The sequence below is a fragment of the Silene latifolia genome, chromosome 9 (genome assembly GCF_048544455.1).
Source record: "Silene latifolia isolate original U9 population chromosome 9, ASM4854445v1, whole genome shotgun sequence".
NCBI classification, from domain to species: Eukaryota; Viridiplantae; Streptophyta; class Magnoliopsida; order Caryophyllales; family Caryophyllaceae; genus Silene; species Silene latifolia.
The window spans coordinates 151,184,347-151,256,435 of record NC_133534.1 but is presented as its reverse complement, the minus strand read 5'-3'; the positions used below and the strand labels follow the sequence as shown (position 1 = coordinate 151,256,435).

General features: G+C 36.3%; 1 protein-coding gene, 1 non-coding gene and 1 pseudogene across 2 annotated transcripts; 2 read left to right on the top strand and 1 right to left on the bottom strand.

Moving 5' to 3' along the window:
• Positions 1-20,140: 20,140 nt before the first annotated feature.
• LOC141603749 (small nucleolar RNA R71) lies at positions 20,141-20,247 on the top strand. Its single transcript, XR_012525606.1, has one exon. It is a non-coding gene; the product is annotated as a small nucleolar RNA R71 (small nucleolar RNA).
• A 13,089-nt stretch (positions 20,248-33,336) lies between these two features.
• LOC141601754 (uncharacterized) lies at positions 33,337-33,981 on the top strand. The gene has a single exon (XM_074422056.1). The coding sequence runs from the start codon at positions 33,337-33,339 to the stop codon at positions 33,979-33,981; it is 645 nt and encodes a 214-aa protein (XP_074278157.1).
• An 8,978-nt stretch (positions 33,982-42,959) lies between these two features.
• Positions 42,960-67,561, bottom strand: LOC141600155 (uncharacterized; annotated as a pseudogene).
• Positions 67,562-72,089: the final 4,528 nt, after the last annotated feature.

Here is a 72,089-nt window from a genome sequence, read left to right as displayed (position 1 = left end):
ATCTTAGAAAAGACTGATGCACCACTCAACTGATCAAACAAGTCATCCATCCTTAGCAAAGGATACTTCTTCTTCACCGTCACTCGGTTCAACTCTCTATAGTCTATACACAACCTCAGACTCCCATCTTTCTTCTTCACAAAAAGAACGGGTGCTCCCCACGGCGATACACTAGGTCTAATGTATCCCTTCTCTATCAAATCATCCAACTGCATCCTAAGCTCCTCCATCTCCTTAGGACCCATACGGTACGGTGCCTTAGAGATTGGCCTTGTCCCTGGTTTCAACTCTACTGTGAAATCTATCTCTCTTCTCGGCGGCAACCCCGGAATCTCCTCTGGAAACACATCCTCAAACTCTCCCACCACTGGTATCTGATCAACTGTCGGACCCTCTATCCGGTCATCTCTCACATGGGACAATATCAAAGGACATCCCTTCCTCAGATATGACTTCAAAGTGACAGCTGCAATCAACTTAACTTTGGGTTTGACTAGAAACCCACGATAAGACACACTAACGCCCTTAGGACATCTTAAAGACACTTTCTTTTGATGACAGTCTATCTTAGCTTTATACTTTCCCAGCCAATCCATCCCAACTATCATCTCAAAACCGTCAAAAGGAAACTCTAGCAAGTCTGTGGGAAATCAACTTGCCCAACTATCATAGGTACATCCCTATATAACCTCCCACAAGATACAGACTCACCCGAAGGTATAAAAACTTTCTCACTAACAGACTCATACACCCTCAAACCCAACCGTTTAACATGACTCGAAGATACAAACGACTGAGAAGCCCCTGAATCAAACAAAACAAAGGTATGAATACCATTAACAAGAAAAGTACCGGTGATAACGTGTGCATCCTCCTCAGCTGCTTTCTTCTCCATCATGAACAGATTTCCACTGGTCTTCTGTCCACCTTCCTGGACAGTACTGGCTCATGTGGTCGGCTTAGCACCCGACCCTTGATTGTTGTTGTTGTTCGTTGGTGGTTTCTGATAAGAATTACCGCCATTGCGGTTACCTCCACTCTGATAGCTCTGACTTCCCCGGTTTGCCCACGATCCAGCCGGCCTATTGCTCGCATAGCTCTGCGCAGGTCTCTGGAAAGTTCCCGGTGCACTTGTGCACTCATGTCTCTTGTGGCCTACACCACCACAGCTATAGCAGGTCACTCCCCAACTACCACTAACACTTCCATGGCCACGCCCAAAGGAAGCCCCAGCACTGAACCCTGACGTAGAAGAAAAACCCTTAGACTGATTGTGGTTGCCTTTCTTGTGATTAGATTGGCCACCACCCTTGCTCTCAGACTTCCTTTTCTCACCACCTGACCTCTCCTGAGCCATCTCCACCAACCTCTCAGCTCTTCCAGCCCTCTCATAAGCTTCCTTAACATCAGTAAGGACTCCCACGGGTAACTTATCCATAATCTTAGGGGTCAACCCCCTCTCAAACCTCAGCGCCAAATTCTCCTCACTCAAACCCATATCCTCAGCATACCTAGACTTGTCATTGAACTGCCTGTAGTACTCGGCCACAGACATCTCAGCGGTCATCTTAAAACTGTCAAACTCTTCTCTCAACTTACTCCTCACGTGCTCCGGTACAAACTCTTTTCTCATAGCCCGACGAAACTCTTCCCAAGGTATAGCAGGTAAACCTTGGTTCACATACAACTCCTTAGCACTCACTTTCAATGTATCCCACCACTTACCGGCTGCCTCCCTCAGATAGAATGCAGCATGTTCCACTCTCATCTCATCAGGACGGTGAACCAAATCTAATATGTTCTCCATATCTCTAAGCCAGCTATCAAGAAGGTTCGGCTCCCCAACTCCCTTGTACTCTTTCGGGTTAAACCTCGCTATATAGAGGCTGATTTTAGAGTGATCAACCTCTTTCTCCTTATCCTTATCCTTATCTTTCCCCACAGTCTTTAAAACCTCAGTAAGAGCATCCTGATGCTCCAACATCTTAGCGATGTCATCTATGTTCATAAGCTCAGCTCTCGCATACAAAGCAGTCTTCTTGGGCGGCATCTTGAAACTATATCAGAAAAGGGGTGGATATAAACATACGCGCCAAAACCTCAAAACACGAAAACAAGCTGCCCAGACCCTACTCGATCGAGTTCCCAAACTTACTCGATCGAGTAACAGGCTACTCGATCGAGTGCCTACTATACTCGATCGAGTGCCCCAACATCAGATCCCAAACAGACCTTCTGATCTCTAACATACTCGACCGAGTAGCTAGGCTACTCGATCGAGTGACCCCCTACTCGATCGAGTGCCCGAGGTACTCGATCGAGTGCCCAAAAACACGATTTTGGACTCAAAATCGTCAAAAACCCACCCGATCAAGTCAGTCCCACTCGATCGAGTCATGCTAACTCAGAAACGCTACCCGCATGCTATATCATATGTTAACATGCTAAAAACTTTATAAAACCAACATTATATCATAACTAAGCATATAATTCTACGCATCTTTTCATACGATCTACGAAATCATTATATCATGTTATTAAACGCCACATTGTAAACATCTAACATGTTTTCATTCCAACAACAAGTCTACTATATCATCAACCTTTCTTTCATATTCTCAGCTTTCTACTTCTCCAACAGTTACACACACTTCATCACATTCACACACAAGTTAACCAAAAAACACATACGACCTTGACATACACCCCCCATGTGACCGGTTCAAAATTGTAGGGCGAGTTCGCGACTTCAGGACGTCTCCCAAGCCTTTGCATTAGCTCCTACAACCTTTACCCCGGGTTCATTTTAATTGACTCCCTATGTTCATTAGGTTCATTGGTTACAGGTTTCAGGATCGTCGCTCTGATAACATTTGTAACACCCCCATACTCCAAGTGCCTTACCAGGACCACTCAGGTATGAAGATATTACCATCTCGGTTACCCGAGGCATGATATTCATAATACAATAACGAAACAACTTAAATAATATAACTTTAGTGAAAGGTACAACTGAAACCAAATCCCAAAAGTACAAATACATGTTCTGAAACTGACTATTTACTGTTCTAACTGAAATGTAAAGAAACTACTAAGCTACAGCGGAAGACTTCTATCATCATATCGTGGCAATCCCAGCTATCCCAGTACTCATCTCATACATGCTCAATATCTGCTCACCATCCCCGAATGGATCACCACAGGTTTACAAAACAACAGCCGGGGTCAGTACTAATCACACAACTCAATATATATCAACAATAAGATAAACAGACAGCTTAACTGTCACACACAACCACACCAATTCCAACAATCTCAATCACCGACGTCCTTTGGACCGATCCCCGCGATGGGGACCGCATGATCGTACCCACCAAATCCCCGCTCCTCATAATAAGCGATAACCCTGTCCATTAATGTGCACATACCTTCTGTGGCGGGTTCCACAAAAGGCGAAACTAGGGCGTGAAGCCACTCCCGCAAGTGACCCCACTCAGCCGAGGACACGCCTCGAGGACCATAGACAAACAATCACAATCACAATCACAACCGTCACAATACAATTACTATATCAAACAATCAATCTCAACACATCAACAATCATCCCATTATGGGACTAATACTGAGTAGGAAATCCTACCTGGAAAGCACACTATCAGACGGTCTCTACAGCTGTATCAAAAAGCTTCCTCTATGAAACCTCCTTCTATCATACAACATACAAATGCTACCAAATCACATACTACTCAAAAACCCCCAAATCCCTATATTAGGGTTTAACCAAATCAAAGGAAAGACAACAAAAAGGGTACATAGATCTTACCCTCGACGCAAGGATCTCAACGGTATATCAAACGATGAAAACCGACCTTCCAAACTCCGGGATTTGCTAACAATGCGATTAAGATGATGAACGTACTTGCTTTTCTCTCTTTGACAGTAAATTAGGTTTTGTAAAAGTGTTTAGTATAATGACGAAGAAGGTTATATATCTTAATCGCATAATTAACAAAACCCGAGAAAAACTCCCCGTAAACCGGCTACTCGATCGAGTACCCAAGGTACTCGATCGAGTACCCCCTTACTCGATCGAGTATCCTAGTTACTCGATCGAGTACCCAGCAGGTCAGAAACTATTCTAAAACGCAACTCACCCTTACTCGACAGAGTAAGGCCTACTCGATAGAGTACCCGAAGACTCATAAATACGGAGTATTACAAAAGCATCCAACCCAGCTTTCAAACTGGGGGATTCACCATAACCATTGTCTTCGTCCATATCGTCATCCAAAACATACCAAAGTGACATAGAAATGCTCTACGTAGCCATATCACTCAATCGAGAATGCATAGTGCCCGATCGAGGAGTTTCTTCATCAAAAGTTCTCGATCGAGGAGTACTTACCGTTCGATCGAGTTGTTCTTCCTTAGCAATATTCGATCGAACACTCACATCTGGTCGATCGAGAAAATCTTCCTCCAAAGTGTTTGATCGAGTGGTGGAATCTGCTCGATCGAACTCCTTATGCTGAACCGTGGTGAATAATTCGAGAAAAGCTTCATCTTCATTAACACCTTCAATTTCTGAGTCATACATGTCTTCATCATCAATACACAACTCAGGTCTTTCATGGGAAAGACTAATGTCGGTAAAAACAGCATATACCGTCTCTGAGTCCCTAGAATCTGACTCGACAGCTAATTGAGCTAGTTGAGATTTAAGTAGCTTGAGGTGAGCTTCTCTAGATTTATCAGATTCTTTCACTAGAAGTGCAAGTGCCTTCACCAAGGACTTCAATTCAGCAACCTCTTCATTCTCTTCAACGGGAGGAAGGGTTTGGTGTTGCGGGAGCCAGATAAATGGAGACTTTTGATAGCCTCGTTGCTGAAGCGGATGTGGTGGCACATATGCAAAGGAATGAGTGGCTTATCTACGCTTTCTAAGCGCGTAGACTTCATCGCGCTAAATTTTGATACGGTCGTTTCTCGCTAGACAGAAAACAGCATTGTGCCCCGCAGCACCACATCTCTCACAGTAAACCACCTGTTACGCCATAGGATGGAACATAGGTGGAAGATCAAAGGTACACAAGTGTTCCCTTTGATGATCTTTTAACTAGAACTGTCTTGGTAGGACCAGTAGGGCCTATCAAAACAACACTAAAGAAAAAGATGAGAACTGCCTCAAGGAATTAATCCCTTGAGTCTAAACACAAACAAAAATAAACAAGTAAATAAAATAATTACCTCCCTGGCAACGACGCCAAAATTTGATACCGTCGTTTTACTACCAAAAATAAATACCAAAGTACTACTAACAGAAGTCAGCGGTAAGTAGGGTCGATCTCCACAGGGAGGCGGTCACTATTTACTTGTCAATTTAGTCCGTCTGAGGTCACAAGATGGGGGGGGGGGGAGGGGGGGTTGGGTTGAATAAACTAAACTAACTAAAGCAGGAAGATATTTAAGAGACTAACTATAAAGAGAAGGAACTAGGATTGTCGGTTCATCAATGTATGTCAGATGGTCATAGTTTAAGTCACAGATCAGTCGTGTGTACCAGTCTAAGGGGCAACGAATATCTTCTTCCGGTCTCAATTCACCCTAAAACACTATTAGCTTAGCTTCCGCCCTCACTAAATTATCCTAATGTTCACTGTAGGTCTCACCCCGTCCAACCTTCCGGTCTAGGTCAAGGCTTACCAAATCAATTAGCTAAATGCGTCGACTCAAGCAACTAATTGCAATTATATGGAGTGATTAACAACAAAGACATGATAGCAACAAAAGACCTGTAAACCTAATTAGCAACTAACAACAGTTCATTGAATCCCCTAAATCCTAGCGGGAGAATTAACTAAACATAAATAGAAATAGAGCAAGAACAAGAGAAGAAGAAGAAGAAACAAACATAATAAAGAAACGAGCAAGAGAGAAATAGCATAAAAGAGAGAGAAAATTACAAGGATTAAGGTTCGTAAAAGAGTAGCAAAACGTCCCGTAGTATCTAAAGGTAAAAAGAACTCCCCAAACCTAATGACGTCTTTCCTATTTATAGGAAAGATAAATATTAACCTAATACGATGTTAAAACCTTGCGGCAGATAGAAAAGTACTCGATCGAGTACTTTAAAACTCCTCTATCGAGTAAATTATAGAAAAACCTCTCGATAGAGTAGAAAACCTACTCGATCGAACACTGTCTAAAATAAGCCATTCGATCTAGGACTTAAACTACTCGATCGAACACTATTCCACTCGATCGAGTGGTTTCCAGCGCAGAATGCCTTCTTTGCGCACTGAACTTCAAACGGCCGCCATTTCTTCATTACTTGGGAAAACAGAGCGTTTCTGGTGGAGTTGGAAACCTAAGAGGACAAGCTTTCATCTCCAATTAGAATCACCTGAAAATCTGTTTTAAAACTCGAGATATGGCTCTTTAAATTAGGCACTAGTAATTTGAAGTTCTTCCATTGCTCGCCTAGCTATCCTACTTCTTTGCGCATCTCAAAATAGTAGTCTCCAAGCTCCGACTGAACTCATCCCCTAAATGAATGCATAGGGACAAGTTTTAAGCTTGATTATGCTCTTTTACGGTTCATACCTACAAATAATACAAGACAAATCAAAGTAGCCTATTCGGGGGACATTTGTAGCTAAACACTACACAAAATGCATAGAAATACGTGCAAATGAAGTACGAAATACCTATATAAAATGCACGCATCATATGCCTTTTGGTTTATGTAATGCCCCAGCTACCTTTTAGCGTTGTATGATGGCCATATTTTTTTATTACATAGAGTCTATTATGGAAGTCTTTGTGGATGATTTCAGTGTTTATGGTACTGATTTTGATGTTTGCTTGAGAAACTTGACTAAGGTTTTGTAGCGCTGTGAGGAGAGTAATCTTGTGCTCAACTAGGAGAAGTGCCACTTCATGGTTACTGAAGGGGTGGTACTTGGTCATTTGGTGTCAGGTAAAGGTATCAAAGTGGATAAAGCTAAGGTTGAGGTAATTGAGCAACTCTCGTACCCGATTAATGTTAAGAGTGTGCGTAGTTTTCTTGGTCATGCAGGCTTCTATCGCCACTTTATTAAGGATTTTTAAAAAATTGCTCAACCTCTAACTCAGCTACTTCATAAAGATACACCTTTTGTGTTTACTGATGAGTGTGTTAAATCTTTTGACAGGATTAATCAAGCTCTTATCTCAGCTCCCATAATCCGATCTCCGAATTGGAGCTTACCTTTTGAGATTATGTGTAATGCCAGTGACTATGCAGTTGGAGCTGTTTTGGGGCAAAGAAAAGATAAGGTGTTGCATGCTATTTACTATGCAAGTAAGACTCTTGATGATACGCAGATCAACTATGCTACTACGGAGAAGGAGCTTCTTGCTGTTGTCTATGCTTTAGACAAATTTAGAGCGTATCTTGTTGGTTCTAAAGTTATTGTTCATACTGACCATGAAGCATTAAAGTATCTTTTAACTAAACAAGAAGCTAAACCACGACTTATTAGATGGATTTAATTATTGCAAGAATTTGATTTAGAAATTTGTAATAAGTTTGGTGCTGAGAATGTTGTTGCTGATCATTTGTCTCGTTTGAGATTTGTAGGAAGAGAGATTTTGCCTATTGATGACTCTTTTCCAGATGACCATCTCCATGGTTTACAGACTATGCTAATTACTTGGTTTGAGGTATTCTTCCTCTTGACTTATCTTATCAACAGAAGAAGAGATTTATGTATGATGTGAAGCGGTATTTCTGGGATGATCCATACTTATTGTGGGAGTGCGCGGACGGTATTTATAGACGATGTATTCTAGAGGGTGAGGTCCATGCCATTCTCTCTCATTGTCACTCTTCTTATTATGATGGTCATCATGGTCCTTCTAGGACATTTGCTAAGGTAATGCAATTGGGTTTCTTTTGGCCAACTATCTTGAAAGATGCTACTATTTTTGTCCGTTCTTGTGATGCGTGTCAAAGAACATGTAATATTTCGCAAAGGCACGGGATGCCTCAAACTGGAATCTCAGAGGTGGAGATTTTTGATGTTTGGGGTATTGACTACCAAGGGCCATTCCCTACTTCTCATGGGAATCAATATATTTTAGTAGCTGTAGATTATGTTTCTAAATGGGTGGAGGCAATTACCACCCCCACTTGTGATGCTAAATCTGTTGTTAAGTTGTTTCATAAAATAATCTTTCCACGGTTTGGAGTGCCTCGTGCGGTGATTAGTGATGGAGACAAGCATTTTAATGAACGTCATCTCAATTCTTTGTTGAAGAAATATGGCGTTACATACCGTAGAGGATTGGCATATCATCTTCAAACTAGTGGACAAGTGGAGGTTTCCAACAGAGAATTGAAATAAATCTTGGAGAAGGTAGTGAGCAAGAATAGAAAAGATTGGAGTCGAAAGCTTGACGACACCTTATGGGCTTACCGTACTGCATACAAGACGCCGATTAGAGCATCACCTTACCGATTAGTCTATGGTAAATCTTGCCATTTACCTGTGGAGCTTGAGTACAAGGCTATGTAGGCCATAAAGGAGCTAAATATGGATCCCTCACTGGCGGGTGAGAAAAGATTGATGCAATTGAATGAGCTTAATGAGTTTCGACTGCATGTGTATGATAGTGCTCAAGTGTACAAGGAACGAACAAAGAAGTGGCATGACAAGCATATTTTGCAAAGAGAATTTCATGTTGGTGAAAAGGTATTACTATTTAATTCTCGTTTTCGTTTGTTCTCACGTAAGCTAAGGAGTAGATGGTCTGGACCATTCACAGTTGTTGAGGTGAACAAATTTGGGTCAGTTACACTGCAAACTGACAAAGGTAAGACTTTCAAAGTGAATGGGCAACGATTGAAAATATACTATGAAGGTGCCCATATTGGGGTGATAAAGGTCGTTGACCTCTTCGCCATTAATTCCTCTTACTGATGAGGTATTACGGTCGTTCGGGACCACTTAAACTAACGCTACCGAGAGGCAGCTCGGAAATTGCTTTGTAATATTTTGTAATTTAGGAATTTAAATTTCATTAATCGTATTTTAAATAAGTTATTTCATTGTTTTGAGTGATGTGAGGGAGAGAATTTAATGTATTTCGAGGAATTTTGCAGCTTAAGACGGATTTTAAGACGACACGTTGATTTACGTGTGAAGCAAAGGACGGAATCTGGTTCCTCGATCGAGTAAGTGGAGGCTCGATCGAGGAACTTACTTGCTCGATCAACTGAACAACGGGCTCGATCAAGGCACCAACAATTTAATTAGAAACCTCAATTGTCGAAAGTTAGGCAAACTGAAAAGTGGTGCCTCGATCGAGTAGGGTGAGGCTCGATCGAGGAACCTGCTTGGACCGGTTTCGCGATTAAAAAAACCGGATGTTTGTCTTTATTTTTCTCATATTTGCTTACCCTCATTGTTAATTCCGTCATTCATTATTCTTTATTTTCTCATTACTACTCATATTCTCATCTCTAAATCTTCATATCATCATCAAATCTTCATCCTATATTGTGTTAAATTGCTTGCTAGTGATTTTAATCACTCCTCTTTGCTTATTTGTGTATTTCCTTGCTCTTATTTACTCAAGTAAGTCCCGACTTTTTGCTATGTATGGTGCGGAAATTTGCTCTTTTATTGCTTAAATCTTGTGTTTATTGCCTTGAATCTTTCATTGCTTATATACAATTGTTATTTCCTTGCTTGTTAACCCTCTAATTGCTGAATTAAAGGCCTAATTTCGAAATTTGGGAATTAGGGTTCATAAAATACGGGTTGATTTTTAGCATTAAATTGGTTAGAAATTGTGTTTATTTGCTTGGAATCTTCACTTTTTGTTATATAATTGCAATCCCCTTGCCTTTTACATGGTTTATGTGTGATTTTCGGCCTCAAAATCTGATTTTCCGACTCATGTGGTCTTAAGAACGTGGACTGTTTTGGCAATTAAATTGGTTTGTGATTGTATACTTGTCTTTTTACAGATATGTCGACTAGTGGACAAGGTAGCAAAAGGCCACGGGAGAGGCGCGCTTCCTTTCGTCAGCCGGTGGTAGTAGAGTCTTCCGAGGAGCAAGAGGAGGAGCTTCTACCTATAGACGAGTTTCCTTTTATTGAATTTCGGAATAAGGAGTAAAGGGATAACCAAGGGAAAAGAATGGTCAAAAGGGCCAAAAGGGTTCAAAATTGACACGGCCATGTATGAAATGTTCGTTGAGCTTGGGTTGCGGGGTCTCTTTCTTATGCATGAACTATCTTATCGTGCCTTGACTCTTTAATTTCTTAGCTCTTATGTCTATCTCCCAAAACAACATCTGATTAGATTTAGACTGTTAAATGTTGAGCGGTCTTTGACTTTTGATCGGCTTTCTGAGATCCTAGGCATAGATAAGCATTCTGATGGGGATATATATATAATGCTGCTGGCTTGTCTGTTGTTTGATATTTTCCTTTGTTTACTGGTTTTGCGGATGTAGATGTCAGTTCTATGGCTTTGCTTGATGTGCAGTATGTCTGCCTTAGGCTCTTTTTGAGGTACTTGAGTTATTTGTTGTATGGGAGGCATGACAGGAGTAAGGCCTCGTCCTTGGAAGTATTGATTTTGGCTAGTTACTTGAACCCCTATCAGGAGGAGCCCTTCCAGTTCTCTCCACCAGTCCTTGTTTGCCAAGCCTTAGACCGCATAATTGGGAAGTATGCAGATTTAGATTGTGGGGCATTATTACTAGGATTGCACGAGTTTTGTGTGATTTTGAGGGAGATGCTCCTTATGAGCCTGTGGACGATCCTGAGCCTTTGGTAGATGACGACTATCTACGTTATGGCATCTCTTATATTGACATTCTTGGTTGTAAAGACCACTACTGGAAGGTGCGGGATAACTTTTACATGTTATTGCCTAATCCCAATTTGCCAGCTCTCTCCCCTCTAGAGGAGAATGAGTCTCAGCGGAGTCCTGCACCCGTTACCTATCTGATTCCGGATAAGCTCTTAGTTACTTTACCTGGCAGCTACTACTTGAGGGCGCCGTAGACCTCCTACCCACTTTCCTGGTTCTTACCAGCCTCAGCCTTCTGCTCCTTCTGCTTCCCACTATGGTTACCATTTCGACCCAGCTATTGAGAGGGAAGTGACGATTCACTAAGGTATTAACACCACTTTGACTGAGACGCGGTTATGGGAGCAGATGGAGGCCACTACTATTTCTAGGGGAGGTCAGTATACTGGTACCACTCTGAGCTTTTACACTACACCTGGTGATGAGAGTCGTGTTTTTCATCTTTATGGTGTTACTCCTGCCGAGTACGGGCAATTTAGTAGGGAGTATGGTGCTCTGGGTCGACCATTCTACACACCTATTCGCCCTCACGAGCCCACTAGTGTGTTTTCAGAGGATGTTGGTGTACCTCTTTCTCAGAGAGGGCCATTTGGCCAGTTTGCAGCTTCTACTTCTGCTGCAGCAGCTGTTCCTGGAGGTGGTCGTGGTAGACGAGGTGACCGTGCTAGAGGCCGCGGTGGTCGTGTTCATGATCCTGAGTTATAGGCTATGTTTGAGGAGATTGATGGGTTTGATGAGGCCACCCTAGATGGCAATGATGATGACGATGGAGCGCAATAGTGACAGTTGGTCACTACATCCCTCACTTTCCAGCTAGTTTGGGGGAGCTTTTGCTACACAGCTGGTACTATCCTTCTTTGTATTTATTTTATTGTATTTCTTATTTCCCTCTTCCCTTTGTTAGTAGTGTCCTTCAGGTTGCTGGATTTTTGTGTGATTGCTATGCTGTAGGCGTCACAATGAGGACACGGTGACATTAGGTTTGGGGGAGAGTATTTATTTCTGTTGTGTGATTTACTTTCAGTTGTGTGTTTTATTTATGTTGTGTTTTTAATAAAAAAAAAATCCTTAAAAATTGAAAAATTTATAAAATACAAAAACATGATATTATTTATTTTAGATTGAGTCTTGGTGAATTGTTTAGCAATGATGATAATTTGCTTTGTCTTTGCATTTGAATCCCACTTAAAGTATCTATGTACATTGTTTTGACATGTTAGCTAAGAAAAACAAAGCTCATAACTCAAGTCTTGACTGTCACAATATGCCTTATGCCAAGTAAATTTGACAATATTATGTTGGTAAACCACATAAATTTTTGAGGTCTATAGAGCTTCCTAGGCCAGGAACATTAATAAACTGGTCTTATTGTTATTTAGGCTAAAGAGTGTGGTCTCCTTATGGAATATGTAATATTAAACTGCATAAGTGTGACATTAGTTTCTTAGCTTTTTGCGCGTTCATATGATTAAGTACATGAGGAAAGGCGGTTCTTACCGATCAAATAAGTCATACATTACCTTGTTTTGTTAGCCCGTTTGAACCTTGTAGCCATTTCATATCCTATTTCATAGCTACAATTTAGAATTTGCCTGCCTTTTCGGGACAGTCGCAGTTGCTTGAGTCTCATGTTATTTTAGTTACTTTGGTTGGGATTGGGAATTTAGTCATGTGGTTTGTAGCTTTAATTTTGTTAGCAATTGTGTTGATCTCCTAATGTGGGAAAAAAAAAAGAGAATTATAAAGCAAAGAAAAAAAAAATAAAAAGAAAAAAAATTGAAATTTCCGAAAAGAAAAAGAGAAACAAAAAATTGCTTCATTCAATTTTATTAGGAGATCATAAGTGGTGTTTACTAGAGTTTAATGCATTTTTGGAAAGTCTTTCTTATATTCTCTCATATGTTGTCAAAGTTGAGATGATTTCTCTAGTTGGGATGGTTTATGTTTATTATCATGAGAATTGGTTATTGGTTTAGCGCTGCGACTACCCTCTTAGCCTCACATATCCATACGTGCTTTTGCACAAACCACTTCTATTCCCTTGCCCATTTGCCACCCTATTGTCCTTTGATACATGTACTTAGTCTTTGTTGTGAATGCGTACTAGTTGGAGAAATTTTTATCACATTAGATTGCATGCATGTTTCATAAGTTGAGTGAGTGTCTTAATTCCTTCTATCTTACATATATCTCACCCCTTATGAGTGCATGAGTGAAACCGCGAGAATCCAACTAATTTGTCTTGCAAGATTGAAAAGTATTTGGCTGAGTCTTGGTATCATGTCACATCTTGAGTTGAGCTGCGTTACTTTATTACCCGTGCCTTTGAATTTGTTTTATTGGCACAATTTTTGGTCATTACTTTGTTATAGATATGGATAGCTTGGGATTTGTATGTGCTTTGACATTTGCTCTGAGTTATTCATTCACCATTTGTATGTTTGTCTTTTGTATGGTTTGATTGCTTTGCTTAGGGACAAGCAAAGGTTTGGTTTGGAGGAGTTTGATGTATCACTTTTATATACACTTTTATAACTCCTTTCGTGTTGTTTTGGTACTGTTTATGTGCCTATTATATCATTTATATGCCTTTATTAGTGGAATGTCGATACTGCCGCCACTTTATGTTTTAATGCATAAATGACGCATTACGAGGTGAATCAAGTGAAGATGAGCATTGCGGTTATGGCATAGTGGAATACACGAGGCATGACACGAGAAACGAGGAGACTTGAAGAAAAAGGAGAAGTTAAGAAGAAATCAAGCTGCTGGACTTGATTCCTCGATCGAGTAAATGTAACACCCCCATTTATTCAGGAGCCTTTAGCTAGACATTCCCAAATAAATAGGACTGTTACCATCTCGGTTTCCCGAGGTAGTGTATAACAAAGTACAACAAACCAAAGTATTTTAAATTAAAACTTTAATGATTACATGTTTATTACCAATGATCCAACTAAAACTTAGTATAAAATATTTACAACTCGCAGCGGAAATAAATAAAGTGATATAAATTGTTCTATGTGATCTAGACTTCAACTATGGTCCAAGTCGAGCTCTCTTCCCAATGCTCCCAAGTCAGCTAGCTCCAAACCTGCTATTTAAATCTGCTCCCCATTTAACCAGAAATATTAAATGGTTCACCACAGGATGTGATACCCGTCGCTGTGAGTACCAAAGATAATATTTATAATTCCTATTAAGACTAACCTAGGCTAGTGGTAACAGGGTCGATCCGCAAGGAGGCAGTTGTAAACTTTAGTTGTTCTATGATCAGTCAAAGGTAACTGTTGTGGGGGTTGGTTGAATTGGTCTATAACTAATAACAATAAGAAGAAAATAAACTAAAGATGTGGATTAAACAGATAAAGGAAAGGTACTAGGATGGTCGGGTCATTACGGCTACGGCGGCAGCAAACTAGGTCGGTCTGAATTAAACACAAGTAAGGCGGGAAATAAGAGGTCCTCTCGGTCCACTCCTAACAAATAGCATCTCTCGATCTCGCTATAGGTCCCTAATGTCACTAATACTAACTTTCGTCCTGAAAAGTGACTAATGGTCTAAACTATACCTATCTTTCGATCTTAGCACAGTTTAGTCGAATTAATTGACGGTCAAATAACCTTCCCTATCTTTCGATCTAATGGGTCGGTCACAAAAGAGGTATCTAACTGGTCGCATCCATTCGATTCGTTAAATACAAGTTTAAAAACAATTAAAACGAAGGGTAACCTTACAAGGTCAGTCGATCGACCAACAATGTCAGTCGATCGACTGACACGCGGGTTCAGTCCGTATCTAACCTATTGCCGCCTAGCCATAAATCGCCTACATCCTAGCACAAGCTATTTAGCTACTCATGGCAATGATGAAAACTACAACAACGCTAAAGATTAAGACTAAAGGACTCATGCTTGAATTGATAAAGAAAACAATAAACATAAACAATAGATCGGCTTAGGGAATTAACTAACAATTCTATACTAACGAAAATAACGAAGAACAGGAATTAGGGCAGAGGAATACCGAGATTTCAAAGGAAGATTAAGATTAAGAACTGAAAGATCCGATGCAAAGTCGATATATCAAACCCTAATTACTAAGAAGATAAACTAAACTATTGTGAAGTGCAACTTAATGATTTCTCTGATAAAAACTCCGTTTTAAAAACTGAAAGTTATGTTACGTTATATAGCCAATAAGCGCAACAACTATTTCCTAAAACCTAAACTTCACGGGCCTTGAGTTTCTCAATCTTTTAATTCCGTCTGGAATCGAAATCTGGTCGATCGACTACTCAGGCTGATCGATCGACTTCTCCTCAGCAACAGTAGCTTCTGGAACCCGATAGGTGGTCGATCGACTGATGTGGATGGTCGATCGACCGGATTAGCTGCTACTTGACTTCTTTATTCTACGTGGACTTGTCTTTTGGGCCTTGGATCGCGCACCAAGCTCGTTCCTTAAGCAATATCTTCACGTCATTTACAATGCAGCTTACTCGGGGACAGATTTGGCTTGATTTCCCGCTAAATTCTCCACATTTCTGCAATAAAGTACAAAAGCACGAAAGTAGAGGAAAATAGAGAAATATGGGCATATATAGCACAATTGAGCTCTGAAATGCGTGTAAAAGGAGATGTAAAACATCATATAAATGACACGCATCAAATCTCCCCAAACCAAACCTTGCTTGTCCCCAAGCAAGAACTAGACTCGATCTAATGACCTAATGGAACGAGTTCAAACTCAGAGCGAAATGCAAACTGTAAGGCCTAAACCAATTTAATGCACAACCAACAATCAACTAGTGTATGAATCATGCAAACGAATTATAAAGTCGTCAAAAACTGCTGAACCGTCAACTGTACAGACTTATCAAATCGGACTCTCACGGGTCGCTCAAATCACTCAATTAAGCACAGGTGGTATATTTGTAAGATAGAAAGAATTAATTTTGTGAAGACTCTCACCTAACTACGACCTATGAAGACATGCCAGCAATAAATTATGAAGATGACCTCTATGACCGTACATACGCATTCCAACCAAACAGATGACCATTGACACATGCCGAGGTATAATTATGGAAATGTGAGGTATGGGTAAGAAGAGGCAAAACATTTTATGGTAAAATGGAGGTACAGGTGATCAAGCTAGTACCAAAACGGAACCACGTGGCAACATCCAACTTCTTTCTCATAAACAAATGAAACGGTGCTATAGCAAGCACAAAACTCACAGTCTCCAAACTAATAAATCAAATAAACTCCCCATAGGATATAAACGAATCATGGGAGCAAAAATCGCCAAGGGATAAGGATTAAATCATGCGAATTGACCTTTCCTCGAATCTCAGTCGATCGACCATATTTGGCAGTCGATCGACTGCTTAAACAGTACAGAGCCTCTTTTTCTTTTTTTTTTCTTTTTTTCGAATCATTTTTCATCATTTTTTTTTTTTTTTTTTTTTTCGTTTCTTTCTTTCCTTTTTCATTTTCCAAACATCATCTCAACAGAGCATATGCTACCAAAAACGAGTAACAATCCCAAGAAAACAGACTACTAGCTTGACAAAGGACAGGCTAAATGTAGGATGTAGTAAATAGGACAAAAAAGGATGTTTTTGGCAGTGTGGAGCTTATGGGTAAAACGAGAAAAGGAAACCTCTACCACATGCGTCAACTAACCACAAACCGAATGCATACAGGTATTAAGTAGATCAAATTCATAATTATGCAAATTAAGGAAACATGCCTCATAAGGAGTACTACTCACATTCCTAGATAAACCGGTCATGAATGATACCAGCTATAAGCTCTAAAAACTCAGAATATATGATGTAGCTTGCCAATTATTAAAGTCAAGTCTCAGGCTCAGCAAATAAATTAACAAAAACTCGTAGACTATGCACTTACGATTCTACTAATAACATGTAAGTCAAGCAAGGCTCAGGCAAAACAGATGCAAATGCTAAATCATCCTTGAAATACTACCGTTCCGACTCGACCTATATGCTAAAATAAACGTGCATTTTATGGGATTTTTTTTTGAAATTTTTCAAATTTTTTTGAATTTTGTATATAGCGAATGTGAAATAAACAATGCAAAACAAAATTTAAACGTGAATGCAAGCAAATAAATGAAGTGCGACGCAAAACCCTTCCCCAAACCAAATCACACAATGTCCCCATTGTGCAAAATCATGTAATGAAGAAAAATGGAAAACGGGAATTTGCGAGAAAAGGGAAATTAAAACACAATGACATAAAGTAAAGACTTGGGAACTCACAAGACTTTAAGCGCAGCAAGGAAACCTCCCCAAACCAGCGTGAGCTAGGAGGTTTCAGTAGCCAGCAGTGCTACCAATAAGGACCTGAAAAGACAATTAAAACCACGCATAAGACCGAGAGAAACAATTTTGAAACGTAAATATTGTGCACAAATGAGACAAAAGAAGAAATAGACAATTTGACGGAAAATAAAGTGGAGTAGAAGACTCCCTTAGGACCGCATATCGACCAAACACAGCAGGGGAGAGGTCGTGAATGAACATAGCAGCAGCAGTGGTCGATCGACCTAAAGAGGCAGTCGATCGACCAGGTGCTCGTGAACAGTAGCTCCTGTAACCTGCAATTCAGTCGATCGACCAATGGTGACAGTCCATCGACTGAAAATACTGCTGCAGCGTCTTATTTCTTCGTAATTGCTCAATGATTTGAGCTAATAAGCTCTAATTACCTGCAAATACACAATAGTACGCGCCAAAAATTGCGCAAAACCCAGAACGAAGTCTAAAGTACTCAAAAATCCTAAGCAAACAAAATAAAAGCGAAGTTTTCGCGCACACAAAAGTAATAGAAAATAGTTCGAAAGCAATAAAATGAAGTTTATAACGAACTCGATCAACTAATAGTTGATCAAAAAGGACCACGGTATGGCCCACTTCGTCGGCTTCTGGCTACTAGAGGTAGCCTCAATGGTGCTCATCTTATCAGTTGCACCCTTCCCAGCTTCGACAGACGGAGAATTGGTGATCGGCGTCGTCATCTTCCCAATCAAGGACTCCCTCGGAACCATCGGAGTCCAAATCAGCCCATCTCACCTTGGTGGCTCATCCTCTACTTCTTCATCGGTCCCATAGCTTAAGCATCCAAGACCTCCTCTTGAAACGATCCGCTCTGTCGCATTTGGAGCATCCAGCGCTCTTCCTTCCCAAACCAGCTCTGCGATGTCTAAAACAACAAGTTTTTCCTCCTTCTTGCTCCCAGTTCGGGGCGGAGGGGTTAACACAGCAGTAGATATAGGGACAGGTAATTCAGGAAGCACAATATACGATTTCTTTTCAGAAACCGTGTTACAGGTGACAGGCCACATGACATCCTTTTTCTTAGCCGGTTGGGCAAAAACAATAGAGTGTTTCCCAACCTTGAAGGTCAAGGTTCCTAAACCGACGTCGATGATCTTGCACCCGGAAGTGTGCGAAATGGCCTACCCAAAATGATGGGAATATGGTCATCCTCGGGCATGTCAAGGACAACAAAGTCGACAGGGAAGAAAAACTTCCCTATCTGGACGGGTATGTCCTCTAGGACTCCTATGGGCTCGACCGCAGATCGGTCGACCATCCGGACTGTCATCTCGGTAATAGCAAACCTGGTCGGTTTAAGCTTCCTAGCTAGACTCAAGGGCATGACACTTATGCTAGCCCCTAAATCACATAAAGCCTTTTCGATAGAAAAGGTACCTATGCTACAAGGGACGGAAAAAGCGCCGGGTCCTCTAACTTAAGGGGCGCAGTGTGACAGAGATAAGAACAAGACTCCTTGGTAAGTGCGACGAGTGTGCACTTTGTTTCAAGTGACCGCTTTTTAGACAAAATTTGTTTCATAAATTTGGTGTAAGCGGGTACTTGGTTAACTAGCTCAAGGAAGGGGACTTGCACATTCAGACTACGGATAACTTTCTCAAACTTATTGAAAGATACTTGTTCTTTGGTCGGCACGAGTCTCTCCGGATATGGGGCTGTAAGGAGTACCTTAGCCCTCTCCTCTAATTCGCGCGGCGGCGTCCTTGGACTTTGACTGAAAGTCCGTCACCTTCTCCTTGTTGAAGCTAGACCCTTCCTCAGACCGTCTCAAATGAGACCCATTGACCGTCATTGGATCGAACTTGAGCCGAACCGACCCATCAGCATTCGGGTCTGCCCCTAAAATCTTCGGGGATTGTGGTACCCCGAAACAAGTGGTCTCGTAAATTATTTGGCATTAAAGGACGAGACTCTTCAATATCAGCGATGATAGTGGTCGATCGACCACCTTCCTCGATCGATCGACCGGTATGCACAGTTCGAAGCTCCCGGAACCCGTATTTGATCGATCGACTAGGGATATCGATCGATCGATCGAAATTCTGGCAGAACTCCTTTTTCTTTGATTTGTTCGTTGAAGCTTTCTCTTTGCTTGTTTCTGGCTCATCTTTCCCAACAGCATCCTTAATCATAGCAGGACCGTCAAGGGTGGACCCGCTCCTCAATGTGATGGCATTTAGGGTCTCCTTTTGTTCGGGTTGAGTGGGTAAGTGCCCGGGAGCTCGAGTGTTATTTTTACTAGCCAATTGAGCAATTTGGCTCTCAAGTAACTTCATCCCGGCCTCTCTTGCTTGGGACTCCTTTAGCAGCAGATTCTTAAGCTCAGAAAACTCAGAATTTTGTGATTGTTGCTGCTGCGGCACATAAGGAGGCTTCTGGTATTGCTGTTGCTTTTGATGAGGCGGCACATATGGCTGCTGCTGTGGCGGAGGTTGAGTTGGGTTTTGGACATTCTGGCTCCTCCAACTCAAGTTCGGATGTGGAGGCTCGTAGTAGGTGTTTGTCTGCCTATAGTGTTGAAAGGCAGCACATGATTCAAAAGGGCTAGGGCAGTTTTTCGAGACATGGCCCTCAACTCCACACCTTTCACAGACGAAGGGACCGTCCTGCACAGCATTGACTTGGTACATCCCACCTTTAGATGCTCCCCCTAGCTCATATTTGTCGAATCTCGCAGTAAGAGCCTCAAGTGCAGCAACCGAGGAGGATTCAGCAGCTCTCCTCTGGTTCCCTCTCGAATTCCCATACTCGGCCTTGTGGGTAGCTAGATCGTCAATGATCTTCCACCCCTTGGTTGCTCCTAAATTTTCAGCAAATCTCCCATTGGCTCGACATCCAAAATGGCCCTCTGATCGTCGTACAACCCATTGTAGAAATGATTGCACAAACTCCACTTAGCAAACCCATGGTGCGGTATGGTTCGCACCAACTTCTTGAATCGGACCCATGCCTCATGGAAATTTTCATCTGGCCCTTGTTTAAAGCCCGTGATCTGAGCTCTAATGGCGATCGTCCTTGAAGCAGAAAAGTACTTCTTGTAGAACGCCAATGCCAATGTATTCCAGTCAGTGATCTCCAAAGCAGCTCGGTCCAGATCTCTATACCATTCCCTTGCAGCATCGCGAAGGGAGAAGATAAACATAGTTTCCTTGATCTGGTCCTGGGTCACGCCAGCTGGTGGGGGAATGGAGCAGCAGTAGTCAATGAAGGTCTCCATATGTTTAGCTGCATCTTCATTTGCAGCTCCCCCGAACTGGTTTCTCTCTACCATAGTGATGTAGGCAGGCTTTGGTTCGAACTTTCTGGCTTCTCCCGGTAGTTCGAATCCCTTATATAAGTTCGCGGCCGTCGGCTCAGAAAAACTAGCTATACTCGCTTCCTCGGCCATGACTGAAAATTCTGGAGAAGTAACTGTTTCAGCCGAAGAGGTGGGTGAAGACTGTTGGTCTTCCTCAAACAGATCGTGCTCGAGATAGCTTGACAGAGTATTCAGCTCTTCCTCTGTCGACAATATCCTTCGTGCTCGTCTCAACCCGCGCAAAGATTTCTCTATCTCAGAGTCAAATGGTAATAATTCTCCACCCTGTGACCTGCGTATAAGATGAAACTACAACAAGAATATAAGAAAAGTTTAAGGAACAGATGTTCCTTAAACTAAGAAAGACTAAAAATAAAGACAACTAAAATTAGGACTATTGCCTCCCCGGCAACGGCGCCAAAATTTGATACCCGTCGCTGTGAGTACCAAAGATAAAATTTATAATTCCTATTAAGACTAACCTAGGCTAGTGGTAACAGGGTCGATCCGCAAGGAGGCAGTTGTAAACTTTAGTTGTTCTATGATCAGTCAAAGGTAACTGTTGTGGGGGTTGGTTGAATTGGTCTATAACTAATAACAATAAGAAGAAAATAAACTAAAGATGTGGATTAAACAGATAAAGGAAAGGTACTAGGATGGTCGGGTCATTACGGCTACGGCGGCAGCAAACTAGGTCGGTCTGAATTAAACACAAGTAAGGCGGGAAATAAGAGGTCCTCTCGGTCCACTCCTAACAAATAGCATCTCTCGATCTCGCTATAGGTCCCTAATGTCACTAATACTAACTTTCGTCCTGAAAAGTGACTAATGGTCTAAACTATACCTATCTTTCGATCTTAGCACAGTTTAGTCGAATTAATTGACGGTCAAATAACCTTCCCTATCTTTCGATCTAATGGGTCGGTCACAAAAGAGGTATCTAACTGGTCGCATGCATTCGATTCGTTAAATACAAGTTTAAAAACAATTAAAACGAAGGGTAACCTTACAAGGTCAGTCGATCGACCAACAATGTCAGTCGATCGACTGACACGCGGGTTCAGTCCGTATCTAACCTATTGCCGCCTAGCCATAAATCGCCTACATCCTAGCACAAGCTATTTAGCTACTCATGGCAATGATGAAAACTACAACAACGCTAAAGATTAAGACTAAAGGACTCATGCTTGAATTGATAAAGAAAACAATAAACATAAACAATAGATCGGCTTAGGGAATTAACTAACAATTCTATACTAACGAAAATAACGAAGAACAGGAATTAGGGCAGAGGAATACCGAGATTTCAAAGGAAGATTAAGATTAAGAACTGAAAGATCCGATGCAAAGTCGATATATCAAACCCTAATTACTAAGAAGATAAACTAAACTATTGTGAAGTGCAACTTAATGATTTCTCTGATAAAAACTCCGTTTTAAAAACTGAAAGTTATGTTACGTTATATAGCCAATAAGCGCAACAACTATTTCCTAAAACCTAAACTTCACGGGCCTTGAGTTTCTCAATCTTTTAATTCCGTCTGGAATCGAAATCTGGTCGATCGACTACTCGGCCGGTCGATCGATCGCTCCTCAAAGAAAATGTAAGCTTCGGAACCCGATAGGTGGTCGATCGACTGATGTGGATGGTCGATCGACCGGATTAGCTGCTACTTGACTTCTTTATTCTACGTGGACTTGTCTTTTGGGCCTTGGATCGCGCACCAAGCTCGTTAAATTCTCCACATTTCTGCAATAAAGTACAAAAGCACGAAAGTAGAGGAAAATAGAGAAATATGGGCATATATAGCACAATTGAGCTCTGAAATGCGTGTAAAAGGAGATGTAAAACATCATATAAATGACACGCATCAGGATGCCATCAATTAAAGCAGGCATCAATTTTATTTTGACACAGAAGCAAACACGTCAACCAATGGTTGAGTAGGATAAAATATATTAAAACAACCCATCTCTCACAACCGTCAATATTCCAATCTCATCTGTTCACATGTCACATCTCAACATCAACTATCCACGTTATCCACCAGAGACTAAGCCTGGGGCCTTCCAAATATTCACACACGTTATCCACCAGAGACTAAGCCTGGGGCAGTCCAATCACCACTCACGTTATCCACCAGAGACTAAGCCTGGGGCAGTCCAATTCTCATAAACCATTCTCGTAATTAAACACGACAATCATGTATATAAACCATCCAATTAAATAACATCACAAATTAAATTGCCCGTCAACCATATATCATAACCGTATGATAAATAACACCAATTACACAATCAGTTGAGTAGATTATCCTACCTGGCAAGCAATTCCAATTACGCAGCTCAAGCAATCCAATAAATAAAGCAATCCGATTCGATTATAATTCTTCACAACCGTCACCTAATCAAAATATTATAATTCAATTCAATTATTTATTACCTCAAATTACTATTTATAAATTTATATTTATTATTCAAATTTATTATTTATTATTACGATTAAAGGTCTATGGTACTTAAAAACCCGATTCAATTATAACTCGAGTTACCCAAATAAAACCCGTCTCAAAAACAACACACATCACCCCCCATACACGGTTTATAAACCGTGACCAACTCCCCTCCTAAAAACCACCAAACCCGACACCACACGCTGCCACAGCCACCACCCAGCCTCGACGCCCCTAGCCTGCAACCCCACGCACCCAACTCACCCTAAACCGCCAGCTACACCACCACCAGCAACCCACAAACCCACGCCCTATCACACGACACCAACCGCAACACCACCGACATGCCCATCAAACCCGTCCCGAACCACCACCTAACACCACCTTCACCGCCACCTACAACCACCAATCAACTCCCTATCCTCCCACGACAACATGACCACAGAAACCCCCTAACCGGACCACCAACAACCCCTAAAGCCCCCGAAACCCGCCTGCACAAACAGCTGACTCCTCCCCTGTTTCCGTCACCACCGCACAAACCACCATACCGACCACAGACCACCACCAGACAACCGCCCCCGCCGCCAACATCAACCACCCAAACCCCAGGTCAAGGCGTGTCCAATTAGTGGGTCAAATAACCATTCCAATCACCCACAACCAACCCGTATAACCCCTCCTGACCAGCCGTCTTTCAACCGCCCCAAAAGCCACCGTAACAAGGTCAACGACGGTCAACTATGGTCAAGTCAGAAAATTTGCAGTGCAAGGTCGCTCTAGGTCCAAATCTCGTGTCCTATGGCGGTCTATACAAGTCATACAGTTGTCTTAAAGATGCTCACATGAAACGAATATAAATTGATTTAAGACGGATAATTACCTCGAGTTGATTAATTGGTTTATGTTAATTCCTTCCTCTTCCGTCTCCTAAAGCTTCTTCTTTTTAATTTGTGAATTATTTCTCAGATTTGAGGTGGTATTTATAGTGTAAGATTTAGAGAATACGAGGCCAATTAGGAAACTATGTAACTTTCCTTATTCTAATTAATATAGAAATTGTCATTATAATTAAATCATTATTATTTATCATATACTATTAATCCTATCACAACTATAATTTCCTCATATAATACTTACTAATTTATTATTGCCATAACTTTATTATTATTATTATAATTATAATTACCTTTATATAATATTATTCCCATATTATTTATTATTAATTCCCGATTACACTCGTACCAACTTAATAGATTTCGGTCCAAACAACAATGGCACACGGCCCAATGCTAAATATTAGCTAAACCCAATTCCCGACTTGCATTATTAATCTATTATGTAATTAACAGCTTATTATAATTACTATTACAAATGTCTTTTAATTAATTATTAAATTACATAAATTATCTCCACAATTTATTATTAAAATACGGAGTATTACAGTCTTCCCCCCTTAAAATGAACTTCGTCCCGAAGTTCACCCACAACTCCCATCATCCAACATTATCATTCATCACCATCATCCATTTACGATTATCATCCATACCAATCGCATCACAATATATCACAACAACAACTCAAAACATTCGTAGTATTACATTCCTTCCCCCTAAAATTTAACTTCGTCCTCGAAGTTCGAAATATCAAACAATGGAACAACCAAATCATTATTATAATATAAAACATGAAACACACATTTTAATATAAAACAACTTTTATTTCCAACACTAATTAATGGTTAACTGAATACAAAACAAAATATTTGATTCACTTCCGAGTAGCAAACCACAACCTAAACTAACTTTATTTAAACTCCTGGCGAATACATTGCCAAATAAATAATAGTCTATAACAAAATACACATAATGGTTTAGTCTTTTCTTAATAATGATATCTAACATAAACATGCATGCAACTAATATAAATATTTGGGCTTAGGGAAACACATTCCGCATATCACTAGGCATATTATTCTACTCCACATAGTTGATAACATCAAAATATAGAAAGTATATGAACCATTGAGAAAAGAATCAGATCAAAAATCCAAATGATTAATTTATAATGCATTTTACAAGTTATACGGTCGAAACAGAAATTTTACAGGAACTTGTCAGAAACTTAGGTCAACTTGTAAAAATCACTATAAATTGTCAAAATATTTTCTTAAAACGTGGCTTACCAATTTAGAAACATACATGAGTCTAAACAGTGGCATTGGAATTATAACAAATAATTAAGTAGTTTTTAAATGGCAAATTTTACAAAAACATGGCGCGAAAACATCACTGTACAGGAATATTTCGGCTACTGTCCACTAAAATATTTATTTCTCCTAAACCGTATATTATTTGAACATGAGACCAGTGGCATATGAAAGCTAACTCATAAAGATATTACTCATAAAATTTGCGTACAAGAATTTTAAACAGGTAGTAAATGGCAGCCAAAACAATCAAGGGTAAAATTTCGAGAAATCAACCAAAATTGCATTCTTCACGATTTCATGCAATTCTTTCAACGCTTCACATATTAAGCATACTCATACCTCCAACATACCTTCCCCATATCAACATGCTCATAACAATACTTAAAAGGAATCATCCGTAATCATTAACGGAAACAGTCATACAAACAAGGCAACCAAATTCCCAAAGGAAATATACTATATTCATTATAAATTACCCCACGCTGAAATGTCTCTCAAGGTTCCCGGTTCAAAGCTGAGAGGGCCATGGTACGAATTAAGGCGCGCTTCTTAACCGCACTAAGAGGGGCTCCTAACAGTTTCTACCCGGGGTTCATTTTATTTAGACACACCCTAAATTCATTATTATTCATTGGTTAGGCCTGAGGATCGTTTTGCTCTGATACCACTTTGTAACACCCCCATTTATTCAGGAGCCTTTAGCTAGACATTCCCAAATAAATAGGACTGTTACCATCTCGGTTTTCGAGGTAGTGTATAACAAAGTACAACAAACCAAAGTACTTTAAATTAAAACTTTAATGATTACATGTTTATTACCAATGATCCAACTAAAACTTAGTATAAAATATTTACAACTCGCAGCGGAAATAACTAAAGTGATATAAATTGTTCTATGTGATCTAGACTTCAACTATGGTCCAAGTCGAGCTCTCTTCCCAATGCTCCCAAGTCAGCTAGCTCCAAACCTGCTATTTAAATCTGCTCCCCATTTAACCGGAAATATTAAATGGTTCGCCACAGGATGCCATCAATTAAAGCAGGCATCAATTTTATTTTGACACAGAAGCAAACACGTCAACCAATGGTTGAGTAGGATAAAATATATTAAAACAACCCATCTCTCACAACCGTCAATATTCCAATCTCATCTGTTCACATGTCACATCTCAACATCAACTATCCACGTTATCCACCAGAGACTAAGCCTGGGGCCTTCCAAATATTCACACACGTTATCCACCAGAGACTAAGCCTGGGGCAGTCCAATCACCACTCACGTTATCCACCAGAGACTAAGCCTGGGGCAGTCCAATTCTCATAAACCATTCTCGTAATTAAACACGACAATCATGTATATAAACCATCCAATTAAATAACATCACAAATTAAATTGCCGGTCAACCATATATCATAACCGTATGATAAATAACACCAATTACACAATCAGTTGAGTAGATTATCCTACCTGGCAAGCAATTCCAATTACGCAGCTCAAGCAATCCAATAAATAAAGCAATCCGATTCGATTATAATTCTTCACAACCGTCACCTAATCAAAATATTATAATTCAATTCAATTATTTATTACCTCAAATTACTATTTATAAATTTATATTTATTATTCAAATTTATTATTTATTATTACGATTAAAGGTCTACGGTACTTAAAAACCCGATTCAATTATAACTCGAGTTACCCAAATAAAACCCGGCTCAAAAACAACACAAATCACCCCCCATACACGGTTTATAAACCGTGACCAACTCCCCTCCTAAAAACCACCAAACCCGACACCACACGCTGCCACAGCCACCACCCAGCCTCGACACCCCTAGCCTGCAACCCCACGCACCCAACTCACCCTAAACCATGACTACACCACCACCAGCAACCCACAAACCCACGCCCTATCACACGACACCAACCGCAACACCACCTGACAGCCCATCAAACCCGTCCCAGAACCACCACCTAACATCACCTTCACCGCCACCTACAACCACCAATCAACTCCCCTATCCTCCCTCGACAAAAGCCACCCAGAAACCCCCCTAACCAGACCACCAACAACCCCTAAAACCCCCCCGAAAACCGCCTGCCCAGAACAACAGCTCCTCCCCTGTTTCCCGTCACCACCGCACAAACCACCATACCTGACCACCCAACCACCACCAGCACAACCGCCCCCCGCCGCCAACATCAACCACCCAAACCCCAGGTCAAGGCGTGTCCAATTAGTGGGTCAAATAACCATTCCAATCACCCACAACCAACCCGTATAACCCCTCCTGACCAGCCGTCTTTCAACCGCCCCAAAAGCCACCGTAACAAGGTCAACGACGGTCAACTATGGTCAAGTCAGAAAATTTGCAGTGCAAGGTCGCTCTAGGTCCAAATCTCGTGTCCTATGGCGGTCTATACAAGTCATACAGTTGTCTTAAAGATGCTCACATGAAACGAATATAAATTGATTTAAGACGGATAATTACCTCGAGTTGATTAATTGGTTTATGTTAATTCCTTCCTCTTCCGTCTCCTAAAGCTTCTTCTTTTTAATTTGTGAATTATTTCTCAGATTTGAGGTGGTATTTATAGTGTAAGATTTAGAGAATACGAGGCCAATTAGGAAACTATGTAACTTTCCTTATTCTAATTAATATAGAAATTGTCATTATAATTAAATCATTATTATTTATCATATACTATTAATCCTATCACAACTATAATTTCCTCATATAATACTTACTAATTTATTATTGCCATAACTTTATTATTATTATAATTATAATTACCTTTATATAATATTATTCCCATATTATTTATTATTAATTCCCGATTACACTCGTACCAACTTAATAGATTTCGGTCCAAACAACAATGGCACACGGCCCAATGCTAAATATTAGCTAAACCCAATTCCCGACTTGCATTATTAATCTATTATGTAATTAACAGCTTATTATAATTACTATTAGAAATGTCTTTTAATTAATTATTAAATTACATAAATTATCTCCACAATTTATTATTAAAATACGGAGTATTACAGTAAAGGAGTGCTCGATCGAGTAACCCTCCTCGATCGAGTATGTTAAGGCTCGATCGAGGAACCTCCTTGATGGTCTTATTTCCGTATTTTCCTAAAACACGTCTTGTTTGTAGTATATATTCTAAACTCGTAGGATTTATTAGGTTACGTTTTTACTAATTTTAAATAATTTTGGAAAAATACTTTAACTTTCATACTTTGTTCTTTAATCTTTCCTCGTTAATTACTAAGGTACTAATCGTTCTTCATAATTTATTATTCAAGTTTTATGCTTTTAATTCATTATTGTTATTTCATGTCTTCAATTATGTTGTTATCAATCTTTATTGTTGTTGTTCAATTCACTATGAGTAGCTAATTTATTCATCTGGGATGAAGGGGGTCTAGGTTGATTAGAAAGAGGTTAATGAATTAATTGTTAGTAATATCACACGAATTCTTATTCTAATTATTTGGTTTAGGCCTGAATTGATAATTAGTGTAGCGAATTAATACTTTCACCGACATGGTTAGAATTAATATAGACTGCGATAATCAAATAGATTGTGTTTAATATTAGCGATTGCATGTTAGACTTAATCTAAAGGACATGATAGAATTAATCAATCTTGTGACCTTAGATAATTTGATTGGCCTAACAATTGATTAAGATAAACCCCATATAATTGACCTAGTAAACTGGAATCGTAGACTCTTTAATATTACTGTTAATCATCTTTTAATTACTTGTTATTAGTTGATAGAAAACAAACAAACCAAAACCCCCATAAAATTGTTACCCTTGAGACACTTTAAATATTAGCAAACTGATTATTACCGCCTCCCTGTGGATTCGATACCTGTTTTACCACTAACTATTTATTAGTACTGAGATGGATTTATTTTGATTAGGTGATACGAGTTGAGCCTTGTCAGTGACCAAATTTATCTACGAAGTTTATTTCTACGTGTGTCATTGACTCTCTATCTTTTAGAAAAGGAAATAGCAGCTTGTTATTTGAATTTAATTGGAACCCTTTAAAATTTGAGAATATACATCTATATTACTACGTGTATTTAAGATGAATACGTCTATTTTTAATACTTTTTTAATTCATTTGCAAAAGCTAAATAGCATAATAAAAAATAATACTTACCGTATAGAGTTGAAGCTTAATACTTTTTTAATTCATTTGCAAAAGCTAAATAGCAAAATAAAAAATAATAATTACCCTATAGAGTTAAAGCTGTTATGTTGCTCAAGAGGCAAGAGCACTTAATTATCGAAATCTCGGTAAAAGAAACGAAGTTTACCTTATATTGACGTGAATATTAACATTCACTTCGATTAATCTTGGGCCTAAAAACTCAAAATCTTGATGACATGGTCGTCTTGAGAAGGCTTCCGGGATCAAGTTATGTACTTGTCAAACGAAAAATATATCTTAAACCATTAGTTAATAAGCGAGAAGTTTAAACAAATTGAAAAAAAAAGGATAACTGAACTCTAATATAAAGGCACGTCTAACAAAGCAATTCCTGGGATAAAAGAAAGTAGACGATTAATACAGATTAAAAGATATGTTAGAAGGTCATAGGCGAGGGCCAAGAAGAATAACAGTAAAGCATTAGTAACTATTAGTCATAGAAAACTTGGTTTACTTTTGCTGACCAAATTACATTTACTCGATCACATGTAATTTATCTGCAAGAAAGCCTAGGAGGCTAAACTTCCATTATCATCTTGTAGTATTTATACTAATATACAATGCATCAGTAGTGTAATGGAATTTGGTTTCCACTGCAACTTTGTAATTTGGGTTTGACTCAAATTGTATTACTCCGTAAAATCTCTATCTCTATATTTAATAATTTATGTTATCATTGTATTCTGATTTAGTTATGTATAGCCCGAAAGTAATTCACAAAACTTGGACTCTCTATAATCGCTCGAAAAAAGTTTCCTTTAATAATATAAACTAGATTTAATGCCCGTGCAATGCACAGTCCTAGAAATAATATCGTTTTATTTAATTCTTTTTTAAGGCCAACAGTACATTATATCATAAAAATTGATTGTTTGGTGATTTTTTAATTAATATCATGCTTTATACTAAAATAAAAAATAATGTTTTTGCTGAAATCAAATCTATTCCATATTTTGATTGATATGCCACTAATTGTCCCACTTTTCAAAGTGAAGGCCGTAGTTTGAGCTTTTAGAGAGACTTTTTCTTACTTGTTTTTACATATTTGTGACCTCATTTCTCAATTAGTCTCACTATATGCGGATATATTCGTTTAAAGTAAAAGACGGATTAAATATGCTTAACGTGGTGACATTTTTGGACCCCATCATACAGTTTGTTGCTTGTCTTATGCTTAAAGTGGGTGAATATTTGGTCCGTCTATAACTATAGACGGATATCTCATGTCTATAATGAAAATTTGTGTTTGTTATAAGCTCTGTTGGATTTGGGTTTAACGTAAAAGAAGTGATAATCTAACTTAGAATTTGATTTGGGAATGGTTGAGTAGTGTCTTTATGGAACGCTTTTGAGTAACGTGAAAGAGTCCAACTCTTACAAACTATCCAAGCTATATGAATTTGGTTAAGAAATTATAATTGAGTAAACAAAAAAACTAATGCGTATATGTTAGTCACTTGCGTCAAATTCCATAATAAAAGCTAAAATATAAATATATTGGGACAATATTTTTTTTTTTACACAAATATTGGGACAATATTACCGGTTCTGTAAACTCATAACGCAACAAATAAATGTTAACTAGTTAAGATATATGGAAGCCTATGCCCGTCCCAGTCCTGACACTTCAAGTTTTCTTCCTGAAAGGTAAAAGGCAGTCCGAAAGGGAGATTATTTTATCAATATTAATATGAAAGATTTAACCCAGCCCTTGCACTCGCGTTGAAATTGTCTTTTCAATCAATTCCGAAATTGAGTTAGATCGCTAAAATTATACGTTGTATATTAATTTTCAATTAGTCTCATTATAGACAAATATATCCGTTTAAATTAAAAAACAGGTCAAAGTTGGTGGATATTTGGCCCGTCTATAACTATAGATGGATATCTCACTTCTATAATGAGAATTTGTGATTGCATAGATACACTTTCTACGTGTTTGAGAAAAGATTTAGCCGTGCCTACGCCATAACATCCCTTCGTCATGGAATTATCAAATTAAATATAGTAACGGTAACTAATTTTATTTGAAGCATATTTCTATTTTGTAACATCGTTCGGAGTATATAAATTTATAAGCTAATTAAATTCGTTATAAAGTCTCTACAAAGTTCGATTACTCCTCACATTGCTCGAACAATAACTCGAGAAGTATACTACTACTAATATACAAACTTTAATCATAATACCCAAGTTTTAAGTAGATGCTCGATTTCCCTATGTTTGACATATGAGAAATAATTAGTCGACATATTATAAGATCTTGATTACGGTGTACAAAACTATAGAGTTAATATTTGAGAACTAATAAACCCTTAATATAAGCTTCTGAATGCAAAACAGTAGAGTTAAGAGATCAAAGTCACTTACAGGATATCGATGATATGTGGCCATCTTTGTTTTTGGGCTTCAAATCACTTTTTAGCATTTGTGAAAGGCAAGTCACAATCTTTCATAATATTCCACATCGTACCCTGAATAAAATTATGAAAAATCACCAATTATAACATAAATATCTCAGAAATTACGTATGATACGAAAGAAAGAAATACCAAAGCCTGTAATTAAATTAATTAAAGAACTTATTATGCTTTCATCATAATCATAATAACAGTGAACTAAGCAAAATAAATAATGTTGTCAAAGCAGCAAACAAAGGAATCAATGTCATGAGCAAATAAAAAAATTACGTGGAACAATGAGTAGTAGGAAGTTGAATGACGATCAAGCAAGGGCTTTCAATATATATAACTTTGAAGGTAATATGTTAGAGTCTTATTAGACTTCTTAAACATAAATCCTAATAATTGTTATTTTTTTACTTTTTTTATTGCTCATTAACACTGTCTTTTTGTTATTTTATCTTAGAATATTTAATTGTTTATACGGACCATTATTCTACAATTATATTAAAAATTATTAAAACTTAATAGATTTATTTTAGGTAGTTTGTAAAAGTTGGAGACTCTGTAATCGCTCGGAAAAAACTTCATTTATTAATATAGATAGATAGACTAGATTTAATGCCCGTGCGATGCACGGGCCATTTGTAATATCTTATGTTATATTTATATGATCCAATATGGACCAATAATACTCTGCCTACCAATAAACTTAAAAGATCTTTAGAAATTAGTTACTTTTGTTATATGACTATGGCAAGTTTTGTCATCACTAAAATAACTAATTAACTCAATTCGGTTGATCTTATGTAATTTGCCACTAATTATTTAAAATCATTGTTTCAATCAAACTTATCCTCTTCGAATCAATCCTACTACACAAGTCCAATCTTAATTGTAAATGATCGAAATAAATAACATAAATTAACTTAAAATCTCGATTCAAATTTATATGTTAGTAAAGACCGTTAAAGTTTCAAATATAAGGTTCTCTTACACTCTTACTCATAAAATCGTAGTTCAACCCCACTCATATACATAGCTAGGTGATAAGTTAGTCTTTCTTATAAATTCCTATACGAACATCGTGCATGACTAAGATCATAATGGAGTTCTATCCATATGATCTATCAGCAATGTTTTATAGCAAACCTTCTTAATAATTTTACATACACGTGAGTCATGCATTGCTCCTGCAACATATATATTGACATTTGATTCCAAAGATAATTGGATGATTAGCATGAATCTCGTTAACCAATTTTTAATATATTATGTAGTGTACCAGCCATCATATCTCCATGTGGAAGAGAGCGATTTGTTTATCTTTGGTTTCACATTCAAGCTCTTTCTAGGATTGCGTGGAATAGTTTGATACTCTCTTCTCTTTGTTCCGGTTATTTATTTAACTTTGATTTTTACACAAACACTAAGAAAAGTAGATGTGTATATTCTGTATAATCAAATTACCTATAAATTAATGATGAATGGATGAATCAATTCCCAGAAGCTAGTATTATTTTTCACCCTGAAGGGTTATATGATCATTGTCCTTACACTATTTCTCTATGGCCTGTCACAGAAAGGAGGAAAGGTAGCTTTAGGTTCTTTAATATGTGGGGGCAAGATGATGCTTTTCTACCAATTGTTCAAAGTGTATGGGATGAACAGATTGAATGGTATACTATGTTCCAGATTGTTAAAAAATTGAAGGCCCTTAAGACACCATTAAAAGCCTTGAATGACTCAAGCTTTGCTAATATTGAGACTGCTGCTAAGGTGGCCCTCATTTATTTACATGAGACTCAGAAGTTGTTGCATGCTGAACCCACTAATGAAGTTTTACATGCCAATGAGAAACTGGCTGCTACAGCATTTAGAGAGTTGGACAGTGCAAGGAGAAGTTTTCTAAGTCAAAAAGCTAAGGCCTACGGGATGAGTGATGGGGATGAGAACTCTCAGTATTTCCATAGCATCATGAAAGCTAGAAGACTTCAGAATAGGATCTTATGTATTCAGGATAGGCATGGGGTCACCCATACTAATCTCAGTAATATTGAGGGAGCTTTTGAGGACTATTACCAACAGCTCTTGGGGACTAGTAAACCAGTTGGGAATGTGCATTTCCCACTGTGAGGCAAGGGAAGGTTGTGAATGAGGAGCAAGCTAATCATATGGTTAGACCAGTTACTGAAGCTGAGATTCAAGAGGCTCTATTCCCTATTCCAGCTAACAAAGCACCAGGTCCTGATGGGTATTCATCTCAGTTTTTCAAAGATGCTTTCAGTATGCTGAGTAAGGATATCTTCAAGGTTGTTCAATAATTTTTTGTCAGGCAAATTACTGAAGCAGGTTAACTCTACTACATTGACTCTTATTCCCAAAAAGTATAGACTTGTTAGTGTAGCTGATTTCAGACCTATTGCTTGCTTCAATGTCCTTTACAAGACCATCTCTAAAGTGATTTGCAATAGGCTGTCAAGTGTTCTTTCTGAGATTATTAATGCTAATCAAAGTGCTTTTATCAAAGCTAGGGAAATTGTGGATAACATTCTAGTCTGTCAGGACCTAGTTAGGTTATATAATAGGAAGACTTGTTCTCCTAGATGCATTATGAAAGTGAATCTCAAAAAAGCATATGATTCCATTGAATGACAATTTATTGAGCAAATGTTGACTGCTTTACAGTTCCCCCCTCAGATGATTAAGTGGATAATGGTGTGTGTCTCCTCCCCTTGGTTCACATTATCTCTCAACGGTTCCTGTTTTGGGTATTTTCAAGGTAAGAGGGGGATACGACAAGGAGACTCTATGTCTCCCTTATTGTTTACCATATGCATGGAGTACTTGAGTAGAGTTATAACTGTAGTGACTGAGAAGCTGGAGTTTAATTACCATCCTCTCTGCAGGCCTATGAAGTTGAGTCACTTGTGTTTTGCAGATGACTTACTCATGTTCTGTAGAGGGGACGGAGGATCTATCAGATTGATTTTAAAAGCTTTTGCTACATTTTCTAATGCCTCTGGCTTAGAAATGAACCGTGACAAATCAAACATTTATTTTAATGGGATTTGTTCAATTGAGGTGGACTATATTTTGAGAATGTCTGGGTTCAAGGAAGGGCAGTTACCTTTTAAATACCTTGGGATACCTATTTCTTACAAGAGAATGGCTATTGGGGATTGTTCAAGGTTGGTTGAAAAGGTGGTGGCAAGACTCAGAGGATGGGGTGCTAAGAAGTTGAGCTACAGAGGGAGACTAGTCCTGGTTCAAGCTGTCTTGTCACAACTTCATGTGTACTGGTCTAGGATATTTGTTAGTCCAGTCACTGTTATTGACAGGATATCAACTATTTGCATAAATTACTTATGGTCTACCTCTGATCAGTATGGTAAAGCTCATGTAGTATCTTGGGAGTCTGTTTGTTCTGACAAAAGATATGGGGGTCTGGGCATAGTCAATAGCAGGTAATAGAATTTAGCAATGATTGGGAAACTTACTTGGTGGCTAGCTAGCAAGAGTGATCATCTGTGGATCAAATGGGTAGATCATATTTATATGAAAAGTATAGATTGGTATGATTATGAACCTTCCCTGAATACGAGTTGGACATGGAGAATAATATGCAAAGTAAAAAATCAATTCAAAACAGGATATAGTAACAATCAGTGGTGTGGTAATCATGGAGAGTACACAGTTCGATCAGGTTATCAGTGGCTACAAGGGTCTCAAACATAAGTTGACTGGCATCCCCTGATAGGGAATAGATTTAATATTACTAAACACTCGTTTATTCCTTGGATGTGTGTTAAATAGAGGCTGTTAACAAAGGATAGGTTGATGAAGTTTGGGGTTATAACTGATGGAGTATGTGATCTATGCAATACTGCAGATGAGACTTATGTGCATTTGTTCTATCAGTGTCCTTTCAGTATGAGATGCTGGAGCCTACTACAGCAATGGCTCGTCATACAATTCTCTGGGCAAGATATAATTAGTTGGTGTGTCAAATGGAGATGTAAATCCTTATTGAAGAAGTAGATTTTATTTGCTGCTGTGGTTGCTGTTTTGTACCTGATTTGGCAAAGCAGGAACTTATGCAGGTTAGAACATTAGGTAAGAACTCATGCAGAGGTTATCAAGGAGGTCCAAATGCTCATCAAACAGAGGCTTCAATCCAGAAGATGGCCCAAAAAATTTCAGTTGCTAGTTCACGGTTTATGATTGTAATAGTTTAACTGATTATGTTGTGGACGCTTAGTCATCGAAAACAATGAGCTGTATGTTGGTTGTGCCATATTATTATTAATATATTTCACATTCCACCAAAAAAAATTTACCTATAAAAACTTTTCTAATATAGAAAGATAAAAAATATATGAGATCCTCTAAAATAAAATAAGTAGATAAATGATCGGGACGAAGGGAGTATTATATATTGATTATTCATTCCACATGTCGCCCCTCTCAAGTCTCAATAATGTAAATGTAAGTCCTTTAAAATACGAAGTAATAAATAGAAAGACTATCCCATATATTTAAAATCTGTGCGCTACAGTGATTTGAGCATATTTAGACTCTACACAATCTTAAAATACTACGGAGTACTTTTATGAATTATACATTGATGAAATCTCATCAACATGCTACTCATATCGTTCCATCTTCATGATAAGGTTTTTGGAAGTAAATATTTACAAATTAAGTAAGCTTAATCCAAGGTTTTGTGCAAGTGTTAATAAATAATAACAAATCTTAAAGAAACCATTGTGTCGCAAGCCTCACCCAATAGTGTTAGATTGTCAAGACTTGTTGACTTTCTCTCTTTGCTTCAATTTATCATGTATTCTTTCGCATTTCAAGTAATTGGCTTAATCCAAGGTTTTGTGCAAGTGTTAATAAACAATTTGCTCATTCACATTCAATTTGGTCCACATGTCATTTAATAATTGGCTATCTTCTCTTTTCTTGGTCTTTGTGCCAAAACAAAAGGACAACAAATGATCGGGACGGAGGGAGTAAGTATTAACCTGCGTTAGTAATGATATCAAACCCTTATCAATAACAGGGGCTTTTTTACGTGAGAAAATGGTCCTTTCGTTGAGTTATAGTGTTAATTATTCGTTACGTTAAAAACCAAGTTCACGGTGACTTGATGAGACTGTTAATGTGTGATTGTGAAATTTAACAACCCTTAAAATTAAAAAACTACAATGTTGATAGGATGAAAAAGAAACCTCAAATAACATAAAAAGTAAGATTTACACATGCAACAAAAGTGACAACTTTATAATTTATGGACGCAAGTAGTTGGGACGGCTGATCAGGCAATTGCAGTTGTTAAAAAATAATCAAGTCTAACAACGGGGCCTACTACTACTTTTCAGAGTGATAGGTTTAGTTGATTCGCGAAAGTAAACCGGTATGTCTTGTGGGTGCAATCAGGCATTGTGACTATGTTCGGATTATGGTGGATACAGGTTGGAAAGGTTTGGATGATGCAAGTGTTGGCTGGGTCGCTTTATCAGGAAGTGGAGAAAGATGTTTTTACACAGATAAAAGCATTAGAGCTGAGTCGCCTTTACAAGTGGAAGGATTGGGGGTGCGAATGGTCCTTTTGTGGGCAATGGAACAGGGAATGCGATACTTGGAGCTATCTACGGATTGCATCTCTCTTGTTTGTCAATTGGCTGGCATCGAGCGACCACACCACCTTCTTAAGGTGATCCTTGAGGACATTCATTCTTATCTCTTTTCCTTTCATTGTTTAGCTATTAGTTATATTCCTAGATCTTTTAATAATGTCGCCTATAACCTTGCGCGTAAGGCTATGACTAGATAGGTAAACCTTCTTTTACGGCTGCCAAAAAAAAAAAACTTTCGTGATTCCGGAAGTAGTAACTTAAGGCCATATTCCTGAACTTTTCCTACTAATTTTAATCTTAAGCCACATTCTTGAACTTTTCCTGCCAATTTTGCTTTGCTCAGCTAAAGCCTTCATATGCAATTAACATACGTCCTACAAATAAAAGGGCAGAATAGTTACAATCATTTGAAAACATCAGATATAACATCAATGGTATAAAAGGAGAAAACAATTAAAATGCGTAAATAATAATAATAATAATAATAATAATAATAATAATAATTCACTATAAGCTACAAAGTCCTACGGTTTATATATATTATATATATATATATATATATATATATATATATATATATATATATATATATATAGAGAGAGAGAGAGAGAGAGAGAGAGAGAGAGAGAGAGAGAGAGAGAGAGAGAGAGAGGGGTTCAAATGAGTCCACCTAAAATGGTGAGTCCACTAAGTCCTCATTTTAGCCATTGATCTTTTAAGATTGATGGTTGAGATTTTAAAATTTTAAGATGGAAACTTTAATGTTTTATAAATGAAACTTTAATTTATGATTGTAACTTTAATTCTTTATAATTATAACTTTAATATTTAAAATAATTTTATAAATAAAAATTTAGATTTATGTTACTCCCTCCTATTCTAGATAAAGCTCCCTATTCATGGGGGGCACTAGAATTAAGGAGAGGAATTAAAATAAGGTAAAGTATTGTAGTGGAATTTGGTAATTGGAGAGAGGTAAGGTATTGTGGGGTATTATTGTGGGTGAGAGGATTAAAATAAGTATTGTTGTGGGGTAAGTTGATTAAAATAAGTATTGTTGTGGGATGAGGTGGGGTTTTGTTGTGGGGTAAGTTGATTAAAATAAGTATAAAACTTTTCTAAATAAGGAAATAGGGAAGGTATTGTGAATAGATGAAAAAGGAAAGAGGGAAGTTTATGTAGAATAGGAGGGAGTATAAAATTTGATTTTAAATATATAAAATCAATTTTTGAGTATAACTTTAATATTTTAAGGTGAAACTTTAATGCTAAAATTGAAACTTTAATTTTTTAGACAATTTTTAATATAAAAATTTGAATTTATTTAATTTTACTGATTTATAAATGAAACTTTAATGTTTTACGAATGAAACTTTAATACTAAAAATCAAAACTTTAATATTTTTAACCAATTTTTAATAAAAAAAAATTGAATTTATTTAATTTATAAATGTAACTTTAATGTTTTACGAGTGAAACTTTAATGCTAAAAATTGAAACTTTAATTATTTTTTGACAATTTCTAATATAAAAATTTGAATTTAGTTAATGTTTGTGATTTATAAATTTTATGAAGGTAACTTTAATGTTTTAAAATTAAATGTAACTTTAATGTTTTACGAGTGAAACTTTAATACTAAAAATTGAAACTTAAATTATTTTTTGACAATTTCTAATATAAAAATTTGAATTTAGTTAATGTTTGTGATTTATAAATTTTATGAAGGTAACTTTAATGTTTTAAAATTGTAACTTTAGTCGTAATTTTTAAAACTTTATCTTCATTTTTTTTAGGATTGTAATTTGAATTTATGTAATATAAGTCCTTGGTGAGTATAATTAGTCCATATCAAAGCATAACTTTAGTCCATATAAGCGTAACTTTAGTCCGTATAAGCGTAACTTTAACTCATGTCGCTGAAACTTTATATTAATAACCACCACCCTCATCTCGTCCAGCCACTCAGCCCATGACCACAACACTAACACCACCACCACCTCTAACCACCAGCCACCACACCCTCCACCGTGACGTCGCCTGGCCTGCAACAACCGCCACCAATCTGAAAAAAAAAAAAAAAAAAAAATAGAAGAGGGCCACGACATCACCACCGCCTCTATCCCCACAAGTGACCCACAACCACCAACAATAACCACCACAATAGATCTGGAAAAAAAAGAGAGAGAGGAGTAGGAGTAGAGACGGCAGCCACAACCCACCAACACCTCCACATGACTGTAATCTGAAAAAAAAAAAAAAAAAAAAAAAAAAAAAAAAAAAGAACGAATAGAGGCAGCAGCCACGACCTACCACGGCCAACAGCCGGCACCCACACATGACGCACCAAAACAACAAAACCACGACGCCATTAATCAGATCTGGAAAAAAAAAAAGAAAAAAAAATAGATAGAGAGGCGGCGAATGGCGGTAGAAGAGCAGGGGTCGTCTCTGGTGGTGACCGAGGGAGGCAGAAGAGCGGCGGGAGAAGAAAAAAGGCAGAGGCGGTGGCGGGTTGTTGCAGTGGAGGACGAATAAAGGAGGTGGCGGGTTGTGCTCTGACCGTCGGTTAGAGAGAGAAGAGAGGAAGAGAGAGAAGTGAGGTTGGTGAGGGAGTGAAATGAGAAAATGGGAGGAGAAATTAGGGTTTGTAGTATTTATATGTCAGCATTTTATTTAACTTTAATCTTAGCCATTCATTTTTTTAGATCCAATGGCTTATATTAGGACTCATGGGACTCACCTATTCTAAGGGACTCACTTGATCCCATTTCTATATATAGTAAAGTTCTTATAAGTCCACCATATATTTTGAGTCCCTAAGTCCTATTCCTTACCATTAGATCCTCAAATATGGATGGTTGTGATTGAAGACAACAAACACACTTAACACTAATGAGTTTCCTATACACTACTTAATCTCACTTTCTCTGTCTAGCTTTAATTATACATTCATTAATTCATTATCATACACTTAACAAAAAAAAGTCTTCTTATGCTTCAAAGTTTATACAAATTTTACGAGTGTAATTCTAAAAAAAAAAAGTGTAATTCTAACGAAAAAAAGAAAGCGGTTTTGACATGTTTTATTTTGTTTTTTGTAATTTTGAGACGAGTTTATGACAATTTTGCGTTTTCAAATTTTACGAGTGTAATTCTAACGAAAAAAAAGCGGTTTTGACGTATCTTATTTTGTTTTTTTTGTAATTTTGAGACGAGTTTACGACAATTTTGCGTTTTTACGAGTTTAACTTTATTCTTTTTCGAGTGATTTTGACGAATAATATTTTGAATTTTTGTAATTCTATCATGATTTATTGTAATTTTAGCAACAAAATTGTAATTTAGTGTAACTTTAGTCTTTTAGAAGTGTAACTTTAGTCCATTAAAGTGTAATTTTAGTCCACTAAAATTGCAGTTTTAGTCCAGAAGTGTAACTTTAGTCCGTTAAAGTGTAATTTTAGTCCATTAAATTATAATTTTAGTCCATTGAGAGTGTATTTCTTGTCCATATTAAAAGTGTAGCTTTAATCCATTGAGAGTGTAATTTTAGTCCTAAGAGAGTATAACCATAATAGAAATAAGTATAATTTTAATGGAGATAAGTGTAATTTTATTAGATAAAAGTGTAATTTTAATGGGAAAAAGTGTAACTTTAATAATAGATAAAAATTTAATTTTAACAAAAAAAAAAGTATAATTTTAATAGAAAAAGTGTAATTATAATAGAAAAAAGTGTAATTATAACAAAAAAAAGTGTAACTTTAATAATATAGAAAAATGTAACTTTAACAGAAAAAAAAAAGTAATTTTAATAGATAAAAAGTGTAATTTTAATAGATAAAAGTGTAATTTTAATGGAAAAAAGTGTAACTTTTATAATATAGAAAAATGTAACATTAACAGAAAAAAGTGTAACTTTAATAGAAAAAAGTATAATTTTAATAATAGAACTTTAACAGAAAAAATGTAACTTTACTAATACTAAAAATCTAGTTCATACTAAAAATCATGATAATACGATTTTTTTTCAAAAATCTACTTTATATTTAGTAGATCTACAAATAAAATCAACAAATTAGAAAAATAAATAATCAACAAAAATCTACTACATATTTAATAGATCTATTAAAAAATCTAGTTCATAATGATGATAATAATAATAATAATAATAATAATAATAATAATAATAATAATAATAATAATAATAATAATAATAATAATAATAATAATAATAATAACAAACATGAAAAAAAACGAAATCAGAAGAAGAATTTTTTTTTTTTTAAGATCTGAAAACTAATAGAGAAAGGAGAACGGGACGGAGGCGGCACGACCATCACTTGCATGACCAACACATGTACCACCACCGCCCCATTACTACCACGACATCTCACCCACGACGAATAAAAGAAAATTCGCACTAGCTAGATCTGGGATTGAAGAAAGCAAAAAAAAAAAAAAACCAACAAGCAGATCTGGTAAGGAAGAAAGGGAAAAAAAAGGAAGAAAGAAGGAGGAGCGTGAGTGGTGGCGGTGTTGGAGGAGGATGGCATTGGTGTGGTTGTTGTAAGTGGCGGTGGAGGAGGCGAGAACAGCGCAGGGGAGGGAGGTGGTGGGGCTGGTGGATGTCGGGGTGGTGGAGAGAAAATGGTGTTGGAGGTCATAATGGGTTGTGGTGGTGGGTTATGGCGGTGAGAGAGAAGGTTGTGGGGTGTCGTGTGGGGGTGGGTGGTGGTGGCCGTGGGGGTGGGTGGTGCGTCGGGAGGTGGTGGGCGGTGATGGGTAGTTCGGTGATGGTGGTGGTGCAATGTAGTGTGGGTGGGAATTAATTTGGTTTTTTGTTTTGTTAGGATGAGAGTATTATTTGGGTTTTGAATTAATTTGGGTTTTAGAGAGGGAGTAGAGAAATGAATTGTGTGAATGAGAGAGAAGTTGGTGAAAAAATAAATGTTATATAGTGGATCAATATTTGATTAGTGTTGATTAGTAAAGTAGAGAGGGGAAGTGTTTAATTAGGCATTAATCCTCCTTTTTTTGCCTCCAATCTCAACCCTCCATCTTCCTCATCCATTGGCTATAAATGGGACTTATGGACTCACACCTTAGAGATGGACTCATATGATCCTAATACTATATATATATATATATATATATATATATATATATATATATATATATATATATATATATATATATATATATATATATATATATATATATATATAATGAAAATATGGAGAGTGCAGACTCATGGGTAGAGTATATACAGCAGACTAAAGATAGAAATTTTATTAAGACTAGTTGTTGCAATGCGCCCTATCGGGCGCAGTGCCCCAATTTGGTGAAATGGTCAACGGGAGTAAGACTAATGCATAGTTTCAAAATAGGATAGAGGAAATCACGCTGCCATGATCTACCGTTTAAACATTTCATGGGTATAGCATTTACGAAGTTTCAACAACAAAAGGTTAAAAATAAGACATTCTGTAGTTATTACTATGACAATAATAGGCGGAAAATGCCTCTTAAAATGTAACATACAAAAGCAAAGCTAAAAGGTTTCTTAAAAAACTTCGTACAATATTCAATAGCTCTTTTTTTTTGGGGCGTTTTTGGTAGCATCATACCCAAATAAGACTAAATATCCCATATGAACGGCCATTCCTTTGTCTAAATTCATAGTCATCAGCTCAATATTTGTGACTTTAAACGCCTTATGATCATTGGTTCCAAACAGATTACCCGCTTGTCTACCGCAATGAACATGGTATGCTTCCTGTCTAGTAACGCCATTCCTTCCTGTTGGAAGCCAATTAGTCCAAGTTAATATATTGTAATTGTTGCCGCGTAATATCTTAAATTCACAGAGGAATCCTAGTTTGTGAAATGCAATTTTGGTTATAAATAAAATTTCATAAACTGATAAAGTAAATAAATAAACTAATATAATTCATCATTTATTTACTGTCTTAGACCATTGCTCAGGGTAAATTTGTATTATCATGTTTAAGAAAAGAGTCAATAAACTATACAATGTCACTTTAAAAACAAATAATTGTTCTGGAAACATTTAATTTTAAATTAGTATCTACTTGTGGAACATAACCTTATCTATTATTATCCTTACCTTATCCAACCTCATCTCTATGCTTATCTCTTACACAAAATCTAGGTCTATCATCAACATCAAATAATTTAGATGTCAATTAACTGACCTATACAAAGAGGAAAAAAGAATATAAATAGGAAAAAACTCTAATACATGCCACCATTTCCCAGATCCTCACATTTTTAGTGTAGTTATCATGTCAAACAATATTCAGAAAATAAAGGCAATGCAACATGCAATTGATAATATTGTAAAAGAAATTCAAGAGTTATTTATTCGACTAAGAATAGTCTTGACTGAAAGCATTATATGGGAGAAACTTAACCAAAACTCAAACTGTGTTATGCTTGTTCAAATTCTTTGTGGAAATACACCAAGTGAACTACTTAACCCAGGCTACAAAGTGCTGCAAAATGTAACTCGCACTGAGTTCTATTCTAGAAAAGGATATCTGGAAGCCTTAAAACAAGAAGTTGTGGATTTTCTATTTAAGCTTGAAAGTGTTATGACATCAAGTGCATTGTAAGATTTGTGCTATGGGGGGCGCACTTTATTTAGGTTCCCAGAAAGTGAACGGTCAAAATTTGAGTTGATAACTATATATTCAGATTACTTAAGGGATCAACATTTTGCATATGAGATGGAGAGAGATATAGATAGGGCGTTGCCTTCATCTTCATCTTCAGTCGACAGCTGCAACCGAGAGATACGATAGTTTCCACTTAAAATCAAGGTGTGTAAGTTGCTTTGGTTTCATTTAGAAACATTGGAAGTTTCGGATGCTTTAACTTTGTATTAGTTGATAGTTTATTTTCATACGTAACTGATGTCTTTAAACAATGCATGAAAAGTAGCAAGGGATGAATATTTCCTAGCCTAGGAAGGGGCTTACTGATGTTACCTAACAATGCATGTAAACTTTTATTTTGCACTATTTTTTATAAAAAAAATTTAAAAACTGGTTGTTTGGCAGACAATTGCAATCTTGTCAGACTATGCTTCAGGTGTCGACTAAACATAATGAGTCATCATTTTAGGGAAAATATATGAGACGCCAAAAAAGGTTATATATATGATACTTTTGACTCATTCCTATCTCATACTTAAAATTGAGCTGTATTAAATAGTAATGTAACAAGAGATGAGTGATAACAAATGCATCAAACCTGGCTTGTTTTGGCGTCAATATTTGTAGAAAGACAAAGCTAGGTAGAGTATAAGAGGGATACAGAGACTGTGAGATACGGAGAATGAATGTTGATTTTCTCACAAAAACCACATACTCGAGCGAATGTTGCTTGATTCTTTGGATAACCAGAGTCAGTGATGTTGTCATCTATATAGCTACTTGTTTTTCTCCCAGTCAACACATCCATCGGAGAACTGTCATCAGACCAAGGGCATCCATTGATCCTAACAAAACCTAATTCATAAGACATAAATTTTAATGCCTTAAAAATTTGACATAAAGTCTACGGTGTAAGGAATTCTTAAAAAATAGAAGTATGGTCTGATGAGCAGAAATGAATTTGTCAACACATACAAGTCATCATGTTCCATTAATTTGACAAAATATACTTTGATTTTTGATACACAGAAAGCACACACTATTGTTTTAGATCAGGCGCACACTCCCGTTTTTTATACAGGAATGATACCGAGACCTGTGAAGGTTTCAAAGATCATTGCAACCAGTTTAGCCGCAATTAAGTGAGAGGTTAAGCCGCAACTACTGATATCATGACCGACCGAAATAATACTTTGGTGAAACAAAGGATCAAGGAACTGACTTAGCTTATCTAATACTCAGATGTTGACCTTGTATTACCAAAATCGCTTAATTCCAATATGATGTTCATTCTAAAAATTGATCAGCTACATACCTTTCTACTCCAAGGTCCCTTGTATGCTCCTTAGTATACTGGATTCGGTACCTTTGAGGTTTCCACAAGCCGTCCTCTTCCTCATCCCAATTTTTAGGCTTTTCAGAGTTGAAATCGAAGCAACTTTTTAGTTCCTCCTATATATATTGAGCATAACACGCGATCACATGAAAAGAAGATGGAAAGAGGACAAGTTACCTGTTTTTCTTCTGGGTGCGGACTTTCACGTGGAATCGTATCACAACTCTGTATAAATGAACATATTATTTCTTGAACAGCATATCCTGCAATTTCAGAATAGTTGACTTGTAAGGAGTTCCAAGCTCACTAAACTCTTCATATCTCAGGTCTGACCTCATTTGGATCATCAATCTATTCCTTTTCTTTCCAGTCTGCAAGTTACATGTTTAAGAAAAAGGAATTAGCTTACATTTCTTAAGCTGAAGAACACATTTAAAGAGCTGCTGTATATTTTTTCCGACATGTTTCTGACAGACTCAAAATGGAACGTAGATTCCATTTCTAACGGAACCAAAGAATCGCTATTTTCATTATGATCTCCCAGAAATTACCTCTATGCGTCAAACCAACACAAGAGTGACACTTCATACATTTTGACCTCCCTTAACTCATTATTAGCGGGAACTTTTGAAGCAACAAAGTAATATTGTTGTTGTACTGGATAAACATACGGACATTGGAAACATACTGGTAACAAGGTAATTATGATAAAGCACTCGACATCCGCAATAGCTAATAATACCACCCTCAAATACAATTTTTCACGCATTGGAAGTGATCTTAAGAGCAAATAAATTCCGCTTGCTTACCAATATGAGAAGCGGCATGATCGACTACTTTGGAATTGATGCCTCCATAATGCAATGCCATATACAAGATAGTAGACTGAGTGTCCTTAGCATATTTCTCCAGCAATTCGATAGTTTTTGGGATATCATCTGGTTCCCTTTGAGCATCTATTATTCGGGCTTCAACCGATCTTTTCAGCCAGGCCTTACTTTTTTTATGCTGATAAAACTGATGAAAGGGATTGTGTTATAGGATGCTCGATCACCTTATTGGCATAGATTTTGTCCATTGCATCTTCTCACCAAATAAGACGCATTAGGCTTATCCGGGGATCAGAAGCAACGTCCATTGCTCTAGCTGTTTTGACATTGAAGGCATGAAGAGCAAATGCAGCTTTTCGCATACCCGGGGTTTGTTCGAGGAGGCATAGGTGAGTGTGGTAGTCATAGCTTCTTACTTGTTGTACACAGTATGAGAAAGCAGACTTTACGCTGCTGGAGTTGGAAGCAACAGTCATCAATAAACTTTCAATGTACCTAGGAACAGTTAAGAATTCTTAGAAAATACTTGTAAATTGGTTAATACAAAACGCGGAAAAAGGCACAAAACACGTGAAATTGTAAACCGAGTTTCACAAAAATTTCAAGCATTGTTATCCAACAGAACGAATAATGGACGCCAAACAATCCCTAAAAAATCAAAAATAATTGTTATCACCGAGATAACAGCAAAAAGGCAACAGGGTTTATAAAAATCCTATCTTTACTGCCCTCACCCTTTTAGTTCCCTCTTATTAACCTATCTCAAGTTTCAGCCATTATTAAAAACACAATAAAAAAAATTTAAACATCGTCGTTGCTTGAAGGGTTTGATTGCCTCACAACTAATGGAGGCTGCTCAAGTAAGATATCCGTGCACGGACAATTGACAAAGTGTTAGAGTATCGTGGTTAATGCATTACTCCTTTGGCATTACAGCGCGTCCTAATAGATAAGATTTATGGAGCAGCAAGCCCAGATAAGTTTAATAAGAATGAAAATAGCTGTGGTACCTCGACTCTCCGACACGGGTGTCGCGTCCGACACGTGTTGAGTGTCGCATACGACTATTTTGTGCAAATTTTCAATTTTTTGGCCTAAAATGAAGTGTCGAACTGTCGTGTCGGTATCGGACAAGTAGGTGTCAGATACGTGATACAGCAGCTAAGTGAAGTGTCGGAGTAACGTAGAAAAATAGTAATAACTATAGGAAACAATGACCAGTTCTACATGGTACCGTGTATCAGCACTTGAGACAAGGACTAATCATGGAATCACAGAACATCAGATTGAGTTGATCATAAACAAAAATCTTTCATTAATTTGGTTGGCAGTACTAATGTCAAAATGAAACTGCAAGTTGCTAGAAGACGATTTCGAGCAACAAACAAATTTAGGACAAATATATACAAGTTCGAGCGAGATGCACATGCAAAATATATACTTAGAAGAAGGAAAAACCCGATGATACTAAGCAATGAAACGAATCAGCAGGAGAGAATAGGTACATTTGTTTCCAACCCAGGAGAGTAAATACAATGAACGATTGTGATCGTGGTACATTTGTGGCCAACCGGGAGAGTAAATGCGACGATATATTATTTCAATCGTAAAAAAACATATTTTTTTTCAACATTTTTCAGCAAACTGTTAATCTAAGCTATCATCACCGTAGTTATAACTTATGAGCACTCATAGTCTTATTCATAAAAACATCACAAGATTAATGAACAAACTTTACAAACATGTGAGAGTAGCATTGTTAATAAACTGTTTATTTATACGATCATAGCCATAACTATAAGCTCTTGCTCATCAAAAACTAAGATCTTGTCTCAAATGTTAGTACAACAAATAACATAAATTTAATTACTACAAATACAGCAAATTACAAGATTGCAATTTAATACAGAGAGGGTGTAGTGTTACCAGTCCTTCAAGCATTAAAGTTGAAGGCCACGAAGAGATAGAGAAGACTCATATGTCTTAATCGCCTATAAAAGTGATCACACTGGTGCTCCTTCTGTTGTTTTTGCCTTCACCAATTCAACAAAAAACACATAAATATTTCTCTGAAATATTGCATCAACAGAAACCTTCAAATGGACACAATGAAAATCTTCATCAAAATTCTAATTTCAATAACCAAAATCAGATGGCCTGGTACAATGTCAATAAGTTTATTAGCTGTATTTTCCACAAGCCATATTTTAGAGGAAACCACTCAGATTTAACATTTCTACATCTACTAAAAGGGAAAACCTGTTTATGATGTGTCTTAGGGGCGTTTGCTTTTTTAGACACTACTAAAGTACTCTCTTGTAATTCTTAAAGAATCACAGCAGCCATCTCGACATTCAAGCATGCCTGGGAGTAAGCAGAAACAAAGAGGAATCAAAGGCTTCAATTAGCCTCTCCATATCCCTCTTCCTTTCCCCCGTAAACGAATTGCAAGAGTTGACAAGTCTCCATTTCTGCCAGTGTACAAACAAGAAAAAACAGAACATCAAGATTTTCAGGTTTTGTCTGGTTCATGTCTAGGACCATTGATAACAATGTTAATGCTAAAGATCTGATAAAAATAAAAGAAAGGTTAAAAATTAAAAAGCAGGGAGAAAAGCGGCTTAAAAAACCCACCCAGAAATCCGTCTCACTTCATTCGCAACAACCGATAACGAATTAGCACAAATTTCCACTCCATGTATAGCGAATAATTTAAAAAGTAAACATAAATACCAAAAAAAGAAAGAACATGTCCCCTGTGAATCTGTGAGACTGTGACTGATATCATTGTACCATTATAAGTAATGAAGCTACCCAAGAAAGAAACACATGCATGATTACTTTTCTCCATTCATCATCAATAACTAAAAATTAAGGACAAACCAGTTGAACGATGACAATAAAGGCGTTCACAATTGTTAAATGAACATCAACTTTATCATTCCTCTTCATCTGCATGTGATGATGCACTTGTAAATATTGAAGTACTTGTATATTATTTTTAATACTCAGAATTGTTCGAAACAACACAATCAAATTAACAAATAACTTGCCTTTTCAGATTAATTTCTTGTAGGGATGTCCAGAAAAATGAAAATATAAGAATCAATCAGGAAAATCAAGTGAAAATTTAAAAATAAGTAGTAGTAGATGTAAGATGAGCAATAGGAAGGAATTAATAGGGTAAATTATTAGATTTTAGGGTGAATGAAACTGAAGAGTATATTACAATTGAAAGAGGGAGAATGAGAGGTGGAAATGAGATTGAAGTTTTGCATCAATGGAAGCTGTAAAAAAGAAACATAATTGACCATTTTACTATATAGACTCTCATTATTTTTGATACTTAGAAGAAAAGGAACAACATAAAATGAGATGGTATATTATTTAAGTCATTCAATGAAGCGATGTATAAAAGGTTGAAGAGAAAAGATAAGCCAAGGAGTGCCGCAATGCTTATCCAGAACCAATATTGATGTTTAAAGAAGTCTCGTGACGCAAGTACAACTTTGCCAACGGTTGGTCCTCTGATCCGTAAGTCTGTATTTGGCTGCATTAACACCAAGCAATTAATTTTAAAAAAATACAGACCGCAAACTGACAGTGCATACTAAAGTAAAATAATAATAGATATTCATGCAATAAGACGCATGGATAACATCAATATTGGTTCAAATAAATAAGAATTCTTTATATAAATACTCAGAAAGTTAATAAGTATGTTAATAATTATTCTTCACCATTTGTCCTTTTAAATATTATTAAGACCAAATTGTTTAGTTTAAATATATTTATTTCTAGTAAGAATGTGATAATTGTCTCCGTAGTGTCAAATGTGCTGTATTATCTAACAATTACCATATATGCAACTAAGCATTCGACTAAAAGATATAACCTTGATGTTATTTTAAATGCTCTACTCAATGCCTAATATGTAACAGTCCACTCGAATTCCCTTAATACACTCTGGAGTGGGGTATGGTCAACGTGAGACCCATCATGAACTAAAACAGAGTCGATATTTAACGGCATAAAGTAATTGTTCAATGGACTTTGGATGAAGTGTGCGAAGTACACCATCTTGCTTAGTAGTTCTTTGTTCAAGGGGAAAACAGACCGGGTAAACTTTGATAAAAGTCCATCAACTTAAACATATATGTACGCTTAATATTGTCGGTAAAAAATAAAGAAGCAGCAACACGTTAACCTAGTAGTATAATTTAAAAGTACTACACATAAGCCTTGAACATAATAATAATAATTTAAACATATCAATAGAGCCGATTTCAAAAGGACAAAGATAGAGTTTGCAGGGCACTATAATTATATTGGCATCAACCTAGCAGTCAGAATCATAGTAACCCTCGCTGCCAGAGTTGTCTTCAGGCCACATAGTGAAATCTTCTGAAACTGGGTTTGCTTTTTCTAGGCGACGATGATATTCGTATTTCTCTTTTGTAGTCGTGTAGTTCTTGCATACACAATACATCTTCACCACCTTTTGGCCCCTTTGAGCCGTGATCAAACCACGTACATTTTCTTTAACTAATTGATTATTATAATCAACAAGTACTTTTGATGTTTTAGTTCCCACAAGGAATAATTCTGCCCACCATTTGCAAACATCAGCTACACTCCTCTTATCATCTTTTGAGAGCCTATTAAATATATTAGAGAGCACAACCTCTAAACTAAGTGTCTGATGGTGTTGTGTATCGTCATCTTGTGGTGTAGCCTTCAATACATTCGCTTTAACAAATATCTCTTTGCAGTTGAAGCGACCTTTCTTCTTGTCCTCATATTTCTCTATAATTTTTTCTCTGTCACTCTCATCTTGGAAGAAAGGGCGTGTGCATGTGAACGTATTCATGTTAGGGAGGTAGTGTATTTGTGGGTAAATAATATTGTATGTTTTTTTCATAAAGGCAGGATGTTGATGACAGGGTAATTGTAATGCACTCTATTACCTTTATAGAGGAGAGGAGGGGGAAATATGACGTTTTAACTTACTTAACCTAAAAAATATAAATGAATATTGATGTCTATTAAACTGCCCTTTTATGTATTTATGTTAATAATTACAGACATTTAAATAGTTACATCTATAGAGCATTAACTACAGGCTTTTTATATCTTTAAACGTTTTTAAGGGTTTTGTTTTAGGGTTTTTGGATGCAAATTTGTGGGTTGTGGTTTTTTTAAAAACTTGGGAAATTTAGCAGTATGGTTACCCGGTTTTGATACAATTAAAGTTTTCTTTATCCCGTTCCTTTATATGTATCATGTTTGAAATTTTTTTTTAAAACCCTAAAATTTTTTGTTGTTAAAATAGAGTGTTGGAGCTTGTGTCCTCCACAAATTAGTGTGATAACATTTGTAAATCTCTTACAGGTTCACAAGGGTATACTTCGTATATTTAATCAGTTGATTAACGTTTACCTAATAACGGTTGGCTTGCTAGAAAGTTTGACGTTATTATCATACAGATGGCGGTGATCAACTGGTCCCTAAAGGTCACACCTATAGGATGTGTTTGAGAAATGTGGTTATAGAAATATAATCACATTGATGCCCAATATGACTAAAAAGTTAGTCAATGTGTTGATGAGATAATTATTTAATCAAAATTAAATAATATTAGTTGAGACGAATTAACTGTCAATTCGTAAATTAAATATAATAAGTTATATTTAATTAAATGTATATAATGTTAGCTTGGACGAATTAATCTGTTAATTCGTAATTAAATATAATCAGTTATATTTAATATCAACAAGATGAATGTGTCATAGTGGTAATAGTGAGGGTACACAAACCAAGAGGTCTTGGGTTTGATCCTCACTAGATGACAATTCAACACATATTATATATTTTTGGAAAGACCAAAAATAAGGAGGAGATACTCCTTATTTCGGTCAGTTTGGCCGAAAATTAGGAAGGATTTTTGTTTCCTAATTGACTCCAAGTTTCGGTCTGTATAAAAAGAAAGGGAGAGAATTATTTCTACCCTAATGCTTTTTCTTGACCTTGCCTCCTCTCTCTCATCAGAAAAAACACAAAAACAACTAAATTTTACAGAAAATTTTAGATCGATTTCTAGCATAATCAAGGGGCATATCTCATATCGTCTTGGGTGCAACTAATAGGCGAATATCAATTTTGATATTGTTCTTAGGCCAATTTTGCTAGGACCGAAGGTTAATTCTAAATCCTTTATACTTAGTTTATGTATTTTGTTTATGACCATTGATCATCATTGTTAAATTCGTTATAATCCCTCTAGTTTAAGGGAAGTATACAGATGATTTCCCACAAGTGGTATCAGAGCACTAGGCCACGTTTTTTAATCTTGATGATTTTCATAAATTTGTATGTGAACAATGAGGATTTTTGAAATATTTTAGGGTTTCGAATTTTTTTGGTTCGGCAAATTTTTTTGTGCCGAATTTGTTTTTTTTCCTGCCGTTTTTTTTCCTTTTAGTTGTTGATATTTTTCCATTATATTTTTCATATTATAGTTTATAATCAGTTAAAATTATCATAAGAAGAATTGGTAGTTTTTGATTTAATGCAGATTAAGTTAAAATTAAATGAAATCGTCATGTTTATGATGAAAAGATTGTTTTTGCTATATAGTTTTTGGCATATAAATTAATCATGTTTATTATTTCATATGCTAATCATGTTCTAATAGCAAATGTAAACAATTTTGTCATCAAATCTTGTTTTAGGGCATATTGCAGCAAAAGAAAGAAAAAAAAGGGGAGGACCTTTTTTTTAGGGTTTGCCGTAGAGAAAAAAAAAATTAAAATCTTTTTGTTGTGTTTTTTTTTTTGGTAAGCCGAGAAGAACAAAAAGGAAAATTTTGTTTTCTTGTTTTTGCCATATTGCCGAAAGAATAAAATATGGAAAGTTTTTTTTGTTTTTCCTAATTGCCGAATATAAAAAAAAGGGGAGGAGGGGGGGTTGTTTTTTTCCAGCCGTGTGGAGCTGAAATTATAAAAAAAAAAAAAAAATTTGTTTATTTTTCAGCCGAGACCAAATTATAATTGGTTTTTGTTTTTGTTTTTTTTTTGGCCAATTAGTTATTGTGAATCGGTTCACAATTTAAAGATACCGAGTTATTTTAAAGCAGTTTAAAATTTTGACGCATAGAATTCATATTACAAGTTTAATATGGATTAAGAATGAAATTAATGTGATTAATTGTGGAATTGTCACTTAATTTAATTTAAATAGGTGGTTTGGATAAATTAATCAACATAATTAAGGAATTGTGTTATGTATGTTTAATTTATTTTTGTTGATGCTTTTAATTTTGTTGAATGAATCGAATGAATGAATTTTATTTACGTATTTATTTTTGCAATCGGTTGTAATTTGTAATACTTAGTGTGGCTTTAGTCAAATTATGTTTTCGTAATGAAGGAAACATGATTTTTATGTAATTATGAGATCTCGAATCTCCTTTACTTTAGTTTTGGGTTTTGAAATTAGAATGTAATAAATAGGTCAATTATGTAATTTTATTTATTGTAATTTCAAAGAAGACTAAAGATGAAGATTGGAGCTCACTCCCACTACATGGATCAAGATGGAACATCAAGACAAGCTTCTCGGGTCCAAGGATGGATTCCAAACTTGTATTTATTGTTCATTTTGATAGGATAGGCCACACTAGGACTTTTACTGTTTATTTTTACGTTTGCATTCTTATTGCTTTTCATTCACATGTTAGTTTATGCATCATATTCCGCCTAAAACCAAACCACCTACTACTAAATTGCATGAAAATTGACTCATATAGGTTGTGTGTTAGTTTTCATGGACATGCAAATGTCACAGTCTTTAAGCCATCACCTTAGTTTAATCATTCTCGCATGCTAGATTATAGTTCACTTAAAATGAATTTAAATAAAGTTGATAGGATCTTCCTCTAAAACGGAAATTGAAATTAGTCTTTATAAGGGCAAACATCTATGAATCCCTTCTTCGTCGGTAGGACTAATATGACCCCTTCTACGTTGGGTAAGTAGTTGTGTTGACTTAGTTTACCTCAACATCATAGTCCGAAGAGTTTCTCGTGATTATGATGGACTATAGATAGAATTTACAGAAATTTATCGACCAAGAATTCTAACGGTAGAATTAGCTAAAAGGTTAGCTTATCAATTTACAGAGAATTGAGTCTTGGGGTCATTTATATAATTCTTGAGGGAGGTCAATTGTATAAATGTTTTTTTTGAGTCTTCGCGTTATGACATTAGCTCATTAGACTTAAAATTAAAACGATGCACATGCTTATTATTTTATTCTTCTTTCGCAGTGTAGAACACGTTTATTATCGATAATACTGTTACAACAAATGGCTGGAAATAACGCAATCCCAATGCCTAGTGCCACACTAGATCGTTCGTCATGGCTAAAAATGTTCATGGACCAAATGAATCAGTCCACTCGACTGAAGAATGATGGGTCCAATTTTGCGGACTGGGAGGCGGCACTACGGAATGCTGCCACTGCTGACGGTAAGCTCTTGGTATTTAAGTGAGCCAATACCGGTCAACCCAGGTCAAAATGCAGGAGTCAACGAGTCACTCGCTTATAGTGATTTCGTTATGGAAGCGGGTGCGATAAAGAACGTACTCATCTTTGCAATGGAAACCAATTTGCAGAGACGCTTCATTGCCCAAGGTGCAAACAAGATTTTCACCACGCTCGCTAACGAGTTCTCAAAGGCACCGAGAATCGTTACATATGAGCATACCTGTCGCTTCTTTGATGCGAAACTCCAGAAGGGCCAACCGGTTAGCCCACACATTCTTCACATGATTGAGAATGTCGAAAGTCGGAGGCACCGAATTGTAAAATCGGTGAGAGCATTGTCATTGACCGAATGCTTCATTCTCTTCACGATGGTTTTGCCCTTTTCAGGGCGAACTACTATATGAATGACTTGAAAAAGAGTCCTCATGAGCTACACTCCCTTCTCGTACAGACCGAGAAGGATATGAAATTGAGTGGGAGCGTGAAACGGGATGTTCTCACGATTTACAAAGGTAAAGGTAAGGGCAAGGCTCATGGCGACCTAGCTGTAGGTAAGCCAAAGTTTAAGAAGCCAGGAAACGGTAAGAGTGCGCCTGGTGAGACTAGTGGCTCACAGGGCAAGACAAAGAGCAAGGGCGGTGACATAGAGTGCCACTATTGTCACAAGACTGGACATTGGAGGAGGAACTGTCCCGTCTACCGTGAGGACATCAAGGCAAGCCGCGTCGTTCCTGTTGGTATGCCATCTTATATTCATATGATTGAGATTAACCATGCAAGTTTCGGAACTTGGGTAGTTGATACTGGTTGTGGTTCTCATCTGTGTAATCATTTGCAGGGCCTAAAGAACATCATACCTCTCGAAAAAGGTGATGTGGACCTGCGAGTCGGGAATGGAGCATGAGTTATTGCTGCCTCGAAGGGAACATATGTAATCCAACTCCCTAGTGGTTTTGAGTTATCTTTAAATAACTGTTACTATGTACCCAGTTTATCTAAGAATATTATTTCTGTTTCCGTACTTGCTAAAGACGGTTTTGCATTTTCAATAAAGGATAATAGTTGTATTTTCTCTTTTAATGAAATGATTTATGGCAAAGCAGTTTCCATGAATGGAATTTACATCTTAGATCAAACCACGGAAGTACTACACATGAATAATAAGAAATTAAAGGTTGGTGACAAAGATCAAACCAATCTATGGCATTGTCGAATGGGACATATAAATGACAAACGCGTGAAGAAACTCGTCGATAATGGGACTATTCCCGCATTCGAATTTTCTACATATGGCACGTGTGAATCATGTCTCATTGGCAAGATGACTCGAATTTCCTTCAAAGGTGTTGGAATGCGCGCTAGTGACCTATTAGGACTCATACATACGGACGTTTGTGGACCTATGTCAATTACCGCTAGAGATGGTTATAGATATTTTATCACTTTCACGGACGATTTGAGTAGATACGGATATGTCTACTTAATGAAGCATAAAAGTGAGTCCTTTGAGAAATTCAAGGAATACCAGAATAGGGTACAGAACCAACTGGGTAGAAAGATTAAAGCACTCCGTTCAGATCGGGGTGGCGAATATCTTTCAAATGAGTTTGATCAACACCTGAAAGACTGTGGAATCGTTTTGCAGTTAACTCCACCTGGAACACCTCAATTGAATGGTGTGTCCGAACGGAGAAATCGAACCTTACTTGATATGGTTCGATCCATGATGAGTCACACGGTAGTGCCTGATTCATTATGGGGTTATGCTCTTTTGTCAGCCGCTCTTATACTTAACCGAAGTCCGTCTAAAGCTGTCGACAAGACTCCATTTGAAATGTGGAAGGGAACGGTCCCCAACTTGACCTTTATTCGGGTTTGGGGCTGCGAGGCTTATGTCAAGTGGCGACACGAGGATAAGATCGGCCCGCGATCGGTCAAGACATACTTTATAGGTTATCCAAAAGGAACATTTGGTCATTACTTTTATTCGCCTACCGAACATCGAGTTTTTGTTGCGGCTAGTGCGACGTTCTTAGAAAAAGAATTTCTCGAGAACAAGTCGAGTAATAGAACCTTCGAGCTGTCGCAGATTCATGAACCAACAACCGAGGAACAGATGGAGGAAGCTGTACCTCCAACTGATGATACGGTTAATATTCCTGAGGAACCTAGGAGGTCGGGTAGAGACTCTCATCCTCCGGACAGATACATTGGTATGGTCGAGGAGAATGACGTTTTACTTCTAGAAAGTAATGAACCCGCAACCTATAAAGGTGCTATGGCCTGTTCCGACTCAAAGCTATGGCTTGAAGCCATGCAATCCGAGATGGACTCCATGTATGAGAATAACGTATGGGATCTAGTTGATTTACCTAATAAGGTAAAACCTCTACAGTGCAAATGGCTTTACAAAATAAAGCGTTCTATAGACGCGCAACCAGATATCTATAATGCACGACTTGTGGCAAAAGGTTTCACTCAAGTGCAAGGATTGCATTATGATGAGATTTTTGCACCTGTAGTCATGCTACGTTCCATTCGGATAATCTTAGCGATTGCCGCATTTCATGATTATGAAATTTGGCAAATGGATGTGAAAACCACCTTCTTAAACGGTTATTTGGAGGAAGAGTTGTACATGGTGCAACCCGAAGGTTTCATTGATCCTAAGCATCCTAAGAAAGTATGCAAGATTAAGCGTTCCCTTTATGGACTTAAGCAAGCTTCTCGGAGTTGGAATCATCGTTTCGACCAAGTGATAAAAGAGTATGGTTTCACTCGATCGGTCGAGGAACCATGCTTATATATCAAGTCGAGTGGGAGCAAGATTGTATTCTTGATATTGTATGTCGATGACATACTCTTGATTGGGAATGACATTCCTCTCCTTTCTTCGGTTAAAGAATGGTTGAAGAACAATTTCCAGATGAAAGATCTGGGTGAGGCACAGCGTATTTTGGGAATCCGTATCTACCGAGATAGATCACGACGGACGTTATCACTTAGTCAGGAGTCTTATTTGGATAAGGTTCTTGAGAGGTTCAGCATGACCAACTCCAAGAAGGGGAACCTTCCTATGACGACTGGGATGCAGTTGAGCAAGTCTCAGTCACCCACGACGCCTGAAGGGATTGAGCGCATGAGTCGTGTTCCTTATGCATCTGCAATAGGATCGATCATGTATGCCATGATATGCACACGTCCAGACGTGGCATATGCATTGAGTATGACGAGTCGGTACCAAAAGACTCCATGTGAAACACACTGGATAACAGTCAAAAATATCCTCAAGTACCTACGGAGGACTAAGGATTAGGTATTGACTTATGGAGGCGATACTAAGCTATGCGCAACCGGTTACGCAGATGCTAGCTTCCAAACGGATCGAGATGATTCAAAATCTCAGTCCGGGTTCGTCTTTACTCTTAATGGTGCTGCGGTCACTGGAAGAGTTCCAAAAGAGTGTTGTAGCAGATTCTACTACTGAATCCGAGTACTATGCCGCTTCGGAGGCAGCAAAGGAAGCGATATGGATGCGTCAATTCTTACAAGGGCTTTCGGTAGTTCCTAGTTCGAATGACCCGATCACCATCTATTGTGACAATAGAGGTGCCATCTTCCAGGCTAAGAAGCCAAAGTCTATAAACAAATCTAGACATGTACTTCGGAAAGCTCACCTGATCCGTGATTACGTGGAGAAAGAAGAGATAGTGATTGACAAGATTACGACGGATGATAACATCGGGGATCCTCTCACCAAACCGTTGAATTATGATAAGCATGTAGGGCATGTTAATTCCATGGGAATTAAACATGTTCCTGAGTTGTAGTACTTGATTATGGATTTGATACATTATCTTTTTCATATACTATTTATAACTTCATCGTTTTATATATATAATATTTTGTTTTTCATTTGGATTGTACTGACAACATTGAATGCCACAAAATGAACTGAATTACATTATATTTGTTTTGGTCCGTAATCGCCAATGTGAGCTGATAACTCCGGCTATTATATTGTGCAGTCGATTGATGGTGGGTTCAACGAGCCATAAGTCAAACGGTTGACTGATCGATCACAGATACGAGATTATGACGATACCTCGTAGGACAACTTTTTGTGACAACGTAATGGAGTCCTAAATGTTTAATAACATTCGGTGCCAGGTCGTGGATATGACATCCATTGTGTTCCTAGAGTCGATTCTTTTGACTATCGACTGTCTCTTGAGATTAAGGCAGTTTTTGGGTGACTTTGGTTTCTTTCTCACGGTCTGCCGTAACTGGAGGCTAAGTATATTTTTTCTGGGTCATTTCATACTGCGCTTACATCTGCAGGATTCGAGTTGAGGAAAATATCCAACCCTTATCAGGTATAGTTATTTCTCAGGGCCACTCGAGGAGTTGTAACTGAAATGCATGGCCATGCTCGAATGTTGATTCGTTTATCAGTTAAGTTACTCTCTAGTCGGGGATTGATATTGATCGCTTGTAAAATACGACCTTTGTGAATTCGGATTTGCAAATTGTTTTACATTGAGTGGGAGAAATTTTATAGGATATGAGAATCGTTTATTGCACATACACTTGTGAGGACAAGTGGGAGTTTGTTGGAGCTTGTGTCCTCCACAAATTAGTGTGATAACATTTGTAAATCTCTTATAGGTTCACAAGGGTATACTTCGTATATTTAATCAGTTGATTAACGTTTACCTAATAACGGTTGGCTTGCTAGAAAGTTTGACGTTATTATCATACAGATGGCGGTGATCAACTGGTCCCTAAAGGTCACACCTATAGGATGTGTTTGAGAAATGTGGTTATAGAAATATAATCACATTGATGCCCAATATGACTAAAAAGTTAGTCAATGTGTTGATGAGATAATTATTTAATCAAAATTAAATAATATTAGTTAAGACGAATTAACTGTCAATTCGTAAATTAAATATAATAAGTTATATTTAATTAAATGTATATAATGTTAGCTTGGACGAATTAATCTGTTAATTCGTAATTAAATATAATCAGTTATATTTAATATCAACAAGATGAATGTGTCATAGTGGTAATAGTGAGGGTACACAAACCAAGAGGTCTTGGGTTTGATCCTCACTAGATGACAATTCAACACATATTATATATTTTTGGAAAGACCAAAAATAAGGAGATACTCCTTATTTCGGTCAGTTTGGCCGAAAATTAGAAAGGATTTTTCTTTCCTAATTGACTCCAAGTTTCGGTCTGTATAAAAAGAAAGGGAGAGAATTATTTCTACCCTAATGCTTTTTCTTGACCTTGCCTCCTCTCTCTCATCAGAAAAAACACAAAAACAACTAAATTTTACAGAAAATTTTAGATCGATTTCTAGCATAATCAAGGGGCATATCTCATATCGTCTTGGGTGCAACTAATAGGCGAATATCAATTTTGATATTGTTCTTAGGCCAATTTTGCTAGGACCGAAGGTTAATTCTAAATCCTTTATACTTAGTTTATGTATTTTGTTTATGACCATTGATCATCATTGTTAAATTCGTTATAATCCCTCTAGTTTAAGGAAATATACAGATGATTTCCCACATAGAGCCCAATGCCTAGCATATACTAAGTGGTCCATCTAGCAGGTAAATTACATGATATTACGTATTACTGAAATTAACTATTTCTTATTTTAAAACAGAGTCCAATGCCTAGTACATAACAAGAAGGTAGTTTTACGCTATCAGGATGCTAAATAATTACCTTAATTAGAAGCAGATTATCGTTGGAACAGCGCCACATGTGCAAGATAGGGATATAATCATCCTTGCAGCTAAGGAAATTTATGCAAACAATACCTGTTATATAATGAAAACTACAACATTTCAAGCTTTAATTATTGAACAATTTTAAAAGTTGTTTAGTATTATTTCTCGTATAAATGAAAACAACTATTATTCAAAAGATTTTTAGTGGTGTTCTCACAATATATAATACTCAGGATTCGCCTGTACAAATATACTTCTCGCAAAGAATTTTGATAATAACTTACAAGCTCATTCACCAAAGAAACAATTGCTACCGTCACTTCCCAAACCAAGACCTACTTACTATATTACTCCCTCCTCACAAAAGAGTGCTTCTCATTTCTCTAATATATGTGAGGAATAATATACCATCATAATTTATGATATATGGAATATAATTTTTGGCCAAATAATAATCCTACATAAATATATTCTAATAATATATTTTATTGATAATATACCATATCGAATTAATGTAAAAAGGTTACAGGGAGATTGATGAAGGAGAGGGTTAGCAACAGCAAGCACAAATGTTTGTGAGTTAAGAACAGTTGTTATTCCTGATTTAGCTATGTAAATTGTTTGTTTTTCCATAGCCTCATGAATAGAAACTCTGGATCAACTGTGTGGCAGCTTAGCATTTAAAGGCAAGTTTTGGAAGGAACATTATCAAATCCATGTCAAAGTTCTCTGTTTGACAAACCTGTGATTGGTTTTCATATTTTCAAACTCATCAATGGAGAAAACACCACCATTTGCCAAGACCATTGCACCTCATTAGAGCCCACGCTGCAGAAGCATAATCAGTTCATATCAGGGAAACCGTTAATCAGAAGATGTTATTATTTTAAATACTTCAGCGCAGCTTATCAAAGATACATATTTTGACTGTTGAAACTTATTGTGCCACTGTGTTTCTAATCACCAACACCTGAACAACCTTTAGTTGAAGTGTACATGGCGACGTGAGCGGTTTTCTTAGCAAATTTTAGAAATTTGATTTACAAAAAATGAAAGCTTATCATCACGGGTGCAGGAATAGAATTCTTGACCCATAAAGAGTATAAAAAGATGTCAGAAATTAATCTGTGACTTGGCAGTTGAAGGCTAATTTCATTGGAAAATACATTGCAGCAATAGCATAATATTGTCCTATGAGATTGCAATAACAAAGTTGCATGATAGTTAGTGTTGTCAATGTTATTCTTAGTTTCAAACTTATGGACCGACTCTTCCTCGATCTAAATCCTGACTTTAGTGCTGGTTGTGTCCTATTTACTAATCTTATATTCCCTCCATCTCAATCATTTGTTTACCTTTGAAATGTTCTAAAAGGAGTTTTAGAGACAGATTGGATGTCTATAATTTCAATTCCACTAAATCATCAAAATAAACAGGAAAAAGAGACAACATACATTCGAAGGAGTTTTTTTTTCCGTAAAAATCTACAGTGACGTCCTTACTTCCTCTATCTCCATTATGCTCAACTGCAAACACATTTTAAAAATCGCAAAAGTATCATCCAACCGGTAACGAAAACAACTCCTCTAAATTCACCATCAGAATATTTATAAACAGAATCTTGTACCAAAAACTTCCCATCAAAGTCATTAGTAGCTTTCCTTAACACCTCAATTTCATAAAATTTACACTTATCCAAAGTTTCCAAAGTCATGAACATTAGACAGTATCAATTTGTCTCACCACTAACCGATTCCTTCCATCTTGTCCTCTACATATCTCCTCTCTTCTGTATAACAACTACTACTACATAATCATAAACTACTACTACTACTATTACTACTACATAAACATCAGCCAGTATCAATCTAGCTCACCACTAACTGATTCTTATTATTATTTGCTCATTATCCTTCTTCTTGTTGATGTAGCTAAATAGCTAATTACATAAGCATTTGTCTAACAAACTTCTTTTGTCGAAAGAAATGGAAGCTTATATTGCATTTCGTAGCTCTTTCTCGGCAAACCCTTGTTTCTCCCTCGTAGGGTAAAAGTAGCTACAACCATCTCATGAACAAGAATACAAACACAGCCTAACAATTTGCAAGTGACAGGCAAAGACTTACAAAGAATATGAAAAACACAGTTTTGGAAATATGTGCCTTTAAAACTGAATACATTTAACAGTTCGAAGCATAATGCCTAATTGCAAATATATAAACTCTTGCATAAATAGTATCATATGAGGCTCGTCTGTAGGACAAACCTTATTTCATACTTGACAACCTGACCCGACCTGACTCGAACCCTACAAACCCTAAGTTGACCTGTTCCAAATTTACTCGACTCCAAACCCGGCCTTGTTAACCCATTTCTCAGGTCTAGCTAAAAATAACGTGAAACATTGCATTGCAACTACATTGTATAGGTTTTGGCTATACACTGGTGATGAGTGAACATCAGTCGTGATAATTCTCAGTTCCTTTCATACAAAATTTCATTTCACAGATAAGAAGGAATAATAATTATAAACTCAGATGGTTGCGAAAGAAAACTATTCATCGAAGTTTCCACCCTAAACGGTTACATACTTGAGAACAGCCCTGCGGATCTTCTTCATGTAGTCAGCAACTTGTTTCTGTTCAAGAATTCATCATCACTTTCATTCATCAGTTTCAAGTCGATATTTAAGGCAGAATGACATATTTACGCTACTGTAACATCTGAGAAGTAAACTCAACATGTAACAAGGTAATAATAAAGAAACGGGTTTGCCTGTTTCAACTGTCAGGAATTCTGAATAATGCTGAATTTTCAGAAATGAATGAATACTCGATTCTCGAAGCAACACTAACCTGATCACTTCGCTGAGCGCTTGCTATATTTTCATCAAGAAGGGTCAATAAAGACCTGGATTACCTAATGCGCTTAACCCCTAGCAAGTCGTAATTCAATTTGAACTTATTCTACCATGGTGCTAACTTAACCCACTATATCAGAAGTCTATTATAGCATATCACAAATTAAATGTTCCGTATTTGTATTGAATTAGGCAACAAAGATTAAAAAAATATAAAATTAACAAATTAAAACATAGCTCCAATTAGAGGATAACTCGGTATTGATTATAACTACGCACAACCAGAAGTGAACCAATCAAAGTCGAACTATAATCCAAGGATAAAAGGCACAGGAATACAAGGGAGAATATAATAAACACAAGCTGTAAAACTGTAGGTCAGGCATAACGTGGCTCAATTTGGCAACCCGGAGTTTAAATTTTTAGTTGATGTAAGCCACTGCTTACATAATTGGCTAAATGGTATGGTAAAGTAGCCTAGTATACTTTAAACAAAATCTCAGATTAGGAACCACTCCCACCTGTAGATCAATGTTGAAATATTCAGAGGTTAGCGATCGATGGTATTGCTTCAATATCCTCTCACAATAAAAGGCAATCATTTGGTAAGTCTAATACTACAAGTTTATTGCAATGTTCTGTGAATTGTATTAACACTTAAGTGCCTGAGACAAATTTCTATTGTTTATTTTACTATACTATTAAAACTTACGAGAGAGAGCTATGTCGCCATTGTGCCATACTTTCCGGCTCTAATCCAAACTAAACCAGATGGTGCAAATTGAAAAAATTGTTCAATTTTTATTTTGTATGGTCCCTCCATTCTTACATTTAACTTGGAGCTCTACTGCCACATATAGGACGATCGCTTATGGTCCGAGTGTTTCAATCGAGTTAAAAATATCCTTAATTCTCATTTGTTCTTTATAAAAATTTGGAGATTTAATAATTGGATGGCTTCATTTTTTTGGGTGAAAATGTGAATCACCTTCAAATTTTTCTTACTTTGAATGTGCGTAAGATATAAGAAATTTTATCACTTAATAATCACTCAGAAAGTTCAAATTTATTAAATCATTTTCATTCAAGAGACGGAAATTATCAGAAAAGAAATACTCTCTCCGTCCCAAATTCTAATCATTTGTTTACCTTTTTATTCTTTGTCAGAGTATTTTAATCAAAAGTAAACAATGATTGGGAATAAGGGAGTACTATAGAATGATCTTAGTCATTTAAAAATCGCCCGTACCATCACTAAATATCAAGTAAAGACTGAGAAAATCTCAGTACCATGAACAAAATTCGCAACTGCACTAAACTTTGTAATATTAGCCACAGAATCACAACCTTAAAATTGAATAAACCACCTTTAAAAAAACAAATAAAAGGATGGGGTAAACACAAAAATACATACACACAAATGCGTTATACATAACTGGCAAGGCTAATTAATACCGGGGTCGCAATTAAGATAATATAACCTTAAAGCATGCTTCAGCACAATCCTAACCAAACTACTCAAATTCCAACAATTGATAAGTTATTTCAAGATCCTACATAATGATTAACAATTGAAAAAGTTATTAAGGTGTCAATATTAGTTTAAGGAAACCAGCTAAAATTAGGTGCCAAGTTCCCTTCTTTTGACTGAAGAAAACACTTGAATCTTCATCCGTCTCTTTTTCAACGAACTCCTTTTGATTGTTACACTTTGTTCTTGTTATTGGACTTCTTTTAGAGAGCTTGCTCGACAAAACAAAAAGTAGCCATAGAAACAAAACAAAAAAAGAAGGGAGCCATAAAATCTGAAAACAGCATGCTCGATATAAAGTGGGCCAAGACATATAGGACAACTCATTAGTTCTGTAAAGAAGCTTACCACATGCCCAAGAGAACGCATACAGAGACCCCTTGTGTGCATAAAATCAGTCAACGTCCGTCCATCAACATGTGAAAGTTCTAGTGAACCAAAATCAGCAACCTGTACATGATAACAAATTATATAATAGGTTGTTTCAGTGGTGATCGAATGTTTACCAGCCGTGTGCTAAGACATCAAATTAATTGGCAAAAAATCTTTTATGTACCTTTTTTTGTATCCTTTGTAAAAAATAAATTTGTACTTTTTTTTTTAAATATACGCTAAGCCGTTAAACGATTTATTCATATTATATTCAAGATTAATTACCACTTACCAGCTTAGGTAAAGCTACTTCATCATAGTATATCTGGGAGAGGTCGATCAATTCCTGCAAAGACTGAATTTAAAAAGTTTGGAGTTATTTAATTGATACCTTTGTACAGAAAACAATACAATATACTCTTACGCAGTTACAAAATGTAAATACCTTCTGGTGCAATCCTGTATCAGACTTTCAGACGAGTAAAAGTTCCTTCACACAAGACTTTTTTCAGTACAATGTCGATGTTGTTTGAAGAACCGTTAGGTTGCACTTGGGTAGTAGTTGACACAAGATCAGCAGCTTTTGAATTTTAGTTAGCATTGTCAGAATGTAGAGGAGAACTCCCTTCCGACTTCTTGTTCTTGAGGGATTTGAGGGGAACTCTGCTGTGGAAGGAGAAACAAGCCATGTATTTGCTCATAAGCCATAAGGTAAGTTGAGAATGTATAAAAAAATAAGAATAATTTCCAGAGAAATTTCACCCACCCCAGAAATTTCACCAAATTGGTGAGGAGGTTCGATATTCTATGCTCGTATAAAAACTAAGGATATTTGGCAACATAATGTTGAAAAAAAAAAATTCAGAATAGCTTGGAATGTACTGTATTATTACGCTTAACTGTGGGCTCCAATTAAAAGGTTTAAAAAAAATGAGATTCATAAAAGCTGATATGCATTGCTAAGCACCAAAATATCAATTGATTACAGTAGAAATTTTGCCTACCTCACGGCTCTTGTTTTTGAAGTAATAAACCAGAAATCCCATAACGACCCAAAGCAACACATGCGTCAAGTTACTGCAAGTAGAGAAGTCTGAGATTTGCAAATCAAAATTGAAAAATAAAGAGAGAATATACAACAAGTAGCTATGCTTGTCAAGTAGAAGAGCCATGGGAGTTATGGTGGATGGCCAAATTCATGAATAAACTGACAATTCGCAACTACACAACAGTAAAAGCACAAACCAATCCAAAAGGGAAAAAAACTGACTCGGAAAAAACAACGAAAATTACTGGATAATTAACACTTTTTGGAGATATTTACGACTTGATTAGTAATCCCAGCCTATACAACTTGATTCATAAACCACAAATCGCAAATAAAACAATCAAACTAACAAACTGTTAGGGTGATTTCTTGTAGGATCGACACAGAAAGAGGTCAATAAAACCCAAACATTAAAATTGGAATAAAGCATCAGGACATGCAAACTTTTCAAACTCATAAACAAAAATGAAAACATAGCATAAACATACATACCAAAGTGCGACTATGAATCCAGATAATAAGCTGCGCACGTTCTACCGTCTTTAGCAGTGATAGAATCAACCTGCTACAGTAACTCATCCCAACCAACAATAAATCAACCGGCTACAGTAAAGAATTAAAAAACTCAGAAATCAGGCGACATGCAAAGTAAAATGCACAAGAATCCATAACGCAAATTACCTGCTACGTGTTCGAATCTTCCGCCCTTAATTGGTAATTGCCATTGTTGTTGAAAATCACAAGAATCAACTGGAAAACCCATCCACTACGGGTTCATATAAATACGATTCAATTCCTGGTCGCCTTGTTGACTTCATTTGATGAGTGAATTGCTTGTATAGAAGAGGAATTATGGTGATTGTTTTAACAAGGGTTAGGGTTAAAAAGAGGGGATTTCACCTTATATAATCGATAATCAATGGATTGATATGATGATGAAGAAGAAAAAATAAAAGAGTGAGAGAGTCGGAAAGAAAGGAGGAGAGAAAAAAGCAATGAAAACATTAACAATGGAAATCGAAAAAATGGAGAATGAAATCGCATGAAAGAGAAAGAGGGAGAAAATGTAGAAGAAATGAGAGAAAGCAACGTATCAGAAGATAGAAGACTCAGTGGCAAAATGGTCCAAAACGCACAAAATTTAACCACACTTTGGCCTTTTTAAAGAAGTATGGATATGGATAGAGGTAGACATATTTGAGTCATGTTAGCCGCTATTCGTAGTCAACTTTGGCGTTTGTTGTTGCTTACAAACTTCTTCTTTAGTCTTATTTTAATTTTAATTTGTTTAAATTATTTTATCTATTTTTTTTTACGGGACATTGTATATATTATCTTTTGCTCTACGTATTTCACAAAGTTTGGACTCTCCATAATCGATCGAAAAAAGTTTTCTTTATTAATATAAACTAGATTTAATGCCCGTGCGATGCAGAAAATGACTACGCTTTTTAGGCCATTAAGTAGAGCCTTAGTTAGGTCCTGTTCTTTTGGACTGAAACTGTCTGAACTGAAGTAAACTGAATTTAATAGAGCTCAACTGAACTCTGAATTTAATGGAGCTAAACTGAAATGAACTAAAATAAGAGTTAATTTTTGAAAAGAAGAGCTTAACTGAACTAAACTAAACTAAACTAAATAAAGTTGATATGAACTGAACTTAATAGAGTTAAATTAAACTGAAATAACCTTAAATTAAGTCCAAAAAATAGCGTTTTAGTTCACAATTAAATGAATTAACATGATACCCTAATATAGGAGTATCTCTCTAACAACGAATCCTAATTTTCAATAATAGTGCCCATCCACCACAAATCTCACGTACAATCTCAAATTCAATATTGTGGTGCTGGTGCATGGGACATAAGTCACATAACTGTTTTATTATTTCTTACTCCAATAGTCGAATTCTAATAAAAAAATTTGATCAATGATTTTTCTTTTTATAGAATTTAAGCGTGTAAAATAGCAAAAATGTAAGTAAAATATACTCCCTCTATTTTTCTATATATGACTTTCTCACATTTCGAGACACACGCTTCTCTCTTCAATATCTCTCAAATTATATGCTTAAATATAGTGATATGTATACTCATATGAAAGAGTTTTTCATAAGGAATTTAATGGTATAGTTTTTATAATTTTTTACCAAATATATTTTTGTATATATTAAAGTCAAAGGCTCGCCTCGAAAAAACAAAATGTCATATATTAAAAAATGGAGGGAGTATATTGCATGATGGGCTTGTAAATTACGGATAATCTTTTATGCTAATTAAGAGGACGACACAATACTAAAACGGAGTTTGTTCTCGCAGTACGTTTTTTTTACTCATTTTAGTACGTTTTACTCAATATTTTTCATTTGTATACACTTCACTAAAAGAAATTCTAACCTAATTTAATTCTATCAATCCATACTACTCAATTAAATCAAATTTATTCAATTTTGCTCATAGTCATTCATTCCGATAACTAAATCGTCCATCTGATCATTATGAAGTCCATCAAAATCATAAGATGATGACGATAAATAGATTATTGTGACATACGGAGTATAAGTTAAAGTTATATTATGAACCTAGTAAAAATAAACTGAGCAATTACCGTTTTAAGTACGACGATGATGATGATCAAAATTATAGATGATGATCAACAGATTATTATGGCTTATATATTGGAGGGCTGATCATGCAATGTTGATCATGAGGATATATAGCAAAATTAGCACGATGGTGGTTATAATTAGTTGTTCAAGGGAAACTCACGTCCTTCTCTTCCCTTCGTAGCAATCATTTGTTAAAACTATTTCATTTGAGGTGTCTCATTTATTTGTTTACCTTTTTATATTAAGTAGATTTTTTATATGTAATTTGATCGACTAAGAACCACCATATAAATGGTTCCCCCACTTTCAAAATCAAAGGTTGACGGGGACGAAGGGAGTACTACCTATTCTGAAATCATTTTAGTTAGCTCCATGCATGGGCTTAAAGGGTTTAATACTCATACTAGTTTGAAAACCCGTACGAAGACTTTGATTATATTAAAACAATAAAATCAAGTGATAAAACATTATCAATAAGGTGTAATGATTATTATAATGCATGATGTATAAGTGTGAAATTAAAGCGCCAACTCGTGCCACGTTCAACAAATCAATATATATTTTATTTGAACCATATATCCACCCTTCAAATAGTCATGATCACTAAACAAATTCAATGTTTACATGTCTAATCATTTATTTACGTATGATTAAAATATCTCTTTTAAAGAAAAATAAAAGATAATACGTGTGATGAATATGGTAGACTACATTTTGTTGATACTTAACATTGAATTTGTTTAGTGATCATATACTTATTAAGAGACTCAAAAGATTTTGGGTTGATATATAAGTTCCAAAAATGACTCTTATTTATAATCATAGGTTCACCCCACTTTATGTTAATTTTCCGATGTGGGACAATTTGACTATTTATACATTATATATTAACAACACCTACATTATTATTCAAAGTTGGACAAATAACATTGTAAGAAGTACACTATCTTTTTCGCACCTAGCTCGACATCCAACCCGATTACTAATGAGAAAATATACTATACTATATTCGTAAGATTTTTCTATACTTATATATATATATATATATATATATATATATATATATATATATATATATATATATATATATATATATATACACACAAATTCTCCCTTATGACGGAGGGTATCCGTCACAAACTTGTGACGGGTACCATATCGTCTCACAAAAAACCTATAAGGGTGAGAGAAGGAGCACATGGGGTGGGTGCCCACCTTGTCCCCTCTACCCATTTCCACTCACATAATACCCGTCGCAAGATCTGACCCGTCACAAGGGAGACCTACTGATATATATATATGATGATGGTTTTCTAAGTATGTTATTTGTCCCACATTGAAAAATAATGTAGGTGTGGTGAATATACTACATATAAATAGTTGAGTTGTCCCACATTAGATGATTATCATGGTGAAGTTTCCTAAAGATTACTTTCGGAAAGTATGATAAATAATATTTTTGGATGTAAAAAAATAAAGTGTAGAATCTTTTAACAACTCGATTTAATAATGAACAAATACTGTTTATCAAATGAAATGTAAATGTTTTTAATATACAAATTATAAACATGACTTAGATATATAATGTAGGAAATATATCCACTTTATTTTTCATATCATATTGTTGAGATATGATACAACTCTTAAAAGTTCTTTAAGACAATACTTAAGAGACTTAAAGGATTTTGGGTTGATACCTAATTTTCAATAATGCCTTATATTAATACTCATAGAATCACCCTACCCTATGCTAATCTTTCGATGTGGGACAATTTTCAATATGCGAAATATAACATATTAAGAAGCTAAGTACACCATCTTTAATTATATCATTATAATAAGAAAACATTAACATTAATCATTAACCATTTTACTAACTGAGAGTTTTTTTGCCAAACTTTTTTTTTTAAAATGTTGTATTTGACAAAAAAAGACCTCCCCAACTTATGTTAATCTTTCTACGTGGGACAATTCTAGTATTTATAGAGTAAATTATCAATAGTTCTCCATTAAAATAAACTTTTTAAAATTTACTCCCCTTTAAAAAAAATGTTTAAAAATTACACCCAAACATTACAAAAATTTAGAAATTGCTCCTTAACCCATATTTTTGCACTTTTATGGCAAAAATGCCCTTCATGTTTTTATTTCCCGTGTAATTTTTTGATGTGGGACAATATTTGAGAGACTCAAAAGATTTTGGATTGATATTTAAGTTTTAAGGATGACTTATAATATTTATAATTATATAGGATCATTCAACCTTTTGTTAATCTTTCGATACTATTTATAATAGGATGACCCCACCTTATAATAATCTTTCGATGTGAGACAATTGTATTATTTATACGTAGTATGTTCACCACAACTACATTATTTTTCAATGTGTGTCATAACATTTTAAGAAGTGCTTTTTCGTAGTTAGTTCGATATCTAACTCGATTTAATAATGAGCAAATACAATACAGTCTATTAATAATCGTACGTTTTTTTTTATATTTTTGTTCAAATGATATGAAATCTACACTCTAATGGTTTATCCCAAATCTAATTACATAATTTTCATAATTTTTTTCTCTCCAATTTTTTGTCAAATGAAATGTAAATGTTTTTATATAAAAATTATAAACATGACGTGGATATATAATGTAGAAAATATATCCACTTTATTTTTTATATCATATTGTGGAGATATGATACAACTCTTAAGAGCTCTTTAAGACAATACTTAAGAGACTCAAAAGATTTTTGGTTGATACCTAAATTTCAATGATGCCTCCTATTTATACTCATGGAATCACCCCATCCTATGCTAATCTTTCGATGTGGGACAATTTTCAATATGTGAAATATAACATATTAAGAAGCTAAGTACACCATTTTTAATATGTGCAAATTATATGAAATTTATACACTAATGATGACATTTTTTACCACAAATCTAATTATACTATTTTCATTATTTTTTTAACGATACTTTTTTTTGTCAAATGAAATGTAAAAGTTTTTATATAAAAATTAGAAATATCATTTGAA

Bases quoted from the DNA above. Each gene is read 5' to 3' on its own strand.
- LOC141601754 (XM_074422056.1), top strand. From the start codon at position 33,337: ATGAATCAATTCCCAGAAGCTAGTATTATTTTTCACCCTGAAGGGTTA.